The sequence below is a fragment of the Tiliqua scincoides genome, chromosome 3 (assembly GCF_035046505.1).
Source record: "Tiliqua scincoides isolate rTilSci1 chromosome 3, rTilSci1.hap2, whole genome shotgun sequence".
Classification (NCBI taxonomy): domain Eukaryota; kingdom Metazoa; phylum Chordata; class Lepidosauria; order Squamata; family Scincidae; genus Tiliqua; species Tiliqua scincoides.
In genome coordinates, this window is record NC_089823.1 from 122657156 (window position 1) to 122729244 (window position 72089).

Genomic DNA, 72089 nt, shown 5'->3' on the forward strand with positions numbered 1-72089 from the left:
GGTCATTGATTAGCTGGACATATAATTGTAATGGAAATGCGCAAGATCCCTCGAGGAGATAGGATGTGTTGTCAACATTGGCCCCTTGCTCTGGTAGGCAAGCATGAGGTTAACACCAGGGCTGTAGATTGCAGTGAGTGTGCTACTCAGCTGCAGCCACCTGAAGGCAATAGGGCCTTCAGGGATAAAAGCAGCACCTGATGAAGGGAAAGTTTGGTGGGTAGAAAGAAGAAAGCTTGAGGAAGGAAGGAAGGAAGGAGAGAAGAGAAGAGAAGAGAAGAGAAGAGAGACTGGATTAAAGGATTAATGGACTGATGAACTAATGGCTGATGGACTACTGGAACTGCTGATGACTGACTGACTAAAGGACAGTTTATGGATAGAGAATGGACTTTGGAGACTGCTGGAGACAGGAGATTGGTGTGTGGCTGCCATGCCCAAGACCTGCTGAGGACCGAGGAGCTGCTGGCAGGAGAGGGGAGGAAGGAAGATCTCTGCAGGTTGAACAGATGAGCTACCCTGGTTAGCTGCAGGGCAGCTGCAGGGCAGGAATAGGCCCATTGTTGAGGAACACAGGGGAGCTAATTAGTTTAAAGTGGGCATAATTCTCTTAAGTGAAGCTTGGACCGGGAATCTGGCAAAACAATAATCCAGGTATGTTCCAGTAATTATATCCAGTCTGTCACTTGAGAATTTTTTATTACATAAACCAGTTACAACTACTTCTTCATTTATGTAAACAGCATTTATGAAAACAGCCAATGCAAATCATATCCCTTTCCACACCATGGTTCAAAAGCCACTTGACTTCTGTTGGCAGATTATAAAAGAAGTTCTTGTATTCGAAAAATGATATAAGTAAGAATAGTTTGTTCTCAACCCAAGATGTACTTTGTACTCAAAGTACAAAGAACAGCCTGAAACATTATTTGTATGCTTACTAGAGCAATTCTAATCAACGCTTTCATGATGTTCTAGTTGTTAACTGCGTAGGGTCATCCGTGTATCTTGTTGTGCTTTACAGAGTACAGAGTAACAGAGCAGAAGCTCTTGTTCCAGGAGCTTATAATTTAAATTTAAACAGTGAGGAGGAGATAGTAGAAGAAAGGAGAAAAAAGTGACAAGGAACAACTGCAGTTGCTAGTTCTGCTTAGTCTTTGCTTCAGTTGCAAGTAAATATTGATGTTTTAAGAAGTTAAACAAAAATTTTCACAGGATAGAAGGGGTATCTAAAAGGGGAGACACAGCTAACTTCATAGAAGGAAGGAGTTCGAGGGAGGAAGTCCAGAAAGGGAGAATGTGTGGAGTTGTTCAAGAATGTGACTGAGAGCAGTAAAGCTAGAGGAGCAAAGATACAGGGCAAGATGGCATCTTGCTTGACCATCCTATGACAGTCTAGTCTAGTTTCATGTTCTCATCATTTTTTGTTCATTGTCCTCCCTTGATACCAGAACTATAATTCTGTTAAAATTCATTAATGGGTACATTCTTGACCAGGAACTTGTTCAGCCAGCTTCTTGGAGCTTTGTTGCTTTGCTTGCTAACTAATTTAATTCAATAAGTTGAGCAAAAGCCATATTAAAAATTAAAGGCACTTCAATTTCATTCAACCTTGTCCATAACCTTGTTGGCAAAAAACCACATAAGATGCTCCATGACTGAGCAGGGATTTTGAAGGTAGATCTTCCAAGATCTAACACACCTTTGTCAAGACCTATACCTTGTCCAAGATGAAATTTAAAACTTGGATCAGGTTTAGACCCTGAGACCTGCTAATTCTAAAACAGAATTACTTGTATTGGGTCTTGACTAAAGGACAATTATATATGCATCCATTGTTGGGACTAGGCCCAAGTTTCTCTAACTGGCATGGGCAGTTCCAAAGGAGATATATCTAGATGGTGGTCTTGACCATGATCCAGGCCCCATTTCAGCAGCAAAAGTGTCACTGAGGACTCCCTGTGCTAGTATCCCAAGGTTACTGTCAAGCTCCACATTCATGGGGTTGATAAGACATGACTTAACAGAGGTGAAATGCTGTTTAATAATGTGAGCCTTTGTTATGCCAATAAAGGTATGATGATGATGTACTTGAGCCTTTACCTTTTTTTAAGAAAACTGACTGACAGTGAGTTTGTCAGGACTGAGATTTTTTTTCTCCAAGTTATTTCTAGTTTTAGATATTTATATATTGCTTTTCTTGAAATCAAAGCTGCTTTAAAAATATAAAAGCATGATGAAAAGCAAATCACATTCATAAGTTCCATTTCAAACAATACAATATTAAGACTGTTTAACAGCTGAATCAAACTGCTACATCATCATGTCAAGATGGCATAGGCCTGATGGTATTTAAATATACAATTGAGAATGAATGGTGTCTTGGAAGGCTCTGTCTAGTTCACCTCTTAGGCAAGCTTCCCGGTCTCCAACTTTAATTAGAACTGCTTTCCCTAGGACAACCTGCTGCACTGCTCTGGACCTTGTTTCTACACCTCCTCTCGGCCTTCCAGTGCTCAGTCAGATCATGATATAATTCAGTGGTGGGCAAACATTAGGGATCCTGGAACTTTAACAATTGTGTAAGAGAGAGAATTTCAGTAGGTGCAGCTTGTCATCTGTGAGATGCCCACCCCTGATATAATTTAAAAACTAAACAAACAACAAAAAAGGACTTTCTGCTGTTAAGCCGATCAGTGCTGCCAATTGTAACAGTGCCAGTCACTTGTGGAGTGACTTGTGGAGCTTCATCAAGAGTGGTTAATCGGTCAACTTCTTTAGCTGGTAATCAACACAGAACTGATAATATTAGCACTCTGTTTAACAATGTATGTGTGGTGTAGGTGGTTTTGGGGGTGGGGGTGTGTGTGGTTTTGTTTTTTTTTAAGTATTGATCAGATTTGCTGGATCATTGTGATAGTTTTTTTTCTGTTTCAGAAGTGATCTAGAAATCTCCTCTAATTCCAGGAACACAACAGGTACCTTTGCTTTCATAGTTCATGAAGTCAGGAGTTTAGTTTCTAATATTAGCTAGCCAGATGCCTGTATTAGCTCTGTATGCCTCATGAGCATCTATTAAATGCGATGGCCGTTCTTTATTGTTTGTCCCTAGCATCTAGTATCCAGGTTACCTCCATTTATAGAGGTTTTGTTTAGCTACCATGGTGAACATATGTTGACAATAGGCTTATTTTCCATGAATTTGTCAAAATGTTTATAACTGAACTAGTGGCCATCTTGAAGCAGTGAATCCTATACGATGATATGTCACAGAAAGACATAATTGGGTGACCCTGAGTTCAAGTATTATGAAAAAAGAAAAACATTAGCTTGGTATTTACTCACTGCTGTTGATTATTTTATAAGCCTTTATCAGGGTTTACCTTGTCATATTATTTATCTAAATAGCTTTGCTGAGCTAGATGAAATTCAGAACTTTCAGCAAACAACTCATTATCATTATTGGAGTAAAACTAATGGTGCAATCCTAAAGTGCCCCTGGGTTGGCTCAAGTTCCTTGCGCCGGCCTGGGAGTGTCGCAAACATGCCATGAAGCATGTTTGTGCCTTGATTAGAGTCAGGGAGGCTGGCGCAAGGATGTGTGCCAACCTCCCTGTGCCACTGCAGGCTCTGGGAGTTTGCACTGGCCTTTCCAGGCTGGCAGGGGGACTTGGTGCATGGGGGGGGGGGCAGGGAGGAGGTGTTTCAGGGTGGGAGAAGATGGGTGGGCCTGTAGGTGGGCAGGTGGGGAGTTGGGAGGTGAGGCCAGGATTTGGCACTTATACCAGATCCTAGCCCTGTTTTCCCCTGGGGCAGCTCCAAGCCACTTGGATTTGCACTACGTCTATAGTTGGCACTGATATGAGTAGCCACATTGGGGCTGCTGCGGTGTTACCTGGGGTAAAGGGAATTATTTCTCGTTGCCCTGGGCTGACCCGCAGTCAGTCCCACACTTGTGCTGGATACAGCGCAGGCCCACTGGCCTGTCTGTTCCAGCGCACGTTAGGATTGTGCTGTGAGTGTTTATTATGTGTCTCCCTGTGGGTTATTGATCCAGGTCCATACTAGATCTGTCAGCAGAAGTTCTCTCTGTTTAAACCATAATCTGTCTCAGTCATACATGAAGAATGAACTGCAGTCTGATCTTAAAAGCAAAAAGTGGACAACCCTCCCCATCCCTATAGCTTTACTTCCACAACTCCTCTCCCCAAGTCTTTGGATCCAACACTTTTGTTAGAATTGAACCTCACACTCAGGGCGGTCTGACTTGAACTGCTGTCTGATGCAGGCTCAGGTCCACTGCCCCCTGCTTAAAAAAATATGTACTTACTGGGCTCTTTGTGTGCTGTGTTGAACCAAGAGGTGCTCAACTACTGGAACCTAGTATTTCCAGGTTTCGAGGCCGCACACAAGGAGCCTAGTAAGTGAGGGTACGTGAAACAGAATCTACTTCATACTCACTCAGCCACAAAGCTGATTGAGGGAGAAAGGCTTCAGTGGTGGCAACCTTGGAGTAACAGGTACCCCAAGACTGCTGACCCTCAAATTCTGCCACTGATGCAACCAGCCCTGCTCACATTTAAAAAAAATAATTTAAATACACAGGGTTGCCACTATCACAACTAGTTTGTCCCCCATAAGAGGGGATGTAGACTGTGTCACCATATCACACACAATACTACCCAATAATGTAGACTGTCACCATATCACAATAATAATAATCTGTGTCATCTCAGATGACAAGCTACACCCGCTGAAATTCTCTCCTTTACACAATTGTTAAAGGTCTAGGAGCTTGAGGTTGAATGATTGGCCACCTCTGATGTAGACAAATGGTAAGAAGGCACAAGCCTGTATTTGAAACTATATGAATAGAAGTACCTTCCCAAATTATGGTGAACCCAACCAAGAAACAGAGGAAAGCATTGCATTAGTGTACCCTGAGACACCATCATTTCAAATGTTTGGGATAGGCCCAGATACCATATGAAGGCAGGTCATGCAGCAGGTGGGAAATCAAAGCCTTCATGGATCACTAACCAATCTGAGATTATTCCTTCCTGTGCCTTTAAATTTTGATCAGCAAGACCCTGAGCCTATTTGTACAAGCTGCCATCTCAGTATCATAGCCATAGATATAATTCACAACCAGAGTGGAGACAGAAATGCTGGGTGATGGTGTTTCATGTGTTATTATCCTTTTTCTAAATGTCACTCTTAAGGATATTTTGCTAAAGTGATGACAAAGGGGATCTTCTGTTTCATTTGCTAATATTAATTTATTCCAAGCAGACAAGTTGGGTTTTGAAATAACTTCTCTGTGGACAGTATTAAGGGCATTTGGGAAATTGAGAGATTATGTTAAGTACACTCTTGTCAGTAGCTTGTCCATAGCCTAGAAGATAGTGTGTGAGAAGCAGATGTGTGTGCAATATAAGCAAGGGAATTCATGTTATAATGTATTATAGGATTAATTTTGGCATCTCGATTCACGCCCTTATTTTTCTCTCTCCCCAACTATCTTTGCCAAGTAATAGACAAGCATCAGATGTGTCTCCCCTTTATGAAGTCCTGTAAAAGAGATGAAAAAATGTGGCCATTTCATTTTCTTAGCTAAAGACATTACTTCTGTAAATGTTTTAAAATCTTTTTTAAATCTATCACTTTAAAAGACAGTTCACTAATTTTTCTGTTTAATGACCATATGGATGCCTTTCCTTTTTTTCTTCAAACTCTATTTGAAAATGACTTCAGATATCAAACTTGTAACTGATGCCTTAATACATTTTTGGGGGGTGAATATTTGTCTCAGAAGAAAGGTAATCTATGGTATTAGTGAGTGTGGATTATTTATGATATGTTAAAGACAGTGTGCCTGATTCCATTGCCAGGGGCATGTTGTCAAAACTGAGTATGTGCCACAATTACCTCACTGATCTTGGAAAGGAGGTCTGGAGCCTGGTATAACTGGCTGGTTTGGCAGCCATTTTCAAGGAGCAGAGATACATCTTTGAAATTTTCATGACTGGAAAGAGCATGCACTGTAGGGAAGCAGGGTCATTGACCAGTGTTTGATCACTGAGGTTTTTGATGTTGGTTCTCTTGGGTGTTTGATCCTGTCTCTGAGGGAGGTAAGGAACTGGCTGTGGAAACTGTTAGAGGCTTCAGGAAGGATGCCCCATAAGAACTTGGCTGCACCCAGCTGTTTTGGTAACCACTTCCAGTACGTGGGGGAGGTGGCTCTCCATGGGCAGCAGGTTGGTAAAGAATGTGTCACCAAAGGTGGTCACCTATTTTGGTGGAGTAGAGGACTCCTGTCAGAATATTTTTAAATGTATTTGCCTGTGGAAAGGGTGCTTTTTTATGTCTCTCGTATTTCATATGACATCTTTACAGAGGGATGGATAGGGAGATAAGTGTATTAATCACAATCTGTGTTTTTTTTAAAAGGTGTGTTTGGGGGATAAGGTAAGGGAGTGTGGATGGCCATTGACCTTCAGACTGAAAGACCACTCCATTTGATGAGCTCCCCCCCCCCCGCATACACTCACACGTCTTCTTTGCACCATGGCATTCTGGTGCCTGACATGGAGAGTTCCTGATAGCATTTCAGTTGCTTCCAAGTGGTGGCAGAACGTCTCCCTTAAAGTAAAGAGAAGATCTTTTTTGTTGTTTACAAATGACCACATTTGTAACCCCTCTTTCTTTCTGTCCCTTTTCAAGGCCCTTAGTGCTGAAAGTGTTGGACTTGCTATACTGAAAGCCGAGAATTGTTCATGGCTGATTGATTTAATTTAAGATCTCTCATTAATTAATTTAAGGAATGTGCTTGGCTGTTCATAAATCCAATGTTTGCTCACTCGCTTGAGTACTTTCTTTGCAAAACTGTAATGTCTGTTTTGGTTATTTCCACTGTGCTTACGCTGAGTCCTTCAGTCTGATGATGGCATGCAATAATTCATAGTCGCTTAAAAAATATGTTGTGAAAATATAGTAAGTAATTGTTTCCTGGAAAGAGCTAATGCTAGGAATATTTTTAGCCTCCCAAACGTTGTTACAATCTCAGCCAGAACGACCCAGTGCTAATATTTGGGGCTGACTCGGTTGCCATAATGAAAGAATTGGTGTACTGCTTTGACTTTGTAGTACAGGGTTTCATCACACCTCTTTGATTGCTGTGCTCTGTCACCAAACCTGTGCAATTCCCCCCCCCCCTCTGGTAATTACATAGTGAATGCAAGTTAAGCTATAATAACAACTGTCATTGTGCTGATACACTCTTCTGGAATTGTCTTGTTATGCTTTATGAGTGAAAAGTGGTAAACTTTACTGAAATGAATGGAATCTACTGAATAGAATTCCATTCTCAACCCCATTTGACACCCTATTTTACTGAGCTCAATCTACGTTTCATTGAAATTAAAGTCAAAAATGCTCTTGATTTATAATGCATTGGAACTACAACCATTAATAGCACCAAAGAAGCTTCTAAAAGATTGTAGTTATAAAAACAAATGGATCCAAGTATCCTGACCAAGGGAAAATAACTGGTTCTACAAGGCAAAACACCAAAGAGAAAATACAATCTGTTTGTGTTAGCACAGTATTTAGTGAATTCAGTTCCTATCCTGCTTCTTCACCAAGAGTTTGGGGTCGGTAACAAGAGTTTACAACAAAACAAAATGAAAACAGTCAAAACCAAATTCTGGCAGCCCAGTCCTAATCTGCATTGGTGTAGCCAGGCCATAGGTTAGGAGGCAGTTGGCGGTCTCCTTGGGGTAAAGGGATATTTTACTCCTTACCCCACATAACAAACTAACCAGCCCTAGGGGGCTACTCATTCCGCCCTCCTCCTTGCCTCCATTCTGCCCTTCCGCCACCCTTCCTAGGCTCTTGCACCACTTGGCAGTGTACTTACCTCTGCCAGTGGTCAGGGGTCTGGATACAGTGCCAGTGGGGCTTTAGGACACATTTGTGACATCTTCATCCAGTTCAGGGACTGTTGTGCTGGCAGAGGCACAATTTGGAATTGCACTGTCAGTTAAATAAGTTCTTCTTACCACTTGCTGAATCTTGACCCTTGAATGCCTGCCAAAGAGGCCAAAGCCAATGCAATGCCAAAGAGGCATTGTACAACTCTTCTAGAAAGTATACAGGCTTAGATTGTCAGACCTCCAAAAAGAGTTCCACAGTTCCAGATGTTGGAGTTGATGCAACTCCATCTGCTGTCCAGAGGGGACAGGATGCTGTCCAGAAGGGGACAAGCTATGGCCCAGTGACTCTGACCTTTCTACCTGTTCTCTCTGTGATCCTTGTGGGGTGTGGCTTTATCCTTCCCTTCTTCTCTGAGCACTTCCTTTTGTCCTCTGACCACTGACCTGATAAGATGTGTACACCAGGACTCTGATGCCCAGGCCATCTTGAGCACAAGGCATGCAGGGCGAGGCAGCTCTAGGGCCTTGCTATATCTAAGTGTTAGCTGAACCTCTGATCCTAATCAGATGCTGTAAATAGACACTCAATGGAACTGTAAGTAAATAACTTCTTTTTTGCAACTTTAATAAGCCATTGCCTCTTTGGCTTTTTTATTGATTAGCAGTCAGCCGGGTGAGGGAGGTTCCCTTGAGTGATAACCAAAAGGGGGGGGGGGTCTGCTGCTTAAGCTACTCTGCTTCTCCCCCAAAGAGGAAACTATTTTTAATTTCCTCCATCACCAGACTTACAAAGTGGTTGTATCCTGAATCATTTGTCCATCTAGCCTCATGTTACCCACTGTGACTGCCAGCAGCTTTCCAGTCCTGCAATTTGAGAACCTTTTGACTGGATATGCCAAGGATTGAACATGGACCTTCTGCATGCAAAGCACGTGCTTTATCATTGAGCTATGACCTTAAGATATGGCCTGTTCCCTTAATTATGGGAAAATCACCGAAATGCTACTCTGTGCATTCTTGATGTACTGATTTAACATACGGATGGTTCAGTATAGCTAAAAAATGTTGTGAGATGATCTGTGCAAAGGAGAGAAGGTTGTCTTTGAGATATGTAGGGCTCAAGCTGTTACCAAAATATACACTTCGAATTACACCCAGAAAGTAGCAGAGAGTCAATGCAGGTACCGAAGCTCTGGATCAGCCTCATGGTGGTTCAGGATGAGGAGTCTCCCCAGGTGCTTCAGTGCTACCAAAATGCTACTGCCCTTGTATGGAGAAATTGGCTGTTTAGGGTGGGAACACTTGGCAAGCTGCTTGACCTAGAATAGTGGTTCCCAACCTGGGGTATGTGTACCCCCAGGGGTACTTACCAGGACCTTTAGGGGTACTTGAAAAAGAATTGAATAATGGTGGGAAAAGGCAGGCCTATATTAGAATGCCTTGCGGGGCTGGCATTTGAATGCCTTGCTTGGCTAATATGAGGGGTACAATTTATGGAAATGGACTGTCAAGGGGTACACAAGGGAAAAAAGGTTGGGATCCACTGATCTAGAATACATCTTCAAATGTCACTGATTTTGCTGTATGGAAAGTAGTGACAAGGTGTTTAAATTATTGGATGTGAAGGGCTCAGGGTGATGCTGGTCCCTGAGCTGAAGAAAAGATCTGTGAACCCCACCTCCATTTGTTTTTCCTTAGCTTAAAGAACCAAGAGGGGAGGGAGAGACAGGTGATACCTGTTAGGGGAGGAGGCAGATTGAGCCCACAGGCTGCAAGTTGCTTAACTCCTACTTTATAGCATATGGTAGGCGAGGATGACAATGAAAGTGGGAATGACATTGCAAGTTGGCCACCTGTTTATGGAATGTTGTGGGAGTTAAACCCATCTTTTGGATTTCAGTTTTTTGAATACATAGTAGGATTAAAACTCAAGATTGAAGCAGTTGTTCAATTTATGCAATTTGATCCATACTGAGTTCCTTTTTTAGTGATTGGAGCTCTCAGATTATAATTTGTTTCTGCAAGAGTCTGTGAAATGTGTATTCCAGAATAATTGATAGCTTTTAATTAAGATTAGTGAGGTGTATTTATTTTAAATATAAAAAAGCCAAGAGAGCCATGTTTTCTCAGGCGTTTGCAGGTGTATCATGTAATTCAGCTGTTTCAGGTCATTTTCCCCGCCTCTCCCCCCAGCATCTCACTGACTTCTGTGACCCTTGTTCTTCACCTTGAGATTTTCCTTGCATCTCAAAGGGAGAACCAATGAGCCTTCACTAAACCACAGAGCAAGAATGTGTCAAAATCAATTAGCACAGTGCTTCTAAAACTAGCTCCTGGGATAGGATTCAACAAATATTTAAAAATAAAATTCATAACTGTCTGGCATCATCCAATTGGAAAACACTTCCAGCATTATTTTGTTTGTTCACAGAAGACAAAAACTTGCCAAATAGCCTGGGTGCATACAAAAGAGTAGGGAAAGGAAGGAGTAAGTGTACTTGTATGAAACAGTTTTTATCTTGGCTTTTATTTTCAGAAACTGAAAATGCCTGCTATCACTCAATGAGTCAGTTTCAGATGCTGCTGTAATCTATATTCATGTAAAAATTCTAGCTTCCAGTTTGGGCTGCAGTTGCTTCCACACTAGAGATCATTTAAGCTGCAGAGGCACTGGTTAGCAGAAAGCAGAATTAAAATAGAGGCTTTACAGTACTTCAATATAGTTCTTTACTATCTAGCAATGGCCATCTGCATGACCAAGGTTCTTCTATAATATCTATTCATGAGTAAGTCCTGTTTAGCAAAGGGCCTTATCAACTTCCATTTAAAAGTGTTTTACTTGCAGTTCCCGATCACTTTATTCTTCCCTGTTGATCCTTTTTCAAGGATTAGTAATGATGAATTAGCCTCTTGGATGGTCTCTCTGAATTGTCTCAATGTCAGTTTCTTTTCTCATGGGGACATGGTTGTTAGCTGCTTATAACCTCTCATTCTTTTTTGTTTCTTTTCTAATAATGAGATAGTACTGATTTTTATATAAATCATTTTCAGCCTAGACAAATTAGTATAACATAATTTAAAAAGAAATTAACATTGTTTGTAAATTTCAAACACATTGACAGATCTTAGGAATTCTGCTTTAAAGACGAAAAGGCCTGTTCATTTTACTTGAGGCAGCTGAAGAAAACACATAGAGGTCAAGAGGCTGAGCACTACCTTCATTATTCTAATTATGTGACTCTTTTTAGCCCAGTACTGAAAACACCTTTTAGATTCTGCACCTGCAAGCACACAGATTCACAGAAAGACTGAGAAAGCATACCTGAAATTTTTCACAACACAAAGACAGTGCTAACACTCAAGCCTGATGCCATGTTTCCACCTGAGCATTTGGACACTGTCTGCCCAGTTGTGATTTGTCTTTCTTTCATTAAAAATGGTCTTTAAAAGGCAAAGTGGTCCTGGATTAATGAAGAGGTGTTGGTTCATTTTGAATGGTAACAAAAGCCAAAGCAACAGCGCCTTTCCATGAAAATGAGGCTATTTGGCAAACAGGCACCAGTGCGATGATGCTTTACAAAATGGGGCCTTGCTTAATGAAGGCTCTTATATCCTATTAGCTCATCTCCAGTGAGAGCTACACAAATATTCATGGTCATAATCCACATTTTTGTTTTTGACTTTTCTGGTTCTAAATATGACGTCACTTGTCTGAGAACAGACTCAAAAGTTTTATGCATGGCTTCTCCTTTTACTCAGCTTGCCAGTCACTTATCCCAAGCTATGAAAGAGGTAGTGTTGTAAGGGCTAGTGTGAAGTTGTTGGTTGTTTATACCGCACCAGCAATGTACTGTACATGGAACTTGACATGGAGTGAAAAGAGAGGTCCCTGCCCCAAGGACTTACATTTTAGATTTTGACACAAAGGAGACTACAGAGGAAAGGAAGGAGATGGGTCAGGCAGAACGGCAAGCAAATGTAATTGCTCTATTGCATGAGCTCAGTTGTGGTTTGACTGTGATGTGATGCTTAAGCCTTCATGGAAAAAGTGGATTTGAAGCAAGAATTTGAGGGAAGCAAGTAAGGAAGCATCTCACAGGAGTTCTGGAAGGCGGTTCCAAGCATAAGGAACCATTTGAGGGAACAGGATGCCTTTGAAATTCCTGAACGCTGGGCCAAACTGCACATTATGATGAATGTGTCATCAGACCTGCTTAAGATTGCAATCCTGTATATACTTATCTGAGAGTAAGTTCCATTGAACACAATGAGCCTTATTTCTGTGTGCAAAGTTTATTTATTTATTACAATACAGGTAAGGAAAATGGGTTAAACTTAGGGCTGGGACTACATAGGTTACACATGAGGATATTGGCCATAGATTACAACATGTCTTAATCCAAAAAAGAACTCAACAACAACTGAAAAGAAAAATAGTCATTAATACAAAAATTTCATATTTGTCATTATACTAATTAATGATTTAACTAAATAATCAATATTATTTAACTAAAATTATTTATCCAGTCATAAAAAGGCTTCAAATTTTGCACATACAATATTCTTGCTGCTATACTGATATGTACAATAAAATGTTTCTTATATTGGTCTTCAGTTTCTGATATCACATTTAAGAGGAATATTTCCAGTTTGAATGGTACTACACAATTCAATATCTTTTGTAAAAATATGTATTTTCCAATATTTCTTTACTTTCCACATATCCACCACATATAATAAAGAATTCCCCCAATCACTTTGCATATCTGACAGTTATTTGATGACCCAGGGTACATTTTTGCTATTTCCTCTGGAATTAAATATCTATAAAACAATTTATATAAAATATCTTTAGAAGATACCGCTTTAATTATCTTAATATTTGTGTTCCAACTTTGTTTTCATTTACATCTGCTTTGATTTGGCATAATTAATGGAATACTCCTCACTTCTGAGGAGAATTCAATCCATTAATATCTACAAAAAAATTTCCAGTTGTTGTTCAGCCATTTTCACTTCCTGTCTTAGTATTTTCTTTGTTCGCTGTTTTGTTGATATTTTCCTTCCTCCTCCCACTGCTCCTTCCACTCCTTCTTCTTTCTCTTAACTCTTATATTTCTGGATCCTCTCTTTTCTTCTGTTTTCTCCATTTTATTCTTTTTGAATTTAATCCAAAGATTCTTCTTCTTCTTGAGAGCACGCGCTCTCTTTCTCTGAGAGTTGCCTCTTTTTTCTTTTTTTTCTTCCTGAAAATTCTGAGTTCTAATAATAAATGCTGCTTTTTCCATCTCCTGTCTCATTACAAAAATCTCCAATTCTTTAGTTTCATCTGACATTGTTAAGGGTTCATCCCTGGGACTGAGAGAGAATTTACAGGCTGCCTTGAAGCCTTGGCCTGACACAGCCAGCACAGCATCCTGGGAAGAAAGGATGATGTAACATCGGGTGATGTAGACCAGGTAACTGCTACCTCTGTGTGTGTGTGTGTGTGTGTGTGTGTGTGTGTGTGTGTGTGTGTGTGTGTCACTCCATGCAGAGTCAGAGTGACTTAGCAGTTTCTTACTCCACACTGATTGGCTGACACGCATATAAAGTCCAGCAGGGACAAGCTGGGTTGTGCGAGATGCAGAGTGGAGTTAGTGCCGAAGGCTACATCAGTGAGAACCGTGATTCGTGTAATATCTGGACTGTTGTTGTACATATTGTATATAGTAAAGAGGCGTTTGGTGAAGAACTTCTGCCTTGTGTCATCTAGACAGGCTAGTAGACAGTGCTGGGGGAGAGGTAGCGGCTGTGGTGCATGTCGGCACCAACGACGTGGGCAAGTGTAGCTGGGAGGTCCTGGAGGCCAAATTTAGGCTTTTAGGCAGGAAGCTGAAAGCCAGGACCTCAAAGGTAGCGTTCTCTGAAGTGCTACCTGTTCCACGCGCAGGGCCAGCTAGGCAGGCGGAGATCAGGGGTCTCAATGCGTGGATGAGACGGTGGTGTAGGGAGGAGGGGTTTAGATTCATTAGGCACTGGGGAACGTTTTGGGACAAGCGGGACCTGTACAAGAGGGACGGGCTCCATTTGAACCAGAATGCAACCAGACTGCTGGCGCATAACATTAAAAAGGTGGCAGAGCAGCTTTTAAACTGATCCCTGGGGGAAGGCCGACAGGAGCCGAGGGGCATCCGGTTCGGGACTCCTCATCCCTATGGGATGAGGATGGGGAGGTTAGAGAACAACAAGACAAAGGCAGGGTAGGAGAAGAAATTGGGAAAGGTAGGGAGATGGGATGTGATAGACGGTTTGGCACAATGAGAGGATGCGGGGACAAAGGAGCGAATAAGCAGCCCATCCTGGGGCATTCCGTGTATAAATGCTTTTATGCGAATGCCCGAAGTCTACGAGCAAAGGTGGGAGAACTGGAATGTCTGGTAACAAGGGAAAACATTGACATAGTGGGCATAACGGAAACCTGGTGGAATGCGGAGAATCAGTGGGATAGCGCAATCCCGGGCTATAAACTCTACAGGAGGGACAGGCAGGGGCGTGTTGGAGGTGGGGTGGCCCTTTATGTTAAGGAAGGGATAGAATCCAGCAAAGTAGAGATTGAAGGTGGGTCCGACTCCACCGTAGAATCTCTGTGGGTTAAATTACCAGGCTTGTGCAGCGATGTAATACTGGGGGTGTGCTATCGTCCTCCAGACCAGAAATCTGATGTGGACCTTGAAATGAGGAAACAGATCAGGGAGGTGACAAGGAAGGACAGGGTTGTAATCATGGGGGACTTCAATTATCCTCATATTGACTGGGTCAATTTGTGTTCTGGTCACGATAAGGAAACCGGATTTCTTGACGTGCTAAATGACTGTGGCTTAGATCAGCTAGTCACGGAGCCCACCAGAGGACAGGTGACTCTGGATTTAATTTTGTGCGGTACGCAGGACCTGGTTAGAGATGTAAACGTTACTGAGCCATTGGGGAACAGTGATCATGCTGCGATCCGTTTTGACGTGCACGTTGGGGGAAGAATACCAGGCAAATCTCTAACAAAAACCCTTGACTTCCGACGGGCGGACTTCCCTCAAATGAGGAGGCTGGTTAGGAGGAGGTTTAAAGGGAGGGTAAAAAGAGTCCAATCTCTCCAAAGTGCATGGAGGCTGCTTAAAACAACAGTAATAGAGGCCCAGCAGAGGTGTATACCGCAAAGAAAGAAGGGTTCCACTAAATCCAGGAGAGCGCCCGCATGGCTAACCAGCCAAGTTAGAGAGGCTGTGAAGGGCAAGGAAGCTTCCTTCCATAAATGGAAGTCTTGCCCTAATGAAGAGAATAAAAAGGAACATAAACTGTGGCAAAAGAAATGTAAGAAGGTGATAGGGGAGGCCAAGCGAGACTATGAGGAACGCATGGCCAGCAACATTAAGGGGAATAATAAAAGCTTCTTCAAATATGTTAGAAGCAGGAAACCCGCCAGAGAAGCGGTTGGCCCTCTGGAAGGTGAGGGAGGGAAAGGGGAGATAAAAGGAGACTTAGAGATGGCAGAGAAATTAAATGAGTTCTTTGCATCTGTCTTCATGGCAGAAGACCTCGGGCAGATACCGCTGCCCGAACGGCCCCTCCTGACCGAGGAGTTAAGTCAGATAGAGGTTAAAAGAGAAGATGTTTCAGACCTCATTGATAAATTAAAGATCAATAAGTCACCGGGCCCTGATGGCATACACCCAAGGGTTATTAAGGAATTGAAGAGTGAAGTTGCAGATCTCTTGACTAAGGTATGCAACTTGTCCCTCAAAACGGCCACGGTACCAGAAGATTGGAGGATAGCAAATGTCACGCCTATTTTTAAAAAGGGAAAGAGGGGGGACCCGGGAAACTATAGGCCGGTCAGCCTAACATCTATACCGGGTAAGATGGTGGAATGCCTCATCAAAGATAGGATCTCAAAACACATAGACGAACAGGCCTTGCTGAGGGAGAGTCAGCATGGCTTCTGTAAGGGTAAGTCTTGCCTCACAAACCTTATAGAATTCTTTGAAAAGGTCAACAGGCATGTGGATGCGGGAGAACCTGTGGACATTATATATCTGGACTTTCAGAAGGCGTTTGACACGGTCCCTCACCAAAGGCTACTGAAAAAACTCCACAGTCAGGGAATTAGAGGACAGGTCCTCTCGTGGATTGAGAACTGGTTGGAGGCCAGGAAGCAGAGAGTGGGTGTCAATGGGCAATTTTCACAATGGAGAGAGGTGAAAAGCGGTGTGCCCCAAGGATCTGTCCTGGGACCGGTGCTTTTCAACCTCTTCATAAATGACCTGGAGACAGGGTTGAGCAGTGAAGTGGCTAAGTTTGCAGATGACACCAAACTTTTCCGAGTGGTAAAGACCAGAAGTGATTGTGAGGAGCTCCAGAAGGATCTCTCCAGACTGGCAGAATGGGCAGCAAAATGGCAGATGCGCTTCAATGTCAGTAAGTGTAAAGTCATGCACATTGGGGCAAAAAATCAAAACTTTAGATATAGGCTGATGGGTTCTGAGCTGTCTGTGACAGATCAGGAGAGAGATCTTGGGGTGGTGGTGGACAGGTCGATGAAAGTGTCGACCCAATGTGCGGTGGCAGTGAAGAAGGCCAATTCTATGCTTGGGATCATTAGGAAGGGTATTGAGAACAAAATGGTTAGTATTATAATGCCGTTGTACAAATCTATGGTAAGGCCACACCTGGAGTATTGTGTCCAGTTCTGGTCGCCGCATCTCAAAAAAGACATAGTGGAAATGGAAAAGGTGCAAAAGAGAGCGACTAAGATGATTACGGGGCTGGGGCACCTTCCTTATGAGGAAAGGCTACGGCGTTTGGGCCTCTTCAGCCTAGAAAAGAGACGCTTGAGGGGGGACATGATTGAGACATACAAAATTATGCAGGGAATGGACAGAGTGGATAGGGAGATGCTCTTTACACTCTCACATAATACCAGAACCAGGGGACATCCACTAAAATTGAGTGTTGGGCGGGTTAGGACAGACAAAAGAAAATATTTCTTTACTCAGCGCGTGGTCGGTCTGTGGAACTCCTTGCCACAGGATGTGGTGCTGGCGTCTAGCCTAGACGCCTTTAAAAGGGGATTGGACGAGTTTCTGGAGGAAAAATCCATTATGGGGTACAAGCCATGATGTGTATGCGCAACCTCCTGATTTTAGGAATGGGTTAAGTCAGAATGCCAGATGTAGGGGAGAGCACCAGGATGAGGTCTCTTGTTATCTGGTGTGCTCCCTGGGGCATTTGGTGGGCCGCTGTGAGATACAGGAAGCTGGACTAGATGGGCCTATGGCCTGATCCAGTGGGGCTGTTCTTATGTTCTTATGTTCTTATGTCATCTTGTTCCCGGGAGTGCCGGTGCTCTGGCCTTGGGAGATAGGCAAGCCAAGCAGCCGGGCAGCAGCTGGTGCTGAAAACCGTTCATCCAGCTCGCAACAGACATTTCGTCTATTCTTTTTCCATCCCCTCCATACTTTTCTTTGTTTGTCTGTCAGGGAGGAGTTTGTCAAGGAGGAGTGTATTTGCCTCATTTGTTCAGATAGTTTTCCAACCTCTTGCTTCATTTCACTTCTGAATTCTCGCAACATATCCATTAATGAGGTCTGGCTTTCGCTAACATCCTTTAAATTTTTTGATGTCATTCTTATCATTATCAAATCAAGCCAATATAACTCTGGCTATAAAAAAGAAAAACAAAATGGTCCAACAAGAATCAACCAAGTCTCATTATCTTGCTTCACCTTCTTGTAAGGCTAATTCCCAAATTTTATATCTAAAAGGAATAAGTCAATAATCCACTTCAAGTCAATATCAGTGTCCCAAAATTCCAAATTAAGTTGGTATACCTTTAATTGTTCAGGCCTGAGTCAAGCCTTTTGTGGCAAAAGTGAAAGTTATTTCATCCTTTAAAGATTAATTGTTAATTTCTTTTCAATGCATACCATTCCAACAGGGTGATCCTTTATCTTTTATTTACTTTTCTTCCAATCATCCTTGTTACAAAAAAGAAAAAAAAACTGCTCCAGCAGGGGCTTCTTTAAATCCACATTGGCTCTTTTTCCCCTCTGGCTGGCTGCAAGCCAACGTAAATAATCTTAAAGTTGTCTTTCCCTTCTTCCAACCTCTTGATTGCAATTCTTTTTATAGCCTTTTAATGAACTGGTTACTAACAGTTAAAGGCTTTGTTCGCTTTCATGTTTTATCTAGGCCATGGGGGGGGGAGTCCTCAGCTATCTGAATCGTCTCCGAAGATGGCGTCCGAAAACGATGTGATTCAGCACAGAGCAATCGGGGAAAATATCTCTGAAACTGCCGTCTCTTCGTTCCTTCTTCTTGGCAATGAAAAGTACCTCATTGTTGAGGTCCTTGGAAAACACGCCTATTCAGCAGTTCTCCCCAGAGCAAGGTTCCCTGCTACTTCACAGTATTAACTCTGCCCCCCCCCCAATGAGCCTTATTTCTGAGTAGACATACATAGGCTTGCACTGTTAACCTGGCTATTCATCTTTTTAATTTAAAAAAAAAAATAGTTGTAGAAATCTATGATGAAAGGTAGGTTTCATCAGGGAATCTAAGACTCTAATTCTTCTATCAAGTCTTTGAATTCTGAACTTCTCAAATTTTGGGTTCCAGTAAGCTACCACCAAAAGGGGAAATTTTATGGTAAAAGGGCCAAAAGGATATCCTAGCAGGAAACCACCCCACAGCTTAGTGTGTCTGATAGAATAGTGCCCCAGCAGTCCTTCTGGGGTTCTAGCAAGGCTCTGTCCTCCTTGCTAGCAGCCAGACAGGTGATTGATAAAGTATTCAAAACCAAATGCACTGGCTCCCTGAGTTACAGATGTCTGCATTCTGGATGGCTGCATTGGCACTTTGTGCAGGTGCAGTTAAGTCTTTTGGTGGTGCAGATGTTCAAGTCCATGGATGTCTAAGTTATGGACCCTTTCCTCTCCATTATTTTCCTACCGGAAATTCCCCACCCACTACCATTTTTTCTATAAGTGCCTTTTTTCTTTACGCAAGAGAAGTCTTGGGGGAAAAAAGGCATGGAACACCACCAATATCTGGTTATTTAAGAAAATTATATCCTGTCTTTCCTTTGCCAAGGCAAAAACCCAAAGTGGCTTACAAGTTTCATAGAAAATGACAATGGAGCTTGTGATAAATTAAACTATTAAAAAATAGTTGGGGTTGATCAACAAATATCTTGGCAAAAGATCCAACACACAAAGAAGATGCACACACTTACGCATAGATACGCACACAAACCACTGCTTCTTGTGCCTCTATAACAATTTGACGTTAGGAAAACAATGAAGAACCCAACCAAACAGGAGATGCTCTTACTAAACTTCAAACCCAGAAGGAATTGCACCCTATTCCCACCAACTCCTCATTCCCTTTCACCTCATTTATAGGGATAGGGGAAAACGGGACCTGCCATTCAGCACTCAAGAGGGGTAATCCCCTTTGGCACTGAGGATATTAGTTACCCCATGGTAATGACCCCAGACCTGGAACACCCAAGTAAGGAGGCAGATCTCGTTTGAGGCATATAAATGTCTCATACTGCTACTAATTTGCTGCTACTGGTCTACTTGGTCTACTTGGTCTCTCCTGCCAAAGATGACTACAAGCAGAGGAGTGATCTATGACTGGTGATCTTGATGTGGTCTGAAGTCTGCTGTTGGTGTCAGTTTGACTTGCTGGTATATTCTCTGGCAAGAATCCACAGGCTAAGTGCCAAGGGCAAAGAGCCCAGTGGCTCTGTGTCTGAGGAGGAAGGCTGAAACCGATCCAGTTCCAAACTCAATAATGTCTGAGCGGCAAATACTATTAGTGGTGTGTGTGAATTATGTGTGCACAAGAAAAGGTTGGGGAAGTGAATGAGGTGGTATCAAGAAGATGTTACAGACAAACAACATCCAAATAATTTTTTGGGTCTGTACCTGCGTACACGTGATTTGAGGCTAATTAGCATTGTATCTTTTGATTAGGTTTCTATTCTGGAACTATCAGAGGTACCTGAGATGAAATAATGTTTTTATTTTTGTTAACCTGCTGACTTTCAGCTGTGTGTTGCTCTGCTCATTGGTGGTTTTTTTTCTTGGGGACGGACGGACGGATGGACTATGAATGTTCGTAGCGATATCCGAAAAGTGATGACGATTCTGGGGAATTTCTGTTTGTTTGTTTTTTATTAAAGAATGGTTTATACTCCACACTGATATAGTTATGGTTTTATAGAAAGAACACAACATGCTGAGAATTTTTTGGATGCTGTCAGTCAAGATAACAAAATGAAATTTCCAGATAAGAGACGATATGTTATGAAGCCTGGCAATTTTTTTTCCTGTGTTGAATGATCCAGAACTGGAACAGCTGGGTTGTGCTCTCCTCATGGACTGCAGGCAGGCTCAAAGAATGTGATTGATTGTCTTGGTGTGCATCCAGAGCCGCATTTACAGCTGTCTAACACAGTGTAAATAGGTGGATCATAGTGCTCCTCGTATTGCCTGCACAGTAAGAGGAAGAGCTTTTCTCTCGTTGCCTATTTACCTGTCCATTCCTGTCTTTCTCTATTTTTACTTCTGATTTTTGCTTTGTTTTCTCTGAACTCCTGTTGAGTTCTTTCAACTCAGATTTCCAGGAGAGAATTCTAGTTCAATCCTCCCAGCTGAAGAAAGTATATGCACTGTCAGTCTAGGCCAGGGGGAACCAACAAGCAGCTCATGGACCAGTTTTGGCCCCAGGCCTCTAAAACACTGTTATCTGGGATCTGGTCGTCCACTCACATTTAACAGATGTAGTTAAATGATTTGCTCATCATTGCACTTTTGAGGAAACACAACAATCAGTTTCTGAATATAATTAATGAATATGTTCATTAATGTCATGATTAATATAATTCATGAACATATATTATTATTCCATGCACATTCTGGCAAGGCAAAAGTTACTGCCAGTTCTGAGGGAATCTTTCAGGGAGCAGAGTCTTTCCAACCCCTCTGAGCATATGTGAGGCCAAATTTATTATAGAACCTGAATATTGATGAGATCAGATTGCTTTTCTTCTCAGATGTGTCTCTTAGAATAAAAGTTTGATTCCTGTTCTAGTGGTGTCACTAGGATTCGCGTCACCCGGTGCGGGAGGCCTGCGTGTCACTCCATGCAGTGGGCGGGGCAACGCTCCAGGTGGTGAGCGTAGTGATGTACCATCGCCCCGCCCCACTGGTTTTTTGGCTGTACCTTTTGTTAGAACACAGATATTTCAATGTGGTTTCTTTCATTGCATTCTGCATGAAATTATGCATTGATTAATATATAACATGATGGGATTATTCCTCCAAACTCTAATTTTAGTGATTTTGAAAACTTGTAGAGTCTCACACACAAACTTGTAGAGTTGACACACGCATGTCAACTTACTAACAACTTATTGCAGCAGTTCTCAAACTTTTTTAGCACTGGGACCCACTTTTTAAAATGAAAATCTGTCCAGGACCCATTGGAAATGATGTTGTGGCCAGAAATGACATCATAAAGCAAATTAATTATTTTTTATTTTAATTTAATTATTTATAATTTATTTTAAATAAGGGGGAGCCAATCCTGCTCCACCAAGTGAATCTACTCTGAAGTAAGTCCTATTGTGATCAATGGGGTTTACTCTCAGGAAAATGTGGGTAGGATTGCAGCCTGTGAGCCCAATCCTATGCATGTCTACTCTGAAGTAAGTCCCATAGTGGTCAATGTGGCTTACTGTGTAGTCTGCCTGCAATAACAACCCCCCAAAAAGAATCAGTGAGACTTTCAGCCCTCCCCAGTGCCCAGTTTAAAGTTCTTCTATTTCACGCACATTAAGATAAAGACCCTCCTGGCTTTGCAAGTGCAAAATAGAAAACTTTTCCCTTACCAGCTCAAGTCTCTTTTTTGTCCTTTTTAGTGGGGGGGGGGCTGCCTTCTGGAGCATCTCCAGCTCCATCGAATCCAGACCCTTCTGGTGTCCTCACATTCCCCTTTGCCTGGCCTGACCACCAGCCAGGGCACATCTGCCTACTCGAGAGGAAACACAACTTGAGGCTGCTTGGCTTTCCATAGGGCTCAATAGACTGCAGCTGAGAGGGAGGGAGGGACCTCCTTCGCCCTTTTGTGTTTTTGGGGGCTGCATTCATTGGATCAGGACCATTCTGACCTCCTTGGAGTCCTCTCAGCTGCCCTTTCTGATGGACTACTTGCAAGTAAATGTGGCTTCATTTGGGCTCAGACTCGCAGCTGGGAGGGATGGGACCTTCTTGGGTGTTTTTTGGAGGCTGCATTTATTGGATCGGGACCATTCTGGTGTCTTTGGATTTCTCTCAGCCTGCCCTTTTCGATGGACTATGGCAAGTATGCCTACTCACGAGTAAACGCGCAATACAACTCATTTTCACTTTCCATAGTACTCCATGCATTTTTTCCTTCTGGTTTTTTGGCCATAACTTTTGAACGAAAGGAGCTATTTTGATTCTGTTTTTTACATTGCACTCCGCTGGCCATTCCACATCCAATGGTGTATGGGAAGATGCAGTAGCTCCTAAAGCTGTGAAGTTAGCGCATCACCCCCTCCTGGCGCATCACCCAGTGTGCCCCCCCGCACCTCCCTAGCGATGCCAGTGTCCTAGATAAGCTTATCTATCTTGTAGCCTTGTACCAATATCAGCTGCAGCCCTGTTCATTTTTTGTCTTTGGAATTTCATAGTACAACAATCCAGTGTCCCGTTTTATGGCACTTGCTTTCCCAGTGTAAGCTTCCACTCTTTCCATTTTTGGAAGGCTTGTCGCAGTTAGAAAGCCTCTTGCTTTTGGTAGCCACACCCACCGCCAGAGGAACTATTTTCTCCACTAAAATTAGCACTTTTTTTGCTACATTTTCCACTGGAACCTGAAGCCATGTAGCCAAACCTTGTTGCCCAGAAGGACATCACTAACTTTTTCTTTCTCAGCCAATAGAGAGAAAGAAACTCAGCCCAACTGCAGTCTTACTTTCATTCTAACTCTTTCCCTCCTTTGTTTAACTTGTACCTTTTAAACTCCTTTTAAAGAGCTATCTATTTGTATCTCTTCCATTCACAACCATTAAACCTCTGTAATTTGATCATCAAAGCAAAGTAACTGAAAGTTAAACGTGCCTTTTCTTGTTTCCCTATGTTTCTTAATAAACTGTAGTTTCTTTGAAAAGCTCACATGATTGATAGCCTACTTTAGAGGCACTTTGAGTTTTTTTTCTGTTATCCATGCCAGTGATCCCAAAACCGTCAGACACTGCTGAATTTTATCTTTCACACTAGAAATATTTCTAATTCCCCCAATTTGAGTTTATTATGTGCATGCATGGTGTGTGTAGGAATAGATACATGCCTGTGTGGATGGGCAGCATTGGAAACATGTGTAACACCAGTGTAGGCTCTTGTTAAGATTGGGCTGTTCCACTATGCCAGCGGTTTTCAAACTCTCTAGGAGAGTTTGAACCACTCTAATTCATTGTGGGGGTGGGGGAGGCAGTGGGGGCAGGAGGAAAGCAGCGACGCAATCCCCAGGATTGCCCTCAAGGGTCTGCAGGGGCTTAGCTGCACTTACCAGAGCCTTCTGCAGCCTCCCCAGGGGTGTGGGGAGCTCTACGCAACTGTCTGCAGTGCTCCCCGATGCTTCAAAAGTGAAAGTAGAGTGATTGTGCTCCACTTCCGGTTTAGTGGAGGCGGGGCGTGATCGCTTCACTTTCACTTCTAAAGATTTGGGGAGCCCTGCAGATACTTGTGCAGGGCTCCCCGCACCCCCGGGAGGCTGCAGGAGGCTCTGGTAAGTACAGCCAAGCCCCTGCAGCCCCCTGAATGGTTTGATCCTGGGGATCATGTTGCTGCCTCCTCCTTGCCTCCTGGCTGCCCCCACCCCTTACGAGGCCAGGGCCCACTGGCTGGAGTGTCGTGACACCCCAGTTTGAAAAGCCCTGCACTATGCCAATTCAGTTTTTTCCTGCCTGGAAAGTATCCAGCTGCAGTAGCCTTCATCTCTAGAACTGTCTTCCTGACCACCAAAGTCAGCATTTTTGGCTGTGGTGTTCCATTTTTTCACCCCTTTGGGACTTATAGTCATGCAACCTAGCCTCGCTTCATAGAAGGCTATTGTACCCAGTCTACCCAGCAGTTTAAGGAAAGGTAATTTCCCTGCTGTCTCCCTCCTCCAACCTAACAACTCTTCCTCCCTCCTAAAATTCCCCTCCCTGTCAAATTGTTCCCTGTCCCCAAAGGAATCACAATATTTTTTTAAAAAGTAAAAGCAATACCAGCAAAAATAACTGGAAAAGACACCTGGTTGCCATGAAGGGGGACAGTTGCTCTCCCTCTGCTAAATATAAGAGGACCAAGTTAGCAGGGCTAACACAAAGTTATGTGTAATCCGAGTCCTCATCAAAAGTCTAGCTACTGCATTCAGGGCTGAGTGATGTTTCCAGATGCTTTTCAAAGAAAACCTTATTGTAACACTAGTAACAATCAAGGTACTGTATAACTCACTGTGGCTAGGTGGTTTGCCATTGATGTACAATATTTTCATGAAATAAGTAAAGGAGGAAAGCACAGAAAGGCAGACGTAGGCATTTGTGAGGGAGAACTGTCTTCCATTCCAGCAGTGTACTGTTCTTTACAGTTACACTTCATCCAAAGATTTGGCATTTAAACCTATCTGTTTTGATAGCCTTATTTCAAGTGTGACTTAGTGATGTTACTAGCCAATTCTCTGAAGCTTGGTGAAAAGAAAAGAGTAATAGAAGGGAATGATGAATGAACCTGGAAGCAGAGATTCAGGCTAATTATAATTTTTAAAAATGACAGAGGATGAAAGGCGTCTCTCCCCCTGAAAAAGGGAAGAAATATGAATATCTTTGGATCATGCAGCTTAGATGACACAAAACAATTCATAACTAACGACTGAAATAAACTGAACTGTCTACATGCAGAGGAATGCAAGGTATGGTAACTGCAAACTGGCTTGCTAAGATGTCATTCATAATTTAGTAAGCTTATAAAAGGCAGGCATTAAGCTATATAATATTTAGAAATGTAGATAAAATAGTGTTGGTTTATGACAATGGTATAAAGTAAATCCTGAGAGGAAAGCTGTATCTAGGAAAAATTGTATGGAAATTGACTTGTGCGTATAGTTTACTAGGCAAATGACTGGGAGGTAGTAAGTGTTATGAAAGGAGGCTTCATATGTTGCAGGGATCCTTGTATCTGCCTGTCTGTGCAATAGATTGCTTGTCCTTTGTGCATAGAGGAACCTTCTCAGGTGGTTCACGCTACCCAGCCACTCAGATACAAATTTGGTTTTCGCTGCAGTGATGTCCCTAAGTGCAGCATTTTATGGTGTCTGTAGGGAAAAAAATGTGGCGGCGGGTGCATTTAACTGACAATAATTAACAGCATACACAGAATCATTGTTGGGTTGAGGGCTATATCTAGTCACTGTCCCTGGTGACTGCAACCCATTTTAGGCTGATTCAGAAGAATCATTTCCAATTCTCTCACTGGCTGAACCCACCTAAAGCTCCATCTGACTTCTGATTCCCTCTGCACAAAAATGAGGGACTCTTGTCCTTTGCTTGTGAAGAGAGGAGCACCTAGGGGTTTTGCAGTACCCTCAAGGAATAATTACAAAAGTGTAGCTGCATTGTGTAGGATGGTGAGGATGGGCAGCCCTGAAATGGCCGTGGCATCTTGAGCGCAACAGGCCAGTCACCGATGGCTCCTTGGGGGAAGGGAACGTTCATTCCCCTTCCCCCCGGTAAGACAAGAAGGCCCGCAATATGGCTACTTGATTCTGTAGCAACCCAGAGGCCCGACACAGAGGCTGTGGATGCAGAGGTGTGGAGCTCCTTCTGTCTCTATCCTGCCCCCCGGCACACCTCCTCCCCACCCTCTCCCCGCCTTCCTCCGTCTCCCTCCACCCCAGAATGCCTCCTCTCTGCCGCCTCCCACACCCCCACCTACCTCTCCGCCACCTGGCAGTTCAGGCAGCCTTGGAGAGGTGCAGCAGCGGCAGTCCACCGGTGCTAGCCCAGCACTGGCTGGCGCTGAGCTAGCACCAGTGCTGAAGGGCTACAGACATGCCTTACAGCATGTTTGCGACACTCGGTGCTGGCAGAGGACTGGTGGTAAGAACTCAGGATTGGACTCTGGGTTTGTAGTTTTTATACTCTGAAGCTGTTAACTGACTGTTGGTTTTCTGTGGACTTTTCCCAGTGATGTTCTGACTCAGAGTGTTAGTACTTTATTGAAATTATCCCAATCTGGAATGCTATGAGGATCAAGATTTAACTCCTTAATGAAATATTAAAGTTAAAAGCTTACATTGTTGTATTTAAACTGCTAGGGAAAGTGTCTGTGTCTGAGAGTTCTAATTTTAGCTTGGAGGAAAGGAATATCAAAGGAAGCTGGTCTGACATGTACTAAAGAAGAACCTGCATTTTGAAAGAAAAGTGGTTTTAAAATTAAAGCATTATCATAAAATAAAGAAACATTTAAGTGTTTTATGAAGTTACTGAAAACATTGCAGGAAGAAGAATGTGGCCTGTCATTTCTGGTTGCTTTTCAAATTTAATTTTCAACTTCTCCAAGGACTGTTTTTTGAAACTTGACGATTGGCAAGAGGGGTGATGTGAAGCCTTTTGGGGAATGGGCTAGGGAAAAAGTGTGCGGCAGACATGAGAGATGGAGAGTTAAATACAACCATAAGCCAGAGTGATGAGATGAGGCATTCATCTTTGAAGCCGCTACAAAACTCGAAGCTGTCAACGTCATGTATAATCAGCAACCGAGAATAACGTGAACAGTGTCAGTCAGTAACCAAAGATGTGACTGGGAATTTAACTGTAAAATCTTGTGGCCACTGAGAGTTCTTTCAGAGCCTGGCACTCAGGCTTGCCCTCAAGCAGTGCTTAGCCTGGGAATGAACCAAAGGGAGATAAAAAACAGCTAATTTTCCTGGATTAGAGGCTGTCTTGGAGTTTAGTGTTACCACAGGTAACTGCGACTGGGGGGCAGGGTCTGAGGTCAAAAGTATAAAATGACCCATTCCTTTATCCCTTTATATGGTCTCTGTAGGAAAGACAAAGCAAATGTTTCTAGAAGTTTCTAAGCTGAGTCAGAAGGAGAAGAGAATTTTGATTATGTGAGAGGCAAATCAGACTAGAAGTGGATCACAACAGGCCAGCAGTCCAAGCCCATTTGGGTGCAAGTATGAATATGCATTGAAAACAAATGTAGTCTGTTGTTCCTTGTATAGGAGTGCTCTTTCGTCTACCTCCATCCATTGCTCAACCTGTATAAATTTTATTTATTCATTTGAATTTAGTTATTTATTCATTCATTCATTTGAATTTACACAGCTCTCTTTGAACTGTGTAAAGTCCAAAATCTTGGTATTTGGCAGATCATGGAAACCTCATCTTTGGACTTTCAATGGCCAAACAATCAGGCAGGTCAAGGAATTAAAGTATTTGGGCATTCTGTATCATTACAGACTCGAAGTCTGCACTGGCAGGCGAGGATCCAGGCTGCAAAACTGTCTACACAGGCCATTGTACGTTTTTTGTAGGCATGGGGCAATTCTTATATCCCTTCTGCCCTGCAAATTTTCAGTGCTAAAGTTAAGGCCCAAATTTTGTATGGAATACCTATTTGGATGTCTACATTTGGTGCCAGCATTGAGAGGATCCAGTCATGGTTCCTATATAAAATATTTGCTCTACCACACTGTGTCCCATACATAGTATTATGTTTGGAAGTGGGCCAACACAAGTGAGAAACCATGGCTTGGGTGAGTTTCTGCAAATTTTGGCTAAGGGTTTGTTATGCGTCTGAGCAAGATATTCTGCTCAGAAACCTATTAACCGATCCAACATTCTCCCTGGGTCTGTTATTGATCCTAAATAAGGTTCAGGCCATAGGTCTCTCAGCAGATCTGCTAGGAGCCCTCTCACCAGAGTTGGCATTTAAAACTATGAATACCCATTTTGAGGATATAGAGCGTCAAGAGCTGTTTGCAGCTGCAACCACGACCTGTTCTTCCCTCAGGTTTTCGCTTTTCCGAATCCCGGATAAACAGCCCGCATACTTACATTTCCTATTTAATTCACAGGAACAGAGAGCCTTCTCCCTGGCGCATTGCAATGTTATGCCATCTAATTTTACATCGGGGAGATACCATGGCCTGAGTGTGCAAGCAAGGGTGTGTTGCTGCAACTCCCTGGACATTGAATCTCTTTCACATATGGTTTTAACTTGCAAATGGTTTGACGATCTGCGTTTGCCAGATTTTGTTTTCAGGTCAATTTTGTCTTTCATACGTGGGTCAAGGGACTTTGTGCTTCATTAGTTGCTATTAGGAAAGGATGAGGCATGTACACGCCAGGTTGCAAAATTTTTTACGCAATTTTGAGGAGACATGGTGTAAGTAAGGGCGGAATATTGGTTGGATTTATGGGCTGTTTTAGGTGTGGTTTATATGTATTGTTCTATGTTGTATTTTATGTCAATGAAGGTATCTGAATCTGAACCCTCTCTGCTTAGCACTAGTAAACAATCCAAACAGAAGACAAAAATATTACTGTAGGGATGAGGGACCAGTGGCAATGTGGCTCTCCTTCCAGTTTGGCTGGTAGGAGGTGCTAGATTCATGGCTGCCTAGAGCTGCTTTCAGGTCACTACAACTGAAGGGAGGATTATTGCTACATGCTACCTGATGAGCAGGAAATGTGTGAACTAGGGAAAAACCCTGAGTGGCTATAACAGAAGTTGGCAACCTATGGCCTTCGACCCAGGGTCATCTGGCCTGCAGTCTCCAACCTGTTGCAGATCAATGGGCACTTTTCCCCAGGAAGTGGTTGTGGCAGCCCAGGAACTCAATAAGCCTAGGCAGGTAGCAGCAACTTGTCTGGAGTGCAGCAAGTTGGTTAGAAGGGCTCACTGCCACTTTGGGGATCTTTGCAACCTGTATGTCTGTCAGTGATGTCATCGCTGAATACCTGGCCCCTTGCCAGAAAAGGTCGCCAACTCCTGGCCTATAACCTGCTTTGTCCCTCTGGCTAGCTCAGCATTAACCCTTACTTGCATGTGACCACGCAGTTGCTTTGGATACCAGTTGCCTCAGCTTTTATCCTCTTCTCTCTCTGGCTAGCCTGGTAGTTTTACATTCCAGCTTCCTCAACTTTAAATGTTTCCTACCTGTGATCATTTTTTAATAGGTGATGGCTACCTTGTTGATGAAACCTTCTATAGCCATGCATATCAGGGCCTGATAAAACAGGACATCTGGCTGTTAATACAGGGGATTTTGGAGTTATATTAACTGATTCACTGTCTGATTCATAAAGTTACTACACTGCTGAGAACAGTAGAACTTCTACTGTAGAAGAGCAGGTGTGTGTCCATCTCCTCCAACATACATGTCTTGTAATGTGCGAGACTTTGCTCACATAGCTGTATTTGCAACAGTTGTATTAATGCAATAGTCTCCACCTTTGAGGAGAGAGGATCTTACCAACTGGGCCATTGCAAAATCAACTGTTTGTGCCAAGTACCCATGTCACATATTGTGTGAAGTTGTGTGATGGAACAGAGTAGTATGGTCCTGCTCTTCCATCACAGGACGACACTTAAGTAAGGTATGAACTGAACCGCAGTCTCCAACCATTGTTTCTCTTTGCATGATTAAAAGAGTGCAGAAATATCTTTGATAATGCCACTTCCATGGGCACTGTATCATTACAGCGCTCTTCATCCTGCATTGATTGGCAGCTATTCTTGTCAATGAGAGAGCAGCTCATTCTGGCCCATCAGTGCCTGTTTTCTTCAATGACATCTCCCATACAGCTGTTTTAGATAATGTTTGGCTTTTCAGGAATGGCTCCCCAGCATTATCAGAGTTGCTGCTATGTATGCCACATATAAAGCAATGTGTGATGTCATTTATGTGTAAACTTGATTCTTCCTTTTTTAGAGGGAAGGATTGCATTAATCAGGCATGTGGATGTTTGTCGATTCCACTGCTGTTGCAAGTTCTATGCTGGCAGTGGCAGAGGAATGTCTTTCCACTCCTACACTGTTCCTACTAGATATGTAGTCCCTACTAGATATGTAGTCCCTGGGAGACTACATCCCCTGGGGGCTGGGGATAAGAATAGGTCCTCAGTTTGGCTGTACTTGTCGTAAGAGGCGACTAAACAGCCACCGGGTAGATGGGACTCGTCAGCCTGGGAAGGCAGCTCATCTGAGAGAAGGAAAACTCTGATCCCCACTGCCTTGTGGCTACATCCAGTTATGGAAAAGGCTTCAGGAGTCAACCTCAAGGCAAAATCCGGAGCCGGAGTCCCTGAGGCAGTTCATGGCTGAACACAGTCACATTCTGGCAACTCCTGCGACGACACTGGAACCAACCATATTGGCCTCTGCCTTTCCATTGGACCATTTCAGCGACGTGGAGAGAGGGGATTTGCTGCATGGGTAACAGCCTATCCTCCATACCTACTTTACCCAGGCTTCGCGCACTGGAGAGGACACTCTGTTCCAGAACCACCATTCAGAGCGTGACACCATAGTCTTCCGAGACTGAAGGATGCCAACTACATATCCTACACTGTCCCTACTAGATATGTAGCTGGCATGTATATGATCTAGTTCAGTGTTTTTCAAACTGTGGGTAAGGACCCACTAGATGGGTCGCGAGCCATTCATTTCAATATTTTATTTTTAGTATATTAGATATTTAGTATATTAGATGTGATACTATTAGATGATATTACATGGTATGTAACTGCATTTGGAAAAATGTCACAGATCTGTGATTTTAACAGGCTACTGTGAAGATGCTTTTAACAATGATAGTAAATGGGACTTACTCCTGAGTCAGTGTGGGTAGGATTGCAGTCTAGGACTACAATTTTCCTGCTTGATGATGTCACTTCCAGTCATGACATCACTTCCGGTGGGTCCTGACAGATTCTCATTCTAAAAAGTGGGTCCCAGTGCTAAAGGAGTGAGAACCGCTGATTCCATTGATTCCACCATCCATTGGAGGGGTTAAGGTTCAAGTTCAAAGTTGCTGTTTAGCTAGATTGTTTTTGGAAAAGGTTTCACGGTCTAACTAACACTCCTGCTTCCTTGGTCAGGGGAGTTTAGCAATTTAACTCCAAACTCATTCAATTATTACAGAAATGGTAATGATAAAACAAAGTTGTTTAATGTGTATTCAGTACAACTCATTGTTAATTATTTGGAGAAATAAAGTTTTCAGGGTTGACAGAAACTATTGGTTTTCTGCTGAAAGCTAAGGCACGCTGCCTAAAAAAAATGGTGTTTGCTTCTTGTACAACTAAAACCACTCATAAATAAGAGCTGGAAGCTCTTCTCAGCTGATGGATCTGAGCATGGAAATTAAAAGCTTTTTTTTTTTTCAAACCACAACACACGCACACACCCTCCTCCCCTGGACGTTTTTCCTTCCTTCCCCAGCCCCCAAATCCCCAATTTGAGAGTGGCTTCAGTCAGAACTGAAGCTACTTCTGATGCTTCAAATGACAGTCAACATTGCTCAGTCTGAATCTGAAGGTCCCAGTCTGAACAGATATTTTAGACCCTAAGGCTTTTAGCTAGTTTCAAATGAATTTTAAATAAAGATATGCTCCCAGCTGTGCAATTTTGTGGTGGGTGATACTTTGGATGTTTTATGTGATGCAAGTATATGGCCCATGCTAGGCTATTGCAGAAATAGCAATCAGTAAAAAGAATGAGGAAACAAAGACATTCCCATCAGTCTGGAATGCCTTAAACAAATTTGATTTACTCCAGTGAGCCATTTTATAGCACATGCCAAATAACTAATCCCTCACTACTCGCTCCCCCCCCCCTTGGCTATATGTGCTGACAGCTTGGTAGGGACAATACAGTTCCTTTAGGTTGTCCATAGAAGTACTGAAATATTTAGTGATTCCTTTGATCTTTTTCCGTCTTTTTGAAGGCAAAGGAATCTCCTGTTCCTTTGGTTGAGTTATGTTTGCCAGCTCTGTTTTATGAAAAAAGTAGTTTTGATGCCATAGGAGTTTCTTTTTTGGCTCCAGAATCACTGTCACCTTTTTTAATGACCCATGAAGTGTAATGCCCTCTCTTTTAAGCTGTCTGACAGTGGAGAAACCAAGGTTGCCCATCATGGTTGCCCATCACCAATAAGCATAGCTTTGCTAGAGTTGTATTGACGCGCATATGTGTGATGTTAATGTAGGAGATGTGGGAAAGGCGCAAATGAATAGTGTTGCCGATGGCCTCCCTGTCTCCTCTTCTCACAGGAGAGAAACATGCACAGTCTCTCCTGTCTTGACTCCTTCACTGATTTTATTGTGTATTTATAAGCCCCTTTGAGAGCCTATCAAGTGGAATAAAAATTAACTAAATTTTTTAAAAAGCTTAAACTGTGGGAAAAGCTGGTGGGTGAGGAATGTGAACAACCAGCATCCTGGATAGTTTCAGCAGCACACATGACATGGTGTGGATTAAGGGAACCTAGAAACATGACATCAGAGGCTGCTAATGGAAAGAGGAGCCATCAGGCAGTCATTGAAGAGAAACTAGGGACCAGAGCAATAGCCACAGCAATTATTTAGTATGAACACAAGAAAGAAGATTTGTAAAGTCCACTACAGGGCCAATAAATCTCATTTATGTCTTTTCCTCCCCTCAAGCAGCACAGAGCACAGATATATCTTGAGCCTAAAATCAGTATACAAAGCTCTTCTGTGATGTTCTGTCCTAGGCAAAGACAGAAACAAGGCTTCCTAAGTAGTCAAGGTCTGCACCTCTGTTCCTTGTGGTCCACAGGGAATGAGACTGTTATTTCCCCTAGTTTTTCATACATATTGTTACTGACAGTGCTTTTTAAACACTTGTAACATGCTCACACAGGGGCGGGGGGGAATCATTTTGTGTGCAAAATCCTTTGTAGTGGCCAACAGCACACCTATACAATTTGGAGGGAAAAAGACTAGGGATGCAAGGATGAAAGCTGCAACAAAGTCCACCAGTTTATTATAGTGACTCGCCAACAACCACAAAAAATGATGCTTAACTGAATTTGCTCACTCACTTGCTATATTTAGACAGGGGGAAACTATATCCGACCATTCACTCACAACAGAGCCCTAGGTATAAGCTGTTGTTAGGAAGAGAAAAACAGAGGAGGAGAAACAAATTCCAAGAAAGAGCAAGGAGGAGGAGTAGGGACTTTGGGAGATTAGATTATTTTCCTGTAAAGATTTACAGTTAAAGAAGTGAGGTTTTTGGGGTACAGAGAAGGAAGAAAAAGGAAAGGGCCAGGATGGTGTGGCCACAACACTTTGTGAAGTTGAACTTAGTCCTGGAAGATCCAGGTTCAAATCCCCCTCAGCCATGTTGTTTCCTGTGTGACCTTGGGCCAGTCAATATCTCTCAGCTTCACCTACCCCACAGGCTTGTTGTGAGGACAAAAGGAACAGGAGGAACCCGGAGCTTCTTGGAGGAAGGGCAGCATAAAAATGTGAACTAAAATTAAAATAAATAAAATAATTGAGGAGATTTGTAAGAAAAAAGGAAGAAAAATTCTGAGGTCCAGACATGGCAAGAGAGTGTGGCCAGCAGTCTGAACCAAGAGCTACAGGCGAGGGGTGAGCTTAGAAGCAGGTTGTGAAATCACCCATTCGGGGCGGAAGTAGTCTTCCCCACCGATGAACACTCTTCACAAATGTCCTAAGCCTCCAAGAGGAGCTAACAGGGAAATCCTATTTTGGAGGACTTTCCCCAACTTTCAGAATGTTCCTGATTAGTTAGATTGAGGCCTCAAGTGAATGTCAGCCTCCCCTAAATCTGTGGAAAAATATACTAAATTACCTAACACAGTACTGGGGGGGGGGAGAGACTAAGCATGTGGTCAATGTGTTTAAACATTGGGACAGTCAGGGATTTGTGGGACTTTGGTGTGGCTGCACTGAAAACCAAGGTTACCTTTCTATTTCTGCATTCCATTTCTGCTAGACTTGGGTGTGTTGCAATGCCAGGTCCTCAGGATAAGAGAGAAGACCAAGCCGACTTCCAGTTCTTGCAGACAGAAAGAGGACTGTGAAGCAGTGGCATAGCTAATGATTCTGTAGCCTGGTGCCAACTCAAAATTATGCCCCAGAAGTGACGTCATATGTCGGCTTTTAAAAAAGTGAAAATGGGGGAAAATCCACCTCCTCCCCTAGCAGCTCGCTGCCCACTTGCTCTGCTCCCCCCCCATATTAACACCTTATTGGTTCCCTGCTGTATCATGACACTTAATTGGCTCTTGGAACAATCAGTTTCATTGGTGAGTTTTGAGTTAAGAGAATCCAGTTTTTATTACATAATGCAATTATTTTTTTATCTTCTTGTTTAGCTATAACTTTTGATAGAATAGAGATTTTGATGCGGTTTGTTTCATTGCATTCTAAATTAAATTCCCCATCGAATGATATATAACATGATGGTATTGTTCAAAAATATTGTTCTGGCTACTAGTTTCAAGCTCAGATTGTTGTCCCCCTAACGCTTGTTGCCCAGTGCAATTGCTACCCAGTGCGCCTCCTTAATTTAGCTGTCAAAAACCACTCTTTCTGGTTTGAAATGGTTAAAAGAAGGAAAAAATTGTTCACTGTTTTGTCATTCCAACAGGGAACCTCCACAGTCTGAACCCAAGCAGGGCAATGAAAGATGGCCACCATTTGTTGCTAGACAAATGATGACCATAAGATACCAAGACCAAAATAAATCCCATTTAAAACAACAACAAAAGTTACTGGAGACCAAAAATGAAATAACTAAATTAATCTTGCAAAGCCCTACCGTTAGTGCTGATGCAATAAGCCAATTATCCATAGCCAACTAGTAATGGGATGGTGCACCTTGATGATAATGCATTTTGAAGTGTTGTATGTCTGACTGTGTATCTGAATGTATGATTGAATGATGAGTATAGTAGTTAGTAGTAGTTGGCAACCTTCAATCTCGAAAGACTATGGTATCGCGCTCTGAATGGTGGTTCTGGAACATTGTCTAGTGTGGCTGAAAAGGCCGATTCAGAAGTGACAATCCCTTCCACACTGGGAGCAAGTGCAGTCTGTCCCTGGTCTGTCTCGCTGGCTATGAGCCTTCCTTCTTTGCCTCTTTGCCTCAGTCTGTTGGCCAAGTGTCTCTTCAAACTGGGAAAGGCCATGCTGCACAGCCTGCCTCCAAGTGGGCCGCTCAGAGGCCAGGGTTTCCCACCTGTTGAGGTCCACTCCTAAGGCCTTCAGATCCCTCTTGCAGATGTTCTTGTATCGCAGCTGTGGTCTACCTGTAGGGCGCTTTCCTTGCACGATTTCTCCATAGAGGAGATCCTTTGGGATCCGGCCATCATCCATTCTCACAACATGACCAAGCCAAAGCAGGCGTCTCTGTTTCAGCAGTGCATACATGCTAGGGATTCTAGCATGTTCCAGGACTGTGTTTTGGAACTTTGTCCTGCCAGGTGATGCCGAGGATGCATCGGAGGCAGCGCATGTGGGAAGCGTTCAGTTTCCTCTCCTGTTGTGAGCGAAGAGTCCATGACTCGCTGCAGTACAGAAGTGTACTCAGGACGCAAGCTCTGTGGACCTGGATCTTGGTATGTTCCGTCAGCTTCTTGTTGGACCAGACTCTCTTTGTGAGTCTGGAAAATGTGGTAGCTGCTTTACCGATGTGTTTGTTTAGCTCGGTATCGAGAGAGAGAGTGTCGGAGATCATTGAGCCAAGGTACACAAAGTCATGGACAACCTCCAGTTCATGTGCAGAGATTGTGATGCAGGGAGGTGAGTCCACATCCTGAACCAAGACTTGTGTTTTCTTCAGGTTGATTGTCAGTCCAAAATCTTGGCAGGCCTTGCTAAAACAAATCGTGAACTGCTGGAGATCTTTGGCAGAGTGGGTAGTGACAGCTGCATCGTCGGCAAAGAGGAAGTCATGCAGACATTTCAGCTGGACTTTGCTCTCAGTCTGGAGAGGTTGAAGAGCTTTCCGTCTGATCTGGTCCGGAGATAGATGCCTTCTGTTGCAGTGCCAAAGGCATGCTTTAGCAGGACAGTGAAGAAAATCCCAAACAAGGTTGGCGCAAGAACACAACCCTGCTTCACTCTGCTTCGGATGTCAAAGGGGTGTGATGTGGAGCCATCAAAGACAATAGTGCCCTTCATGTCCTTGTGGAAAGATCTGATGATGCTGAAGAGCCTGGGTGGACATCCGATCTTGGGGAGAATCTTGAAGAGGCCGTCCCTGCTGACCAGGTCGAAAGCCTTCGTGAGATCTATGAAGGCTATAAAGAGTGGCTGTCGTTCCCTGCATTTCTCCTGCAGTTGTCTAAGGGAGATATCAGTGTTGGACCTGTTGGCTTGGAATCTGCACTGCGATTCTGGATAGATGCCCTCTGCAAGTACCCGGAGCCTCTTTAGTGCAACTCAGGCAAGCAGCTTTCCTACAACCCTAGGAGAGAGATGCCACAGTGGTTGTTGCAGTCACCCCTGTCGCCTTTGTTCTTGTACAGCGTGATGATGTTTGCATCCCTCATATCTTGAGGTACTCCACCTTCTCTCCAGCAGAGACAGAGGATTTCATGCAGCTCAGTGGTGATGATCTCTTTGCAGCACTTTAGGACCTCAGCAGGGATTCTTGTCTTTTCCAGGTGCCTTGCCAAAGCCAACGGAGTCCAGGGCCACGTGAAGTTCTTCTAGGGTTGGTTCACTGTCAAGCTCCTCCAGCACAGGCAGGCACTCAATGTTGTTCAGCGCTTCTTCGGTGACTACATTTTCTCTGGAATATAGCTCAGAGTAGTGCTGCACCCAGTGTTCCATCTGCTTTGCCCGATCCTAGATGACCTCGCCTGTGGCATGATGTTATAGGATTGTTATATATATGTTATATATAATCCTATAGTTATAGGATGATGAGTATAGTTATTCTGGGAAGATGAAATACTCTTACCACTGAATCACGAACGTGATCTTTGCTGCTTCCTATTCTAGGAATAGACATCAACAGGTAAGGCTTTGGACTCACATGGGAGCTTATGCTGAGAGTGAAGAAAAAATAAGTTATTTTTTGCTTCATGTGTAATAAGTTATTTATGTTATTTATATTTATGAAAATAAGTTATTTATGTTTCATGTGCCGCACATGATGATGGGATCACATTGACTGGGGATACTCGGCTCACCGCTTCTGGTTTGTTTTCCCACTGCACTATAAAAGGCTTCTGCAAATCACCATACATTTCTTTCAACGCATTACCCTTCATATGCATAATAATTGTTATTTCTGGACCAAACCTTTCAGGTTGTATTAATCCTGTTTGTACAACTAATGCAAGTATATGAACACATAGAGTGGGACATGGGATCACAGTGGCAGGCCCTGTCCTTAACCTCCATGAGCTCAGTGGCCTTTCTACATAGAGCCAGTGAGTACAAGAACATTTGACTCTATCCATGCTTAAGGAGCTCTTCTTTTTGAAAATGCAAAACAGGCACAAAAATGACCAATGCAAAATCCTGCTTTTGCTTCTTCCAGAGTTGTCTTTCAGTTTGTAGGATGTAGTGTCCAGGAAGCTTGGTGTGAGTGAGTGGGAAGGGAAGGGAAGTTGTATTATGACCAAAGAGAAGCCTTCGCTCAGAATATACTTTGGAATTAGCATAGCCCCTGCAGAACCCCCGCACACACCCATGATCAGTGTTTGTCTGCAGCGACAAAAGCTGAACACAGAGGAAGGTCATGGAACATTTCCCAGAATGTTCTAGGTCCCAGAACATTCACCTAGGGCTCATCACAGGGATCATCTTTCCCCATGTTCAGTATTTATCACTGAAGACAAATATTGATCATGGGGGGGGGGTGCGTAGTGTTTATGTGTCACTGGAAGGGGCATGACTATTCACGTGTTCATGAGAAGTGCCTCATGCATTTGTCTCCATAGGGAGATGAACACCTCAACAGGACTTATATGTACATCAGGAAGTACAGCTGTCTTGAAATTGGCAAAATTCAGCTGCTGCAGCTTTGTTGTTTCCTGAATCGTTCCCTCTTTTAAGAGAGAATGCCTTCCCTCCCCCCTAGCAGAATTTAGCTATTGTGAGGAAATTTTCCCCAGTCTATGTACAAACATTCCTACATTGAAGTAGGAAGAAATAGCCTTTCAAAAATTGAATATTTCCCTTTATTGTGGATATGGTTTCCATAAATATCTGCCATACTGACATACCTTATAGGTGAAGTCCTAGTATTTTTCAATTTGGGTGTTGTCAGAAAAGCTAAGGAGGGTCAATAGTAAACTTCCAGAGAGGTATTCCATGTTAGTCTATTACAGCAAACATTTGTTTGTTCTAAGATGCCACAGTGCTGTGTGTTATTTCATTTCACTTGCATTTATACATATTCACCGTCTCTTATGCAATATTCCTTTCTGATACGCAGTTTCAAAGACAATGGAATATATTTTGTGAAATAAAAAATAACCATCACTGCCATTTTGTGCTCTCATAACTCCTGCTAAAAGCATTTTCTGTCAAGGTGATGAATTAGTTTCATTTTCTCAATATAAGATTGTTCTAACTTACATTATGAGTGTTTATTTAAAAGGGTTCCCTTAATTATTTAATCACAGTATTCTTTACCATCTTATCACTTTTATTCAGGACCTTGCCTTCTCTTTTGGGCAGTGACTGTTTTCCAGTTTTGAAAAAAAGGCTTTGACTTTAACGTGGAACATGGTCTTCAAACCTTTCTCAGCAAGGAACTCGCTGGGAGTGCAATTCAAACATTGCACTGGGCCAGCACAAGTCCCTTGTGCCAACCCAAGTGGGCTGAAAATGTGCTGTAAAGCATGTTTGCACCTACTCCGGAGTCAGCTGGATTGGTGCAAGGATTGGATTTGAGGAGAAAGGCCCTTCAGAATATAAATTGAGTACCCTTTGGGGAGAAAGGCAGAATACAAATTGAATTAATAATAATAATAATGTGCCAGCCTGCAGAGGCTGCATCTAGCCTCTGCAATGACAGAGCATGGTAAGTTTGTGTCGGCCAAACTTGGCTGGCACAGGAGTCTGGGGGAGTGTGAGGAGGGCAGGGAGGTGTTGTTCCAGGACAGGGGAGGACGGGTGGCGGGAGAGCAAGCGGTGAGGCCAAGACAGTTTTATGGATCTGTTCCATAAAACCATTATGCCAAATCCTGACCCCGTTTCCAGGCCAGCTTCGGGCTGCTCGGATCTGCTCCACTTCTTTAGGTGGCGCAGATCTGAGTAGCCCCATTGGGGCTGCAGCAGCTTTCCTCAAGGTAAGGGGAAGCAATTCCCCTTGCCCTGACTGAGCCACAACTCGCCCCAAACTCACACTGAATATGGGGCAGGCCTGCTGGTCTTCTCATTCCAGCGCAAGTTAGGATTGCACTGTGGGTGGGTTTCAGCAAGTCACTTTCAGTCGTGGTTCCTGTACACATTTCTGGAAGGTCCAGTGTAGGAAATGCAAATGAATCCACTTTTTACTTTGGCCATTGCCTGGTGCATGTGTTTGCTTCTTAATCACTGAGAATGAAGACTTCTGGCAACTGTAGCCGCTGCCAGTTCCCAGAGCCGAAGCTGGCAGCCAGGCCCTCAGTATCTCTTTTCCAGCCCACACCTCACCCTGTGCTAAGGACTCTTCCCTTTCCTAAAGTGGTACCAAGGAAATGGCTCTGAGGGGGATCTTGAGACACAATTGCATATGGCTGTTTTAAGGATGAGGATGCAGGGATCATGAGAGGGGGGTAAAGGGGGTAATTTGTACCTGGGCCAAGGGTCAAAAGGGGGCCCCAGGAACCAAAGGAGAGGGCCCAGAAATTTCCTGGGATCTTACATTTTTTCCAGTCTCATCCAGATTTGCTTCTCATGTGGGATGCTTTGGGCTGCTGCAAACAATAAGTACCGAGCTGAGGAATGCATACATGGCACTTCTTAACACAGTGTCAAATCTGGGACGAAACTGGCCTGCTACAATAGCTCTTTGGCTTATGGATCCACTTACTGTGAAGGAGCGTATAGCAGCTCAGGGACACAGCTACGGGACTACAGCTGCTGCAGAAGTCAGTTTTGGTGCACACAGGACACTTTCTATTCTACTGTGAGCCTAAATACGATGATGCTAATTTTGCCCCCCTCTGCCTTTGTTCTGCCAATCCCCATCATCACCCTCCCCCCTCTGTTTTACCCCTCCCCTTCCCCATGGTAGGGGGCCCAAGAGAAACTTTGTACTCCCTGATAAAATTCCTTTCAAGGCCCTGCCAATGGGCACTATTGTGGTTAAGAGGCTATTGAGCTGGGCTATTGTTCTCAAGAAGTTAGTTGCAAGTTCCTTCCTCCCACTCTGCCAGCAACTTATTTGTGCTTCTTGATTTTGTTCACCCACACAAAGTAGAAACCTTCCTTATCAAAATGAATCTATTTCATAGGAAGGGTGGTTAATTTTATCTAGATCCAAGGATTTTAGTGGTAAAAGTGAATTGCAAAAATTCTTTCTATGTTGTCTAGTATTGATCATGAAAGCCAAAACCACCCTTCCCAGAGTTCTTCCCTCATTTCTTGTATTTTTTGTGGAATCCTACAATCTTGTTCAGCTTTATTACCGCCATAGTTATATATCTGCACTGCTTCACTAGAAAGTGTCATTATTCATTTTCCCCTGTAAGGAAGTTACTTCAAAGAACTAACACTTCATCTTTGACTTTATTCTCCCAGGAAAGAATGTGAAAAGGTAACATTTCCTCTGTCCCAATCAACGAAGATCCTCTCATCACTGTTGCTTCATTATTCACTTCTGCAATCACCAGCCCCCAAATGCCCCTTTTATCTATCCAATCATCATGTGCACAATGTATCTCTGACTGATTTTTAAATCAGAGTGTAACTCTGGATATATTGTAGAAATGGCTTTCTTTTATCCCGTTAACAATTCTTTCTTGTTCTTGCTTGTACTTGGTGTATATATGTGTGCATGCATCTGTATTCCATGCTCATCTATTCTTTGAACTTTAAGACCTCTTCCATGCAGATGTATAGACTGCAGCTTTCTCCATTGAAAAGTTCAACCTTTAAAAAAAAAATCAAGCATCTGTCTCAGACCAGTTGAATAATTTAGGCTGCAGTCCTAACCAACTTTCCAGCACTGACATAAGGGCAATGCAACTCTGAGGTAAGCGAACAAACATTGCCTTCTTGAGGAGGCCTCCGTGACTGCCCCTCCCCCCGACTGCAGAATGCAGCACATGCCCCACTGGGATAGCTATGCCAGTGCTGGAAAGTTGGTTAGGATTGCGCCCTTACATAAGTTTGTGTTTGATCTGTGATGGCTCATTCACAAATGCACAAATGAGTAGTGGAACTGATTCTTAATTCTCATGTCTCTTAATTCCTTCCTAATAATTTCCTGCACCCCATTTATGTTCACGTAGTCATAGAGAATGATGGGAAAGTATTCAAACTCTTGCAACTAAACAAACGATTCTGCTGAAGAAGCAACAGAGGTATGTGTGGTTTACCATGCTTAAAAAGAATAATAGATCACTATAGCTATGTTGCAGAAATGTATTCAGTCGTGCATAATTTATTCCTGACATAGTATTTGAGTTTTTAAAACTGTAATTTGTGGATTCTGTTTGTCAGAAGTCCCCTTTGTCTGTTTTTGTTTCTCTTTTGAGCACCAGTAACCTTTTCTTCAACCCATGTGTAATCTATTTGTAGATGCCAGTGGAAGAGCAGCCCCAGTGGAAACATGGGAAACAATTTTGCCATTGAATGAAATACTGAATATTTGTTGCTTTTGGCAAAACAGAGTTTAAAAACTAACACAGATTTTGTGGCACTGAAAGCACATCTTGATTAACAACCCAATCCTGAGCTGCCCGGGGTGCGTGGCTGTGGTGGCACCGAAAATAGCTTCTGCCGCAGCCTGCACGCTGTTGGCACCTTGGGAGAAGAGGATTTTTGTCCCCTTCCCCCCGGTAAAGGTAGTAGCCCTGCAATGTAAAAGTCTTTGTGTCAGGCGGTGTGCCCAACATGGAGGCTTTGGTTCCAGTGGAGCCTCCCTCCCTCCCTCCCTCCTCAGGCATGTTTCCCCCGTCCTCTCCCTACCTCTCACCTCTCCATTGCGCCTCTTCCCTGCCGTCTGCCCCCCTCCCCGAAATAGCTCCTCCCCACCTCCCCCCATGCCCCTGCTTTCCTCTCCGCTGCTTGGCGGTCCTTTTGACTGCCGAGCAGCAGATGCTAGGTGCCTGCCCAGCACTAGCCCAGCAACAACCAGTGCTGGGCTGGCATGGGCATTTGCTTGGCATTAGGGCTCGCAAACATGCCTTATGCCACGTTTACGACAGTGTGCGCTGGCGGTAAGCCAGCACGCAGGGCTGAGAATTAGTCAGCAGCTTCCTTACTTTGAAAACACAGATTCATGGTTGACCATCAAAACACTTCTGCAAAGACAGCTGTCTTCCTTCAAATTTTCCTTCAAAACTCACCTTTTCAGTGCAGCTTTCAATTTAAGCCCTTAGGCTGCAATCCTGCACACTCTGATGTGATTTAAAACTCCAAACTGTCTTGAAATGCTGCCTGAAACTCAGCTTAAGTATGTGTAACTCCTTTCCTGACATGCATCCTTATCTCTCCCTTTCCTCACTCTCTTCTTTTCTCTGCTGCCTCTCTGTTTTCTCATGCACTGTCAGAATTTACATTGTGAGCTCACTGGGGCAGGGCCTTCTCTTTTTCTTGTTGCTTATTTAATTGTGTGGACAAAGTACCAGATAGTGAAACTAATATGGACTTCACCTCTCCTCCAAGCCAACTTTTTGAAAGGTTATTAATAATATTGCATGCAATCAGCAGACTTGGAAAAACCAGCTCCAGTTGTTAAAGTGAAGTACAGAGATGCTAATTAAAGCAACAGACATGGGTTTATATCCTCTTGTGGTTGTTCAGTCGGTGTCGTGCTGCTGTAGAATTTGCTTTGCCTGTTGAAGGCTGCTATGCATTACACACTTGGAACACCTACTGTCAGTGTCCTTGCTTCTCCCTCCCACCTCTACTCTACATTTCTGACCTAAGAGGACCACTGAACATAAGTGGTCCTAGAGAGTGCATGATATTTTTCATCAATAGAATGTCAACCTTTTATAAAAATTAAATCTGTTATTAGCTTTTTATGTTATATAAGATAACAAAAGAAAATCAAAGCAAGTGTTCAGAACTGTCCAGAATAATTATCTTTCCAGAATGGCCTTTCTATTCGATGGCAGCAATTATGAAAAATTAAAGATGGGCCTCTCACTTTAATCCAATTAACTTCCTACAGCATTTTCTCTTGATTTTCTAGCTCATATTTTTACAAAGTAGAAGAGCATCTTTGCTGTGCTCTGATGATGGATGGGAAGGATGAGATGTAGGTAGTTAGAAAAGGGCAGGACTGGCTCAGTCATATAAACATGTTGGGCAGTCCTGTAAACATGCTGGGTAGCCTGATGGCACTGTTTAAGAGATATTTGCTATGTCTAAATGCACAAGTTTCTTCCACAATGATCCCTTAACATTGTGGTTCTCAAACTCTCAGCGAGTTTGAGGACTGCAGTAAGTCCTTGTGGGGGAATGGGAAAGGCAGTGGGGCGGGGTGAAGGCAGTGACGTAAACCCCAGAACCACATCACTAAGGGGCAGATGCAGGGACTGGCATGCACTTACCAGTCCCTGCTGCAGCCTCCCGGGCATGTGGGGAGCCCTGCACAACTGTCCACAGGGCTTCCTGAAGCTTAGAAATTGAAAGTGGAGCGATTGCACCCCGCCTGCGCAAAACCAGAAGTGGAGCGCAATCACTCTACTACATTATAGGAGGTTTTTGGGTAACCTCTCTGTTTGAACTCTAAGTGTCATGCCCTGTCCTCCTAGGGCACCAAAAACCCCTGAGCTTTGGTAAAGAGAGGCCAGTTTAGAGACGGAATTCTCTGCCTGCCCGCCCCACCCCCACACACAGTGTAAAAAGGGCCAACTGAACACAAAGGGGAAAACTTCACAGTAAACATGTTCAGGACCAGCCTGCAAGACTCCTGAATCAACCTGCAAGACTTCCATCTTTTTATGCCTAAGATCTACTTTTAATTAGATTTCTGTCCAATGGTAGTGTTTTGGGCAATAATGGGAAGATTTGTTTCCAAAATATTTCCTGAAAAACACCTCCCTTAGTTGCCATGTTCTCCCATGTTCATGAATAGGATTGAAAAAGGGGTGAGTTGTGGGGTCATTTTGACTCATTTTTGTGTGTGCTGTTTTACTTATGTGCACATGAAGAATTCAGGCAATTCAAGATTGCTTTTTAATAAAATACTTAGCATTGATATAGCACATTTAGAGTGTGCAAAGCACTTCACATGAATTGTTTTGATGTGGTCTTGATGACAACTCTGTAAGGTGAAAAAAAAGTGTTATTAGTATCTCCATAATGTATCTGGGGAGTTGAGACAGAGACTGCAGTTTTTCTGCAGCTACCTAGTGCATTCATAGCAGAGAAACCAGGGAAGTTCTATATACTCAAATTCATAATTGATTTATGTGATCTTCTGACCATTTTGAGTACCAGAATATTCAATTCAATTGATTTGTTTCAAATTTGTCTTGCTGCTCCAGAGGTATCCACTATTTTCCAAAATTGTGACTTTTCTTCAAACTGGATATTTTGAGATTCCAGTACATTTATCACAGTTTTAAAAGGAACATACTGTACTATACTTTGCAATTTTCAGTTTTGTATTCTAAGGGCACAATCCTAACTTGCACTGGAACCGGCAAGCTAGGAGGCTTGCGCTGTATCCAGACCAGGATTTTGGCCAGAAGCGGCTTAGCCAGAGGCAAGGGGAAACATTTCCCCTTACCCCTGCGTAAGGGCTACTGGCACCTATGGGTCTCCTCGGACTTGCACCACCTCCTGAGGTGGCAGAAGTCCAAGAAGAGCGGGGTGGCTTGAAGCCGGTCCATTCTCCCCGGGAACGGGGGTTTGGATCCAGCATAACTGCTGGATCCCAGCCCTGCCTCCCTCGCCTGCCCGCCCGCCCCTGGGGTTGCCCATCGCCCTCCCTTCCCCTGCCCAGGAATGCCTCCCTCCCCCTCCTCCCCCCCCCACGGGACCAACACAAGCACCGGAGGGAAAGCCAGCATGGAGGCGTCTGTCAGCCTCCGCAGGCCAGCGCTTCTTGGAGCTTCAAAGGTTTGGATTGCGCCCTAAATGTCTGAATGAGCTCTTAAAATGGATCAATTAAACTGGACAAATGTTGCACTTCAGAAGCAACATCAGGTAATTTGGGACTCCAAAAACCTAGGGAAAACTTGGATAAGGAGAATTTTAAAAGCAACCCTAGGGTTTGACAAACATTTGAGTTAATAATCAGTGTCTGGATGGGAAAGTGCCTAGAAACCCTATATATGCCACCTAGATCTCCCAAGGAGAAAGGCAGCTTAAAAATGTAATAAACATTTTAAGAGGATTTGTTGTTACTATATTTACGTGTACTCTTAAAATAGTCAGGGTTTTTAACAAAGGGATTTCTGCCATTAGTAGACATATTTGATATGTTGGCCCATTTAAGTGTTTGTTCCAATAGTCGTTCAATCCCAAATGACACATAAAATGCAATTTAAATAATTGCAAACTTTCAGTTCCATTAGAATCTCATACTAAGATTTTTATCCAAATTTCAAGGTTTCTGCTGTAACCATGATCCTGTACTTGCTGGAGACTTAGAATGTTTTAATCCATGTCTTCCAGACCACAGGTGTACACATTTGATTCCTGTTGCTTGTATGCAACATTGGGAAGAAATGGCTTAATTAGAAAAAGCAACTTGCCCATTGAAATTAATGGTACTAAATTTTGTCTGAATCATGCCCTGTGTTTTTTCCTTGATTGTTCTTATCTGAAGAGATAAGTAGACAGGTAGCTCTACCAGAATGTTCTGTTTTCAAATATTTGCTAGTTCCTGAATTGACTTTTGTGAGTAGATGGAAGCTAAATTGAGGTACTTTTGTAAAATAAATGGGTAACTGAAAAACAGCAGGAGGCTAATGGTACGAATCCATTTTCCCTATCTGTTAAGAATATCAGAAGAAAGTCCTTATTAACATTTGTACATTTTAAAAAGTCCTTTGGATGAATGATACTAGAAGGAGCAGTCATTAGAAATTCCTCCTCCTTCCTTATGTCACTATCTGCATATCTACGATGGATTTTCAGAATAGCATAAACCAGGGCTTCTTAGACTGGGGCGTTGTGACGCCCCTAACCTGTGGGCAGGGAGGAGGCAGCGGCATGATCCCCAGGATCATGCTGCTCAGGGGGCTGCAGGGGCTTGGGTGCACTTACCGAAGCCTCCTGCAGCCCCCTGGGTGCGGGGAGCCCGGTACGACCTTCTGCAGGGCTCCCCACAGCTGTGAAAGTGGAACGATTGCACTCCACATCCACTTTATTGGAGGCAGGGTGCAATCACTCTACTTTTACTTTCATAGCTGTGGGGAGCCCTGCAGAAGTTCACACCGGGCTCCCCGCACCCCGGGGGACTGCAGGAGGCTTTGATAAGTGCACCCAAGCCCCTGCAGTCCCCTGAGCGGTGTGATCCTGGGGATTGCGCCACTGCCTTCCGCCCACCCCTGCTGCCCCCAACCCTGCAAGCACTTACAGTGGCTCAAACTCTTCACAAGAGTTTGAAAACCACTGACATAAACAGAAAATTTCCTAGGTGAAATGTTGTGAGTATCTGTATTAAGCCTGGCTTATTTGGCAACAGAGTACTGTGACCCAGTATGGCTTAATAGCCCCCACACAAGCAGGGTAGATGTACAGTTGCGAAAACGGCTGCCTCGCATCCTGAGCACAACTGGGCAGCTGCCAGCAGCTCCTCGGGGGAAGGGGACATTTGTCCCCTGGTAAGGAAAGTAGCCCCCAGGTAAGGAAAGTGCCATTGCGGAGCTGCCGCAGAATCAAAGGGTTCTGTGTCAGGCTGTTTGGCCTGACAGCTTAGGATCCAGTGGAGCTGAGTTCCACCAATCCCACCTTTCCCTGCCCTGGAAAACACCTCCTCTATGCTCCCAACTATCTCTCCGCCACCCCATGATTTGGGTGACTGAGCGGCAGAGCACTGGCATTCTACTGGCACTAGCCCAGCACTGGGCTGGTACTGGGCTAACTCCGGCACAGGCCAGCAAATGTGCTTTATGGCACATGTGTGACAGTGCATGCCGGTGGTGAGCTGATGTGCACTGTTTAGGATTGGGCCCTTAGTTTCCAATGTTTGCTGATTTCCCCACTTTGCAGTTGTCCCACGCCATGTGCCCCCAGACATTAGAAGCAGAATTTCGAGAGGGTGTGGGGCTACAGCATATAATGAAAATTATATATACTGAAGGTTGCCAACATATGTTATCCTGTACAAATATTATACCCAGGCTTCTGAAGAAGGCTGGGGCTGAAAAACCTATAGAAACTATGGGTGGATACATTTGTAAGCAAGAACAATATGTGAGATTGTAGAATGTATTTGTTACATATGGCGCAGTAGCTGGATAGTTCTGTGAGGATAGGACTGGATAGGGATGTAAAACAAGTGAGTGAAAGTATGCTTTGGGCCAACCAAAATTGGGTTGCAAACATGTGCAACTTTTAAAATTGCTGTAACTCAGTTATTTTACAGTGACTTTGTCTGACATATAGCCATATGCTCCTCTCTAGGTAGATTCTTAGTGGCAGATAACATATTGATAGATGAAGAGCCCAACCCTATGCATGTCTACTCAGAAGTAAGTTCCATTATAGTCCATGGGATTTACTCCCAGGAAGGTGTGAATAGGATTGCAGCCTAAGTCATTTTGATTTCATAATGGAAAAGATTCTCAGATGGTATAAAGATAGAATATAGGAAAGGTTCTTAACTATAGGGCTTCTTTCAGCTGTATAATATCCCAGCCAAATTTGAGCAATTGATTCATTGATTTTAATGATTCCTCAATAGGTGTTGAAAGTTCATTTTGGTTGGGTCATATCCCATATTTTGATGGGATATCAAATATCCTGGACATATATTTTGCTCACAAACCCCCCATAAGATACAAGACAAACTTGTATCTGGGCCACAAACCGGACCACATTTATTGAAATCAATGCCAATCAACAATCTATGTAAATACTCTGCAGAGGGTCCTATCGCCAAACATTCCTCCCTCTTTAGTGCTCACCCCTAATCAGAAGGAGACAGCAAGCCACTCTCTATTCTCCTTTTGTGGATTGTATTCCCACCCTGACTCAGCTATATATCAGCTGCTCCTGATCCAAACCTCTCTATCCCAACTCACAAGAATTGGGGAAGCTGAATTGTGTTAGCTTCCCTACGCTGAGAAACATTTGTACTCAGTTTTGTAATCCAAGTTTCAGGAGTCACCCACCAGCATATGAGAGCCAGATCAATTCTGGTTCCCCCATAACTCTTACCTCCAGAGTGCACAACTGATCCTTATTTCTGCCAGTTGTGACCAACCTGTCTCACACCACCATACCCTTAGAAAAGTCTGGAGTGAGTGAAAAAATTCCTCACTGAAGGGTGAAGGGTGAAAAAATTCCTCACTTGCCAATCAGGCAAGGAACAAAAATGTGAGAAATCCCTGCTGGAAATCGGATGGCTGAGTTGGCTGCTCATTGTCCCAGGCTTGGTTTGGTTGAGCCTGTCAATCCCCTTCCCACTAGAAGTGCTAGCTGGTTGCCAGATAGGAATTCCCTGATGCCAGTGGGAAGGAGCAAAGATACCCCAATTTTATTTCCCACATTTTTATACCACACTCATTTCCCACATTTTTATACCTCGAAGGAGATCAGGGTGGTGTACATGATTCCTTCCTTCATTTTTGTCCTCACAACAACCCTGTGAGGTTGGTGAGGCTGAGAGAGAGTGACAGGCCCAAGGTAACCCAGGAAGTTTCATGGCTGAACAGGGATTTGAACCTGGATTTCCAGGTCTAAGTCCAACTTCTGAACCACAGAAAAGTGAAATTTCTGTTTGATATATTTTTGTTGTGTTTCTCCCCCCGCCCCCAGATTATTTTCTTGACAGAATCTCTGTCAGTGGCATCACTAAGATTCGCGTCACCCGGTGCAGGAGGCCTGCACATCACCCCATGTAGTGGGCGGGGCAATGCCCCAGGTGGTGGGCGTGGTGATGTACCATCGCCCCACCCCCACAGGTTTTTTGGCTGTACCTTTTGTTAGAACACAGATATTTCAATATGGTTTGTTTCATTGCATTCTGCATGAAATTATGCATTCATTGATATGGGATTATTCCTCCAAACTCTGACTGTAGTGATTTTGAAAACTTGTAGAGTCTCACATACACACACCCTGTGTCACTAACACCTTATTGCAGCAGTTCTCAAAGTTTTAGCACTGTGTCCCACTTTTTATAATTACAATCTGTCCAGGATCCATTGGAAGTGATGTCATGGCCAGAAGTGACATCATCAAGCAAATTAAAATAAATAATTATAAATAATTAAATTAAAATAAAATAATTAAATAAGCAGGAGCCAGTCCTTTTCCACCAACTGAATCTACTCTGAAGTAAGTCCCATAGTGGTCAATGGGGCTTACTCTCAGGAAAGTGTGGGTAGGATTGCAGCCTGTGAGCCCAATCCTATGCATGTCTACTCTGAAGTAAGTTCCATAGTGGTCAATGGAGCTTATTCTGTAGTCTGCCTGCAATAACAACCCCCAAAAAGAATCAGTGAGACTTTCAGCCCTCCCCAGTGCCCAGTTTAAAGTTCTTCTATTTCACGCACATTAAGATAAAGACTCTCCTGGCTTTGCAAGTACAAAATAGAAAATTTTCCCCTTACCATTCAAGCCTCTTTTTTTCTTTTTTTCTTTTTTTTTGGGGGGGGGAGGCTGCCTTCTGGAGCAGCTCCATTGAATCGGGACCCTCCTCACATTCCCCTTTGCCTGGCCTGACCACCAGCCAAGGCACGTCTGCCTACTCGAGAGTAAATGTGACTGTGAGGCAGCTTTGCTTTCCATAGGGCTCCATAGACTGGGAGGGAGGGAGCTGGGAGGGAGTAACCTCTTTCTCCGGTGTTTTTGGGGGCTGCACTCATTGGATGAGGACCATTCTGATGTCCTTGGAGCCTCTCAGCCTGCCTCAACTAAGGCAAATCCGCCTACTTGTGAGTAAACACGACCATGTGACTTCTTTTGGGGCTCAGACTCGCAGCTGGGAGGGGGGAGCTTCCCGGGTATTTTGGGGGGCTGCATTCATTGGATCAGGACCATTCAGATGTCATTGGATTCCTCTCAGCCTGCCCTTTCTGAAGGACTATGGCAAGTATGCTTACTCGCGAGTAAACGCACGCTACAACTCACTTTCACTTTCCATAGGGCTCCATGCATTTTTTCCTTCTGGTTTTTTGGCCATAACTTTTGACCGAAATGAGCTATTTCGATTCTGTTTTTTGCACTGCACTCCACTGGCCATTCTGCATCCAACAGTGTATGGCAAGATGTGGTAGCTCCTAATCCCGCAATGTTAGTGCACCCTCCCCCCAGGGCGCATCACCCCCCCAGGGCGTCACCTGGTGCGGCCCCGCACCCCCTAGTGATCTCTGTTCAAACCTTCAGTTTGCCTGGTGAAACCCCACATATTTGGTGGGAGCAAGAACATGCCAGCACACCCTGTGCCTGCACTCTCCAAGCCCATACCCACATGGAGAGCATTTGTTTGCAGCAACAAACACTGTGCGTAGGGGGAGATTTTCCCTGTAATCAGAAACACTGTACAGGCCAGGGCTTCAGGAGTGAGTCATCATAGAAAGGGGGCTTGCCTGCATGCTTTCACTCCCTCCTGACAGGTGCAGTTTGGCCATACACACTGAGGGCCTGGATATGGCTAAGATAAGCAAATACATTTATAATGTCAATAGCAGTAATGGAAATGGGGAGACATCATCAGTCCTTACCCCATGGTTTCTCTCTCAAAGAAATGATACCATATCCAGGTTTGTTTACCTCCATTTCTGATATATCAGTTTGTTTCCCTGCCAGCTTCTAAGCCTTCTGAAGCAGAAAGCATCACATAAACCAGTAAAGGCATAGCTTGCTGACCAAGAATCAAAGCCCACAAGCAGTTGTCAGAAAAAATGCTTTGTAAGGCTAAATCTAGATTGGTATTGTTTGTATGTGAACATTAATAAAGATAATAAGAAATGTGTACACACTAGAGTTTAAATGTGGTTATTAGGAACTGTCAAGTAGAAACTGGTTATCAGTCCAGCTCTAGTAATGCCTTATTGGTTGCATGCAACAAATGCTGTCTTCAGATGGAGATAGGCCATTAATATCAGATGCCATTAATATCAAAAGGCAATCTACTGTAGTCAGTTTAGTGAACATTGTAAAGCAGGTGGGAATGTTCACTTGTATCTGCATCTGTCTGTGCTTCTACACATGGATCTCTCTTCCTGGTTCAGGGAGATTGTTCTTAAATAGCCCAGATTTGCAACATAGCATTATTTAGCAGCATGACTCCAGTGATCTTGGTTGTTTTACTTAAAGCCCAATCCTATTTGCTGGAGGAACATGTGCTCTGCTAATGGGAGAGCCAGGGCCTGCATCCTGGCATATGTTGTGTGATGTTTTTGTGCTTGCCAACTCCACCTGCACTACAAGACCATCAATAACCTCACTGGTAGTTCTGTGTATGGGCTGGTGGCAGAACCACTTTCCACCAGGGCAAGTGAGTAGGTTTTGGGAGCAGATGGTGGGAGGAATGGAGGAGGAAGTTGGAAGAACAGGAGTGTTTCTGGGAGGTGAGGGAGAGGGAACCAGGGGTGAGAAAGTGGATCCAGCAGCAATGGCGCACACCAGATCTTGCCCTTCTTTCTAAAACTTCCCTGCCCCTTTCCACTACTTGGGCATATGCTGCCAAAATAGGTGCATATGTCCAAGGAGACCCACTGACAATTAGGCAGTCTACCAGGAAGTAAATACAAAATGCTTTTACTTATCTGTATTTGTCTAGCAGCACACACATTTTATGACACAATAGCATTGGCACTTGTAGTGGGTGATAGGATTGGGGCCTCAATTTATTTCTGAATTGTCTCAACTTGCTCAGTCTGGTGACAATCTGTTTGAAGTAGGACTGCATCAAATGTTCTCTAATTATAATATTTGCCTCAGAAGTATGCAGCCAAACAGCTAATTTGAAGAAAAGAAGTCTCAGTGAACAGTGCTGTTTGATGCTCTTTTGTTTCTTTAGTGGCAGTTGTTTTTGAGTGCCATCTTCCTGAATCCTCTTAACCCTCACATTCCCTGGCTGCGTGTATTCACCCTGACATCAGTCCTATTGCTTGTGGCAGGCAGAAATGTGGCCGTGTTTACAAGTGCATCTGACACCATCATATCAAAGTGTTGGGATGTCACATACACATTCTATATTGATGCAGCCAATAGGAAAAAAGCAATAGTCAGTAGTATGGACAAATGAGGCCAAGGACCAAGGGGGCAAAGAATGAAAGAAACAGATGCTTCTCTGTACTAAAGAACATGAAATAAGTAGTCTCCATTTTAGTGTTTTTATTTATTGTAAATAAATTACTGCACATTGGACATCAAAAGGAATTATCAGAGGATTAATAAACTTTCTACATAACACATCACAAAGGAACAGAATGTGATAACATTCCATACAATTGAGAAACAGAGTCACAAACAGGATTATGAGGTGTGTGTGTGGGTTTTACAAGAGAAGAATTCTTTTAATCCAACAAATGACTGCAAGCTGAAGTGATAATTGAGCTGCACCAGGCACGCAGGACCAGATTAATCCGTGATGTGATACTTTTGAAATCGATGAAGTCTCACCAGGGATGAATTATCCCCAAATGCATTAGATCTTCTAGAAGTCACTGAAATGAAAGATTAATGGTGTGAGGAATTGTGAAGAATAATTGCACAAAGAGTCTTTTTTAGACCTTCAGTGGGTCTCTCAAGTACTCCTGCAATCTTTCCCTTACACACTGGGATATTTTGCTGAGAAGTGGATCGTGTATGGAACAGGATTTGCTGAAAGAGGTCAAAGTAGGAGAATTGTTGAAGTAGCAAATTTAAAGAGACGTATGCAGTGGCGTAGCTAATGATCATTTAGACTGGTGCCAAGCTCACAATGTTGCCCTGGAAGTGATGTCACAACCGAAAGTGACATCATGCCTGGGCTTTTTAAAAAGTGAAAATTAGGAGGAACCCACCTTCTCCCCCCAGCAGCTCACCACTCACTTGCTATGCTGCCTTCCCCAGTCAGTGGCAAAGCTAAGGCATCTATCTGCTACCTGGGGTCAAAGAAGATTTGTAGCCCCCCCCCCCCGCATGATAAAATCAAATTTAATTAAGTAAATAAATAAAAATTTATTGGTTCCATGTTGTATCATAATAACATCTCATTGGCAATCAGAACAATCAGTCTCATAGGTCAGTTTGGAATTAAGCAAATCCACTTTTTGTTCCACAAGATAGTTGTGTTTTCATTTTCTGGTTAATTGGCCATAACCTTTGAAAGAATACAGATATTCTGGTGCAGTTTGTTTCATTGCACTCTGCATTGAATTACCTTTCCATGATATATAACATGATGGAATTATTCATTCATATCAAGATTTTCACAATTTTGGTCACTAGTGTCTGCTAGTTACTGCTACCCCCTGCACCCCCTTAGCTATGCCACTGGATGTATGTTAACAGAAATGATGAGGGCAATAAAAATGTAAGTTCATTTGTGAAAGTTCTGTTGATCCAGATTGAAAGTGGAATTTACGAAGTGTAATGTTCTGTTATTATAATTTTATTTATGGCGAATTTGGATAGGTCACCATCATTCTGATTTCCAATATCATGTTCTGGTCAGCTTGTAGTGTGATGCTACACTGACAGAGAAACAGGTGTGTGAAGTGAACTAGCTGCAGAAAAAGGCGTGTCTGAGATATATTGACTCTTCCAATCTCGTAAATTGACCTGGGTCATGTTTGTGGCAACTTTCATATTGCCCCGCCTTTCCTTCCAAAGCTTGTTCTTGGATTTGGAAATATGGTGTTGCACTGTATTCCATACCAGGTGCATAAGGAGATGGAAGGCTGTAGCGGTCTGCAGCTGGAAGCTTTTGCGTCCATCTGGATTGACAAAGGAACAACTGCAGAGGCATTTACACTGGCAAGATTTTTTAAAATGTGTTTGCATTATCAGAGCAACATGGTTGGTTTTTTGAAGTGGTCACTTCCCTTATCAGTCTGGTAATATTTGAACAGGGATGATGGGGGGGGGGAGGAATTGAAAGGGCTTGTGAGGAGGGACAGTCAAATTAACTTGACCCATATCAGTTTGACTTTTGACTTGGTTTTAGACTGAAAAAGCTTTACAGTGCAATTCTAACCAACTTTCCAGCACTGAGGTAAGGGCAATGCAACTCCAAGGTTAGGGAACATTGTTTTACCTTGAGGAGGCCTCCATGACTGCCGCCAACTGCAGGATGCCACACATGCCCCACTGGCACAGCTGTGCCAGTGCTGGAAAGTTGGTTAGGACTGCACCTTTACTTACTGTAGTGATCTACACCAAGATATGCATCCCTGTTGATTCTGCTGGACCTCTCAGTGGTGTTGAATACCACTGATGATGGTATCCTTCTGGACCAGGGGATGGGATAAGTATAGGGGCAGTGCTTTATGGTGGTGCTGGTCTTTTTGGATGGTAGGTTTTAGACGGTGGTGCTAAGGGACTCTTGCTTTGTCTCAGTCAAGCCTGGCTTCAGTATGCCTTGATCACTTCTTGTCTGGGCTACTACAGAGAGTTTTACATGGGGCAGTCCATGAAGAAGCTTCAGGCAGTGATGTCACTGGGGTCTGCGTCACCTGGTGCAGGAGGTCAGCGCTTCACCCCTATGCAGTGGGTGGGGCAACACTCCAGGTGGTGGACATGGTGATCTACCATCGCCTCACCCCCACTGGTTTTTTGGTTGTACCTTTTGATAGAATAAAGATATTTCAATGGAGTTTGTTTCATTGCATTGTGCATGAAATTACACATTGATTGATATATAATATGATGGTATTATTTTTACAAACTGTGATTTTAGTGATTTTGGTCACTAGTAGTGTCACATTCCCCCCCCCGTCAGCTTCATACAGCAAATTAAAATAAATAAATAATTATAATTAAAGTAAAACAAATCATTAAACAAGGGGAAGCCAGCCCTGTTCCACCAAGTGAATTTTCTTTGTAGCCTGCCTGCAATAACACCCCCCCCCAAAAGAATCAGTAAGATTCTCACCCCTTCCCAGTACCCAGTTCAATTTAAGTTCTTCTGTTTCAAGCATATCACTATCAGGACCCACCTGGCTTTACAAGTCTGAGAGCCCAAGCCTATGCCTGTCTACTCAGAAGTAAGTTCCATTACTTCTGGGGCTTACTCCCAGGAAAGTGTAGATAGGATTGCAGCCTAAAACAGAAAAAAAATTCACCTTACCCTGTCAAGCCTCTGTTTCATTCTTTTTAAGGGGGGGGGGGAGGCTGCCTTCTGCAGCATTTGTTGACCTCCAGTTGCATCCAATCAGGACCATTCTGGTGGCCTCACATTTCCCTTTGCCTGACCTGCCCAGGAGCCAAGGCACGTTTGCTTACTCCCGAGTAAACGTGACCATGTGGCTTAGTTTTGCTTTCCATAGGGCTAAATACATTCGCCAGCTTGGAGGGAGGGACCTCCTTCTCTGTTTTTTTTGGGGAGCTACATTCATTGGATCAGGACCATTGTGATGTTGTTGGATTCCTCTCAGTCTTCCCTTTCCGACAGACTAAGGCAAGTTTGCCTACTCATGAGTAAACTTGCGATACAGCTTGGTTTTACTGTCCATTGGGCTCCATGCATTTTTTGTTTTCCGGTTTTTTGCCAATAACTTTTGATACAAAGGAGATATTTCACTCTGGTTTTTTTTGCACTGCATTCTGCTGTAAATTCCACATCTGACACTATATAACATGATGGGGTTGCTCCTAACCACTGCGATTTTAGCGCATCACCCACAATGCGCGTCCTCCTCTTGTGCGTCACCCGGTGTGGCCTGCACACCCCTAGCAACACCACTGGCTTCAGGTGGATCACTGCAAAGGTATCAACAGCTGCATTCTGTTGATATTCTGGCTGCACTGGTTTCCAATTTATGATTATTTAAAATAAAGATTATCTAACTTTTCCCTCCCCATTGGAGGTGCCTCAGAAGACTTACAGTAATTTTTCTACATGTAGTCTACAAAAGTAAAAGGTGGGATATGCCTTTGACTTCTTCTTTTCCTTGCCCTTCTCCTCACAGGGCAGTTGATGTTTCTCTGTGAGGGGAAAAGGGCACAATTCATTTTGCTTCCAGGTGCAATTCAAGATGCTGGTTATGACTTCTCAAGACCTAAATGGCTTGGGACTGAGAAACCTGATACATTGCCTTCCTCCACATCAGTCTACCTCTGCCCTGAGACCTTCTGGGGAAGCCTCTTTGCATGTCCCATCGCTGTCGGGATGCAGTTTGTGAGAGTATCAAAGAGCATTGACGTCATAGTTGGGGTGGTTCTGGTGCAGTGTCAGGTGTGACCACTCTTGGGATGCCTCTTTTAAGAGGGCCTTCTCAGTGTCTCCTTTCCTATGGAAACTGCTTGGTGTTTTGTTTTTTTTAGAAGGATGAATATATATTTATTACAGCCGGCCTCTAGTTCTGAGGGTGTGTGTGTTTTTAGCTCACTTTCTCTCTTATTGATTTGATGCCATATTCTGATAATGTGATCTATTAGTTCTGCATTTTATTGTTCTTACAGAACTTTTGGTGTTGGCAACCTTCAGTCTCGAAAGACTATGGTATCGCGCTCTGAAAGGTGGTTCTGGAGCAGCGTCTAGTGTGGCTGAAAAGGCCGATTCGGGAGTGACAATCCCTTCCACACTGGGAGCAAGTGCAGTCTGTCCCTGGCCTGTCTCCCTGGCTATGGGCCTTCCTTCTTTGCCTCTTAGCCTCAGACTGTTGGCCATGTGTCTCTTCAAACTGGGAAAGGCCATGTTGCACAGCCTGCCTCCAAGCGGGCCGCTCAGAGGACAGGGTTTCCCACTTGTTGAGGTCCATCCCTAAGGCCTTCAGATCCCTCTTGCAGATGTCCTTGTATCGCAGCTGTGGTCTACCTGTAGGGCGCTTTCCTTGCACAAGTTCTCCATAGAGGAGATCCTTTGGGATCCGGCCATCATCCATTCTCACAACATGACCGAGCCAACGCAGGTGTCTCTGTTTCAGTAGTGCATACATGCTAGGGATTCCAGCACGTTCCAGGACTGTGTTGTTTGAAACTTTGTCCTGCCAGGTGATGCCGAGAATACGTCGGAGGCAGCGCATGTGGAAAGCATTCAGTTTCCTCTCCTGTTGTGAGTGAAGAGTCCATGACTCGCTGCAGTACAGAAGTGTACTCAGGACGCAAGCTCTGTAGACCTGGATCTTGGTATGTTCCGTCAGCTTCTTGTTGGACCAGACTCTCTTTGTGAGTCTGGAAAACGTGGTAGCTGCTTTACCGATGCGTTTGTTTAGCTCGGTATCGAGAGAAAGAGTGTCGGAGATCGTTGAGCCAAGGTACACAAAGTCATGGACAACCTCCAGTTCATGCGCAGAGATTGTAATGCAGGGAGGTAAGTCCACATCCTGAACCATGACCTGTGTTTTCTTCAGGCTGATTGTCAGTCCAAAATCTTGGCAGGCCTTGCTAAAACGATCCATGAGCTGCTGGAGATCTTTGGCAGAGTGGGTAGTGATAGCTGCATCGTCGGCAAAGAGGAAGTCACGCAGACATTTCAGCTGGACTTTGGACTTTGCTCTCAGTCTGGAGAGGTTGAAGAGCTTTCCATCTGATCTGGTCCGGAGATAGATGCCTTCTGTTGTAGTTCCAAAGGCCTGCTTCAGCAGGACAGCGAAGAAGATCCCAAACAAGGTTGGTGCAAGAACACAGCCCTGCTTCACGCCGCTTCGGATGTCAAAGGGGTCTGATGTGGAGCCATCAAAGACAACAGTGCCCTTCATGTCCTTGTGGAAGGATCTGATGATGCTGAAGAGCCTGGGTGGACATCCAATCTTGGGGAGAATCTTGAAGAGGCCATCCCTGCTGACCAGGTCGAAAGCCTTCGTGAGATCTATGAAGGCTATAAAGAGTGGCTGTCTACAGAACTTTTATTCTGAACTTTTACAGAATGTCTACAGAACTTTTATTACAGAACTGTCTACAGAACTTTTATTCTGAACCTACAGAACTTTTATTACTTTTGAATTGTCACTGTGAGCCACCTGGAATCACAGAGAAAGGCAACCTATAAATCTTTTAATGTAAGTACAAAATATTTTTTTTCTTATGCAAAAGAAGGATGTGTCTTGATTGTTTCTGGCAAGTGATCTGTTATACTTTCTGTGAGTTATCAAATGAAATAGAAGATGTTTCACAGAACTAAGTATGCTGAGGGTGTTGCAGCGTGGTGACTGATCCACCCTCTTTTCAGATATCAGGACCAACCCATATGATGAGGAAGTGAAATACTGCAACATGTATGTGCATTTTGCACCACTCATGCTTCACAGTGAAGAGATGTGTAACTTCCACTTTCACACTTTGCCCTTAAAAGGGGGTGAGTGCGAGAGAGGGAGCTAACTGGAATGCTGACTGTCGGCACTTTCACATATTTGTGGAAGGTATACTGAGACAATGGACAGGTTATCCTTTCAGTGCCGAAAGCTGCCTTGTTTATCAGTTCTTTGAGTGATCCCTTATTAAGATGCTGTTCTTAATGCTGATGCTGTTCTATTGTTGATTTTATTCTCTAATTTGTTTTAACCAAAGTATCCTTGAATTGGTTTCATTTTGTGTATATAAACCCCGTTGGAGACCATGAGGAAAAAGGCAGGGGGATAAGTCTTTCAAAGGAATAAATGCACTTCTTTATATGAATACATGCAGTGTGTTGGAGGAGCAACACACACACTTTGACAATATGAGGCCCCTGTTTGTATGGCTGTGTGTGCACTGGCTTGATTAGGGAAGGAAGCAGGAGCCAATGTTGTTGTATTAGAGCACATAACTTGCTTCCTGCAAATATGTCTCCTTCTGGTGATTTCTGTTAAGTCAGAAGATGGCAGCTCTTCCTTATAGACAAATGAGGCTCTGGATCATTTCCAGAAAACTGTTGGATTAGTGGGGCCTGTTTCTTGTTTACAATGAGCTGTATACATTGACATTTCTAAAATCCTGTATGCTTGAACTCAGACAATCACATCATAGGAAACTCAAGACAATTATTTCCTCTCAAAATCCTTAAACCTGATCAAAGGGATGCACTGTACTTTTACTGCCCTACTGCATTGTATCCTTTGGGAAAAAGGTACACTTCAGAAATCTTTTCTGAATTCCCCATTGCCTTGATAACTGTACTTCTCATAATGATGATGGACTTTCCTTAGTTTCCAGAGGCAATCTTGACTGAAATACTGTGCAGTCATTTTTGCCCTTACACTTTTATGTTCTGTAACAAAAAGAACAGGACGATCTAATATGCTTTGAAGGTGAATGGTAAATTATATGGATTAGCTTTCTTTAGAAAGATGCCTTCTGAAATCCTGTTTAAAGAATGTTAAAAAAATTAAATACTAGCAATCAGGAATTCTTGAAAAAGCTAAATTAAAATATGACTTTGAAACAAGATGTACTGGGTGAGTAGAATATACTTTTGAAGGTGAATGCAGCATTATATTGGTTGAATTTCTTTAGGAACGTTCTTTCCAAAGTCATGTTTAAAAATGTTATTAAAATAAAAAATCAACTGTACAAAGAAGAGAAATGACTTTGAGCATAATGCATTAGAGGAAGTTCTCCTGTGTTATCCCATGGAAATGAAGGGGTGATTGCTGTTTATTCCAATGGGGGATTATAAAGGAGTATAATTCCAGTAGGTAGTGTACTTTGGCTGAAATCTTGAGCATGGTGAGCTTCACTCCCATTGACTTCAAAGAGATTTAAGCCAACTCTGTGCAGAACTGCAGCCTTTGAAACTGGAAGTACAGGTTCAAGAAACAGATGAAATTTCTGAAGAGAAATGGAAGCAAATGTGGAATAATGTTGTTGTTGACTACACCCCTGGATGCAGCACTTGCCTTTTTTGTGCGACTGCATCAGCGGGGGATGACAACGATAGGACTGCTCCCTAACTTGCTCAAAAATAGTATTGAAAGGCACCAGTACATTGTTTCATCATATGTAGCTAGTATGGTCAAGTGTGTTCAGCTATTGAACACTGTAGATGGGAAGGAAAATATTGGAGAGACATGACATTGGATACCAGGCTGTTTACATCAATTTCTGCTGTGCCCTTGAAGGTTCTGCGACTGTTTTAACCCATCTCCCATGATTACAGAATTGCAAGCTTGTCCCTATTGCAAAAATGAATAGTCCAATGCTTTTTTTTTGGGGGGGGGGAAGGTTTTTATGCATATATACTGATTTTCTGATAGGATACCAATGCATGCTTGTTTGCCCATGTTTTATTTCCTTTACATTTTGATGTTCATGAGTGGATCTGGGTAGTGAGTTCATTGGGGTAGTGAGGTTGATCTGGGGAAAATGGGAAAAAATTGATAAAACTTTAATTTCAGGCTTCTTCATACTGCTTGTATTCACCAGACCTAATGAGGTCAGTTATCCTGTAGTGTTTTGTGCCCTTCTCTCATTTGTTATTTTACTAAATTGCAATGTATACTCATATGATGTTGCGGTTATTTTGAACCTCAGCTATTTGTAATGAAAAAATGCCAAGCAGTTGCTTTACAGTGTCACTTTTATATATACCAAAAAAACACAATGACTGACTCATTATTGTTGCTGCTATTCTACCTTGTAATGCCAAGGGAAATATTTAATAAAGTGTTAATTTCTTCTCTGCTACTGTTATCATCCTCGATTCTGTTGTTCTTATGCCTTTGGGTTACATTCAGTACCCACACCAGCTTAATAAGATACACTTTTATTCAGGCTAGGATTGATTATTGTACTAAACCCTATTATAGTTTTATCTAATAATTTTTATTAAGTATGTGTTGGCACCAGCCCTTAAAGAAACATGTTGACCCTTAAAGCCTGAACTACTTGGGATCAGATGACCTTAGAAACAGCCTTCACCCGTATGAACTTCAGCAGCCCTTATGACTGGCCTTATAAGGCCCTTTTTTCTGCTCCATCTGTTCATGAAATTAGGTGGATGGGTATAAGAGCCATTACCTTGTCATTGGTGGTGCTGAAATTCTGGAACTCTCTGTTGGTGGAAGTCTGTTAGGCTCTCCTTTTATTTTCTTTTAGATAGTTAGTAAAGACTTTTTAATTTCAGTCACCTTATAATGTTTGATTCCTTGTTTTCAATTATAAATGTTGACTTTAATTTCTTTATATTTTATAAGGTGCTTTGGTGGGTTTTTGAAGGAAAAATTGGATATAAATATTAAACTTAAGCTAAACATTGTCTAGACATGCTGGACACTTTTGTTTCTTTCAATTCATTCTCTGTCCAGCATCAGTTTCAGGGTTAACATTCCCAATGGATAACCATTGCCATTTTTGCTATTACCTTTTTTATTCTGCACAATTAAATATGTGCACTGTGCAAGAGTTATATCATTTGTGTAAAATTATATCTGCATCTTTGAAATTCATGTGTGTTGGGGACCGTCCCACCCCCAGGCCCTTGACTTAGCTGGCAGCAAGACCCCAGTGGGGGGTGGATTGGACGGGATCCTCAGGGAGGTGGTCAGGCCCGCACTGCTCTCCCTGCAGCTACCCTGGGGGGGAGTCCAGCATCTGCAGGCGTGCTGCACCCAGCCCTGCACCTGACCAAGGGGCTAGCCACAGCAAAACCTCTGCTGCTGTCATTACGGGCAGGCTGGACCTCACATCCGGCCAGCCAAGACTGCGTGTAGAGTGGCCAATGGGGGAGCCCTCACTCTCCACCTGGGAGGGCACAGGGAGGCCCCATGGCCTTCATGAGTATCTCCTGGTGGGGTGGTGATGTCACTGGTTGGTGATGCCAAGGATGGGCCCCGCCCTCCGGGCAAGACCACAGCACCACTCGGATGCCGGGCAGGCTGCCCAGAGGCAGATACCTCTGATACCAGATACCTGCCGAAGGCAGCCCCAGCCAGTGCCCACAGCCTCCCTGGATGCCAGGGAGAATCTGCAGGGAGATGAGACAGAAGGGGAAGGTGCGCTGTTGAGTGGCGCCTCAAGGCTCCATAAAGCTGGGGTGGCCCAGGACGGGCAGACGGAGGATTGGTGAGGCAGGCACCACGGGGGAAGGCTGTCTGCCTGAGCGCCACTCCAATAGCCTCAGTAACCCCCCCCCCGGAGTGTCTGAGATCACTCTTGACACTCTGATGTGCTGTAACCCAGAGGGGAGTAGCTGAGACTGGCAGGACAGACTTGCACCAAGGAAGCCAGAGGTGGTCTCATGGCATTGGGCATCAGCCTGGGGCCTGACAATATAGTAAAATAATGAATAGTAAAAAATGATTTTTTTATCAGTGTATTTGAACATTGCTTGGAGTTTGGGGCAGGAGGTCTGGTCTAGAGGGTAGAGCCTCCGTCTGCCTGAAGATAACATCCACAAGGTCGCCAGTTCGAGGCCACCGGCACCATGCGACCTTGAAGCAGCTGACAAGCTGAAGCCGAGCTATTCCATCTGCTCTGAGCGTGGGAGGATGGAGGCCAGAATGTGAAGCCAGATCGGAATGAAACACCTGAATGTAGTGGTTCTTGAAAGAAAGAACCTTCTTTCAAATTGTAAAAATCCCTATTTAATAAGGGATTTAAATAAAGCCTGCCTATGTAAACCGCCTTGAATAAAGTCTTGAATAAAGACCAAGAAAGGCGGTATATAAATACCTGTTGTTGTTGTTGTTATTATTATTATTATTGGGGATGTGCCATATATTTTCTTGTTTCATTTTTCAACTCAAAGTTGAAAGAGGATGGAATATATCTGAAGCGCAATCCTATACATGTTTACTCAGGAGTTACTCTTACTGTGTTCAGTGGGGCTTACTGTTTAAAAAGTGTGCATAGGATTTCAGCCTAAAACATCCAACAACTACTCTTTGAGGCTCAGCCCAATCAAAATTAAACATTTAAGTCTAATTCTGTCTTGTTAGAATTAAGGATTGTGAAATTGCTTCATTTTTCAGTCTTCTTCAGTGTCATCCCCCCCCCCCCCCCCGCTTCAGCTGCTTTGCTGACATTTTCCTCTTGGCTTTTGCTGCTGTAGCTTCTGCCCTTCTGGATTAGTCACAGAGATGATTGCAGCCAATCAGGGATCACACAATGAATGGGTGGCTGTCAAAATTCTATGTAACTAATTAGATTGGTTATTTGGTTATGTCACTGAAAGCAACTGAAGATAATTTAGAATGAGGAAAAAAAAAGAGAGACAAATTTGGAATGATTTTCACAAGATACCCTGAACAAGTGTCAGCAAAAGCAGCGCATTGGTGAAATGGTTCAAAACTCTGAATAATATCAGTTCAGATTTAGTTAGTGAACTATTAGTTCACTACATAATAATAATATACATATTATTTCTGAGGATTTTGTTCTGCTGGGCCAACACTGCAGCTTCCTTGTGGGATCAAGTATGAGTCTTATTTCTAAAGTGATATACATTTTTAATTTTAAAAAAGCCCACATATCCAGCAAAGTCTTTGATACTGTATCCTCTAACTGCCTTTTGTTTGTTGGCAGTACTGAGATCAGCATTTAAGTGGATTTGTAATGATATTTTCTGCACTCACACAATGCAAATCCCTTTCATTATGTACTGCTGGGGAGAAATGATGCACAATAGAACTGTCCTTGATCTTGCTTTGGAATGATAAATCTGTATTCATTCCATTGTTCTTGGCTTATTGCAAATGGCAACACAATTTCATTTAGTGCCTCTGGTGCAACTTCCTTATAAACTCACTTCCTTACAGACAGCTATTTTTATTAATCGCTGTGCTACTGTACCTAGCTTCCAAGTTGTAAGAACATAAATATATTGTAGCTATTTTTATTCAAAGGATCTTGCGTATCTTTATAGTCCTATATCAGACACAAGAGGGCAGGGCAGTTAAGATAATTGCAATTCTTCTATTCATTCTCAATCTAGGGCCTGATCCTGTCAAAGTTAAGCACTTTTAAGTACTATTGCTTTCAGTGCAAAAGTTAAGCATGTGCTTAAATCTCTCTCATTGAAATCAGTGGGACTTAAGAGTGCTCAAGTTTGACTGGATCATTTTATCACATGCTACAATAGAATATTTTGAGGTCTGTTGACATTGAGTGTTTCTGTGTTATTCAATGGGAGAGGAGACTTGTTCAGTGTCAGATTATGTACTTTGCTTGTGGAAGGTTCCAGGTTCAATCTTTAGGAAGGATTAAAAAACAGCCTTACTGAAGAAATACTGTCCATCAGTGCAGACAATACTGAACTACTAGTCCAATTCTAACTAATGTTTACAACAGCAGAATAGCTGTCTCGAGTGGCCATATGGCAGCATGTACAGCATGCTGCCATTGCTGGCCATTTTGGAGCCACTGGTGCAAATGGTGGCAGTGTCAGACACCTCCTGCCACAGCCAGCTACCCATGGGAGTTCTGGTAAGCCTCTATTGGGGCCAGGTGATGGCAGGACAGGAAGTGGAAGCAGCTGGGGAGTGTTTGCGTGGTGAAGGGGATACAGCAGAAGTTGAAACGAGAGGGAGGGCTGGATCCTTGTGGCACTGACTTGCAGCAGGATCCAATTTCTGTCCCTCCTCCCCTTTCCTCTCCCTTACTCTGCACAAACTTACACCAGCAAAATAGCTAATGTAGATCTGAGGAGATCCATTGGGGAAGTGAAGGGAACAAAAGTTTCCTTACCTTGAAGAGGCTTCTGTGACTGATTCCTCCCCCCCCCCCCAAATCCAGATGCAGCACACACCCTATTGGCATGGTTGCATTAGCACTAGGGATGTTAGTTAGGATTGGGTTCTACATTAACCAATTACCTGAGTAATATTAGCATCAGAATCAATTATCTGATACCTATGGAACTGTGAGTAGTTTTGAATTATACAGGACTCCAATTGCTCCTTCACTGAAAGCCAGATATTTTCAACAGGTATACTTTCAAGGTCAACATCAACTTGTCTACTGAAGGCTTCAGCTTATCTGAATTGTAAAGAAGTCTGGGCCTCTCATTAGGTTCACGTGTAATATTGGCCAGGCCTGTTGGGCTTCGTTGTCCTTTTGTGAGAAATGCGTGTCTGTTTCTGAGAATTTGACCCTGTTTTCTCCTCAAAAGTTTCTGAATTGCCTATCCATTTCATTCATCCACAAATAGTGCAGCAAACTCAGGGGAGCGTTTAAATTCAGTCTCACATGCCCATCGTACCTCTCAAGTTATCTGTGACAGGGGAAGATCAGTCACGGCAGGCAAGCTGTATTTTAGTTTTGCCATTACTGGATGAAACCGATGAGTTTCCAAGAAATTATGGATTTTCTAAGAACATGGTTTAATGGCAACTGCTTGTAAACTCCCTGTGTAAAGGGTAGCTGTGCTATGTGATTCCAGTCTTTAGAGCAGGGGTGCCCAAACCCCGGCCCTGGGGCCACTTGCGGCCCTTGAGGCCTCTCAATGCGGCCCTCAGGGAGCTCCCAGTCTTCAATGAGCCTCTGGCCCTCTGTGATTTGTTGGAGCCCACACTGGCCTGATGCAACTGCTCTCAGCGTGAGGGCAACTGTTGACCTCTCGCATGAGCTGTGGGATGAGGGCTCCCTCCACTGGTTGCTGTTTCATATCTGTGATGCAGTAGTGGCAGCAAAGGAAAGGCCAGCCTTGCTTTGTGCAAGACCTTTTATAGGCCTTCAGTTATTGCAAGACCTTCATTCATTCATATAAGTTCATCTTTAATATATTCATTTATGTAAACGTATGTAAATTTATTCAAATCTGAAATGTAAATTAATTCTTTTTTCCCCCTGGCCCCCGACACAGTGTCAGAGAGATGATGTGGCCCTCCTGCCAAAAACTTTGGACACCCCTGCTTTAGAGTACCAACACCTAAACGAAGTTCTGAAACATGCCAGTGTGCCACAAGAGCACTGCCAGTGTGTAGAGGGAAATGCATTAATTCAAGGTGCCTGTGTTTCACTACATGATCCACTGCTTTGGTCACTTCTGTATCACTACTGTAGGTGTGATTGGATTATAGGAAGCTACCTCATAATTGGCTCCTTGAGCTCAGTATTGTTGATACTGACTGCCAACAGCTATCCTGAGTTTGAGACAGGAATTTTTCACTTCCCTACATGGAGATGCCAGGGATTGAATTTGAGATCTTATGCATGCACAGCATGTCCTCTAGCACCAGGCCATGCCTCCTCCCTTATTCAATCATCCCACATGCAAACATACATGAGAATTATTTAATTACAAGAGACATGCCTTATAGAAAAACACAAGGTAGACTTCTCTGAGTGCAAGCAGTTCTTACTCATAAATAGCAAAGTGCAAGCTCACAATGCCTCTCTCTCACTTCCACAAGCCTCCTTCCTAATTCTTACCCACCTATCATCACCCATCAACAATACCTTAAATTTTCCCCTTCTGCCCACTTATCTGGCTCTGCTAAAACAACAAACAAAAAGGAACATTATTTCCCTTTTCAGTTGTTGGTGTGCAGCTTTTAGGCACAAGTAAATATGAAAAATGTAGTTTTCCCAAGAGCCATAGGAGATGCCAGTAGCTTTTGTGAAAAGTACATTTTCCAGGTCTTCCTGTGGCTGACTTAAGGTTTAGCACTTTGGGCCTGATTCAAAGGATGTGCAATGCTGGTGAAATGTGGACTTGTTTTTATCGTTATTGCCTTTTTGTTTTTATTATTTGATAATTAAGGGGAGAAAAAACAGTCATGGAGACTATATGCAACCTCTGGGTTTTCACGGTAGCCTATCTCTGAATGACAGATGAAAGGGAATGGCAACCAGTAGCATACCTAGGGAAGCAAGGGGAGCAAATATTCTGAGTGCCACACCTGCAGGGGTGGTACTGCCGGCCTCACTCCCTCCAACATCTGTGTTTATATAAATATAAATATATTTATATTTGCAAGTTGCATCCACTCTGGATGTGATTCCATACCGCTATGGTCTTTCCACATCACATGTCTTTCATCTTCTCCAAGGAGAGTTACATTCATTCTGGGTTGGAGAGGAGAGTTGCAGCCACTCTGGGTTCATTTCTGGGCTGCATCTGTCATCTCTTCTGAGGGGAAGAAAGACTCACCCCAGAGCAGTATCCTCTCAGGAGTGGCAGCCACTCTGGGCATAATTCTTTGCCATTCTGAGTCTTGTCTTTCCTATCCTCTGGAGGGGTGGAAGGGGGAGCTGCCCAGAGTGATGCAGAATCATGCCAGGAGTGGCTTCAACTCCCAGCATGGTTCTGGAAGTGATTGCAGCAACTTGCTGACATTGCTGCAATTACTTCTGGGTCTAGGGTGGGAAAGTGAGAGGTGGTCCAGGGCGGAAAAAGCCCCAGGACTGCTACTGGTGACAATAGGATACAAGTTTATTGTTGTCTTGGTATTCCCTGAGGTGTCTGGTGGGCCCCTGTGAGATACAGAAAGATGGGCCCTTGTTCTGATCCAGGATGACTTTTCTTATATTCTTATGGTAGTATCAGAGTAGCAGAAATGTCAATGGGAGGGGAGGAGGGCTGGAGAATAGTGGGTGGATGGATGAATGAGTGGAGAATTCTTATGTAGTGAGTGAGCACTGTTGGACCGCTCCCCGCTCCCGGGGCAAAGGTCCACTATGATGCTCCTCTGCTCAATGCCGTTGCCCCTACCTTCAAAACGTGACGGGGCCTTGCACAACTCTAAGATTGTCTGGGGAAGCCTTCTGAGGCTTCCCCACAGTCTTAAACTGTACTTCTGGAAAACCAGAAGTACAGTTTCCGACCATGTCAGGAGTCTCAGTAAGTCTTCCCACACAGTCCTAGTGTCGCTCAGCACCCGGGGGATTTTCCCTGTTTTCCCAGTGCTAGATCCGTTGTTGTGAGTGAGACAAGTATTTGGAAGTTGTAATATTCAACTAATATTTAAGGCAAACATCATGACATGAATCTTTCTGAGCTAAGAAATACAAATGACAGCTCTGCTTTTATATATCTTCAGTTTTAATTCAGAAAAAAGTGCACCACACCTATCAGAAATCTTGCATGCAGCACTTTTTTGGTCCAATGCACATTTATTAATCAAAGTTTATTTTTGAAATGTGTTTTATATCCTTGAAAATTAGAGCCATTATTTGATGCAATTATCACTTCCCTAGATTGACAGACTGTACGAGCATACTCCAGGTGATAAGAATGTTTTGGTTTTATTACAATAACAAAAGAATTAGACTTTCTTCTTCTTTTCTTCTTTTTTTCTTTTTTTTTTTTTTTGCTGGGAGAGGTGGAGCTTTGTCTTCAATCTTGAGTGCCTCCATAAAGCCTCAGGGTCAGAAGTCTTGAAATGCTCAGTAATTTCAGTGTGCTTCATTTCGCCATTGCAGCTATCAGCTATCTCAGCAAGAAGCCCATAATGAGAAGCAAACGCAGGATTCTTTGAGTAGATTAATGGGACTGAGACCAAAAATAAATTCTAAAAAGCCAAATAAGCTCAGAATAGACATAAAGAATGAAGATTGATGTTTACAGGTCTGTGACGCACACTGCTGCTAATAAAACTATAAATTGCTTTCTTTTGTATTTTTATTTTATTTTATTCATAAAGCCCCCACAGATCTAATAAATTATTATTATGTTTAACATGTATTTAATTAACTCCTCTAAAAAGCGACAAGCCACATTTTGTTAAGACTTCTTTCATATTCTTTTGCACAATTATCTAAAAATTATCAATCATTTTTATTAGTTAATACTTGAAATTGCATGCATATCCAATATAATTATTAACGCCAATCCATTTACCGGTTCATTTAACTCTGGCTTTGCACAATTATGTGTGACATTTTAAAAAAGGAGAAGCTCCATTTTCATAATGATACCATCATTATTTGTCTCAAGATCAACAAAAGATTTATTCTTTTTAATTCTATTGCTTATCTTTCCAATGCCTGGCTTGTAAGGATAAGGGAAGCCAGATGGTAAGGGGAAATATGGCTTTGGCAGACTGTATAATTGCTGCTCGTAAATTGTTTTTGATTTTGGATGTTCACTTTATTACAAAGGGGTGACAAAAGGAAACTATTCAAGGGAAGAAAATAAAAAAGGCAAACAGGTCTCAGAGCGAGACAAACTTGATCTCTTGAGACTTCACGCAGTACAGGGGCATTTGCAATCCTGGATCAAATGTTCAGATTAAGAACTATTGCCATCATTTTCGAGGCATTCCTCAGGGCTATCTTAATCCCAGATGTATTCACTTCTTCCTTTGATTGGCAAGGCACCCAACCTGTCATAAAGTGCTGTTTGATTCCTTTCAAAAATGTGGCAGAAAGGAGGAAGGACTGTTGTTGAGAAGCAAAAAGAGGATCCTTCTCCCCCCCCCCCCCCCCGTGCTTGAAACCATCATGAATGCTTACATTTATGTGGAAGCTACTTTCTTTTGGTTTAATCCCATAAAGCTGTGGTAAATTGGATGAACGGTGCAATCTCAGGGTGGTTTGATGAATGGGTTGTGTTGGCCCCATAAATCACCCTGTGAGGAACATTGCCACAAGTTCTATAAATAATGCTCTTCCACAAGTATTTTGAATGCACGAGGGGAGAAGTTGGACCATACCAGTTGCCTATGCCAGTTTACCTATTGGCCAAGTGTTTGCCCATTGGGCATGTGTAACATGCCCTTGTGTTTGACATTACCTGAAAGGGGATCTGCATGACTACTATGAAGACAAGCTCGATTTCACACTAATCTGGAATCTATGGGGATGCCAGGAAGTGTGGCCGGCAGACATGTTGGTGTTGCAGGGCATGGCCTGCAGACGTGGTTCTGTTTCATCCGTATGCATTCTATATATGTATGTGGTGGTGGGGAGGGTGGCAGGATGAGGTGTCTGTAAAAGTTTTAAGTTATAAAAATATTATGTTATAAAAATAGTTACACATGCTCTCCAAGTACTTTTTTTAAAGTTCTATTTAATCTTGAACATATTCAAAAGTAGGCCTTGTGATGAACACTGCCTGCACACAGAAATCTTATTGCCAACTCCACAACCACTACTATCTGAAAGGCAACCTTGAAGGCAACCAGGAATGACATTCCTGACATTACTTCAATGGCCAATTCACTGCTTCCTCAAGACTTTAAAAGTGCCTATAATTTACCACATTACTCTCAAAAGAGAGAGGCCAAATTAGTATGTATGTACCCCATAAGTTTATAGTATGCTTTATTACGAGCCCTTACAAGAACTCTGCAAAGACGAAAACTTTTCAGGCTAATTTATTCTATATGCTAACACATACAAGATACATGTGTGCTAGTTGCATAAGTACATATATGTATGTTTCAGCCCTTGACCGAAACACAAGTGGGATCTATTTCTTGACCTGATGCCGCATTGTAATGTAAAGCATTGTAATGGAAGAAGTCCAGGGGGAAAAAAAGGTATCTGCTTCTCACCTGATAGGCACTGACCATGTTGCACTTTTGCTTTCCTGCTTATACGACCAAGAAAAGCTCACTCTGTCTGCACCAATTTGGTTTCATGAAAGATTGCCTTGTGTCACCAATATGGCCCTCCAGTCTGGGGAGTATCCACATAAAAAGATTCATGCTGACAACTGGCACAAACATTATTGAAGTGGTCTCCTTCCCCCACCCTTGCATTGGCTTATATGTCATGAATAGCCCACTTGCTTGAGCAAGGTGACCTTTGGAAGACACTTCTTACAGAAGGATATCTCTGCAAGCTGAAGACATCCTTATCATGGGGTAGAAGTGCTTTTCTAAATGTCTCCTCCAACACCATATAGCTCATGTGCATTGGCCATTCATGTCGGCTATTATTTCTATGCTCCATTAAAACAATATGCCTTGAGTCTAAGCCAGTGTTTCTCAAACCGGGGGTCAGGACCCACTTTCATTCCATTTCCATTGGGTCATCACCCAATTTCTGGTGGGTCCTGCAGAGTCTTCAATGAAGAAAAATATCAGATAACTAATTGCTTTAAGTTCCGAGGCTATTAAAAAAATCAACTCCTGCAATCTACAGGCTTATGTCAGTATAGGGAGATAGATGTTTGAGCATCTTTTTTTCTGGTGTGTTTTTTTTCCAAGTCCATCAATGACAGGTAGTGGGAACAGGTGAAGGCTTGGTCAGATACTAAGACCTCAAGCCTCATAAGGGCTGCCTTAATACCAGATATGGATTGAGTTTTTTGCAAAAAAATAAATAAAATATTGCCTTTAATTAAATAGATAAATAATATTATTTCTTTCTAGAGTACCTTGTTAAAAGTCTTGTAAAGCTAGGTGGGTCCTGATAGCGTCCTTTTAAAAAATGGGTCCTGGTGCTCAAAGATTTGAGAACCACTAGTCTAAGCAGTTTATAAGTGGCACATTGCTCAGTACTCTTCCTTTATGAAGATCCTGTACTATTTTCCAGGTACATTACATCCCACTGTATAATGTTTAGATCCAATTTATTTTTTTAAATTACCACCATATATCATTTTTCCCTCTGACTTCAAGAATAAATGTGTACTAAGTTGGGCCTTGTACACTACAGGCAGTGAAAGAGAAAGGGGGAAAATCATTTCCCTGTAGGCACCAAAACTACTTCAGATTTTAACAACAGCCTTGAATTCAAATACCAGGGAGGTGGTGTTTTTAAAGTATAATTCTGCA